Source organism: Erpetoichthys calabaricus, chromosome 1 (assembly GCF_900747795.2).
Source record: "Erpetoichthys calabaricus chromosome 1, fErpCal1.3, whole genome shotgun sequence".
In the NCBI taxonomy this organism is placed as follows: Eukaryota; Metazoa; Chordata; class Cladistia; order Polypteriformes; family Polypteridae; genus Erpetoichthys; species Erpetoichthys calabaricus.
Genome location: NC_041394.2, coordinates 106,821,198 through 106,893,286, shown reverse-complemented (window position 1 = coordinate 106,893,286; position 72,089 = coordinate 106,821,198). Strand labels below are relative to the sequence as shown.

The 72,089-nt window shown below is 37.4% G+C and overlaps 2 protein-coding genes across 2 annotated transcripts in view; both read right to left on the bottom strand.

The window, feature by feature from the left end:
* Nucleotides 1-13,517: 13,517 nt before the first annotated feature.
* On the bottom strand, nucleotides 13,518-57,437 carry dera (deoxyribose-phosphate aldolase (putative)). The gene is made up of 9 exons (XM_028804875.2): nucleotides 57,168-57,437; nucleotides 56,169-56,266; nucleotides 43,580-43,727; nucleotides 41,770-41,865; nucleotides 39,627-39,761; nucleotides 29,975-30,103; nucleotides 20,441-20,553; nucleotides 17,173-17,322; nucleotides 13,518-14,063 (listed from the first exon to the last, which is right to left on the bottom strand). The coding sequence occupies exons 1-9, from the start codon at nucleotides 57,196-57,198 to the stop codon at nucleotides 14,007-14,009; spliced, it is 957 nt and encodes a 318-aa protein (XP_028660708.1). The 5' UTR covers nucleotides 57,199-57,437; the 3' UTR covers nucleotides 13,518-14,006.
* An 11,547-nt stretch (nucleotides 57,438-68,984) lies between these two features.
* Nucleotides 68,985-72,089, bottom strand: part of strap (serine/threonine kinase receptor associated protein) — a 24,141-nt gene continuing 21,036 nt past the window's right edge. The window contains exons 8-9 of the mRNA XM_028804863.2: nucleotides 70,549-70,698; nucleotides 68,985-69,529 (exon numbers count right to left, since the gene is read on the bottom strand). Of these exons, the coding sequence (XP_028660696.1) occupies nucleotides 69,468-69,529; nucleotides 70,549-70,698 (212 nt within the window). The 3' untranslated portion in view covers nucleotides 68,985-69,467. The remainder of the gene's footprint in view (nucleotides 69,530-70,548; nucleotides 70,699-72,089) is intronic.

The window sequence follows — 72,089 nt, the reverse complement described above, 5'->3', positions numbered from 1 at the left end:
TCAAGAGCTTCTGGGTTCGATGCTAGCAGCTTCTCGAGTTTACCGCTTTGAGTAGAGAGCTGCTGTTATTGTTAATATTATACAATAAAAACATACATTTGATTTACGTCTGTAACAACCGCTGTAAATTTATAGTGCTTGTCAAAGTTAGCGTTCACACTCGCCCCGATATGACACTGCTCTTTTCAAATAAAGACGCGCTATAACAGAGGTGAACTCAGATCAGAGAAAACAGAAGCCCTCCCCGCGAGAAATGGCGTATGGAAGAAGAAGTGTGTTAAGCGTTATGTAAATACTTTTGCTGGATTTAACAGTGAACAAGAACTTGATGAGATTCGTGAAGAAATAGTGAAACTGTCAAAAGACCTTTCATTGGAATGTGAAATGGAAGATGTCGAGGAGTTGCTAGACCGGGAATCAGGTGAACTTATGAATGAAGAGCTGATAGAATTGGAAGAAGAAAAGTGGCGGAAGAAGAAACAAGAGAATTGGAGTAAGACGAAGAGGAGGAGGTGCCACAAACAATGTTCACCACAAAGGGATTGTCAGAAGATTTATCTCTACTGAATAAACTCCTCGCTCATTTTGAAAAAATGGACCCAAATATTGAACGATTTGCGAGGATTGAACGGATGGCACGCAACACATTTCGTCCTTATTGCGAAATTTATGAAGAGAAAAAAAAACAAACAATTCAGACGAAGCTCACTATGTTTATGAAAAGAGCAACTCCTCCCATCACCCCGTCCGCAGCCTCGCCTGATCTGATGAAGGCGATATCGACAACCCGCAGCCAAGCACCAGTGGTGCCAGGAATTAAATGTACAGTATTTCTTGTTTTGTACGTTTTCCACATATTAAACAAATTGTACTGTAGTATGCTGTGTTTGTCTTAGAAAGTAAGAAAATGTTGATAAAATATTACTTTAAGATGATTACAATATTATTACCCAGTCTAATATTCTTACCTTAAATTAACATAGGCCGACTTACGTCCAGATCAACTTACAACCAGTCAGTCGGAACCAATCGCGGTTGTAAGTCGACAAGTACCTGTATATATATATATATATATATATATATATATATATATATATATATATATATATATATATATATATATATAAATATATATATATATATATATATATATATACACACAGTGCATCGAGAAAGTATTCACAGCGCATCACTTTTTCCACATTTTGTTATGTTACAGCCTTATTCCAAAATGGATTAAATTCATTTTTTTCCTCAGAATTCTACACACAACACACCATAATGACAACGTGAAAAAAGTTTACTTGAGGTTTTTGCAAATTTATTAAAAATAAAAAAACTGAGAAATCACAATTACATAAGTATTCACAGCCTTTGCTCAACACTTTGTCGATGCACCTTTGGCAGCAATTACAGCCTCAAGTCTTTTTGAATATGATGCCACAAGCTTGGCACACCTATCCTTGGCCAGTTTCACCCATTCCTCTTTGCAGCACCTCTCAAGCTCTATCAGGTTGGATGGGAAGCGTCGATGCACAGCCATTTTAAGATCTCTCCAGAGATGTTCAGTCGGATTCAAGTCTGGCCTCTGGCTGGGCCACTCAAGGACATTCACAGAGTTGTCCTGAAGCCACTCCTTTGATATCTTGGCTGTGTGCTTAGGGTCGTTGTCCTGCTGAAAGATGAACCGTCGCCCCAGTCTGAGGTCAAGAGTGCTCTGGAGCAGGTTTTCATCCAGGATGTCTCTGCACATTGCTGCAGTCATCTTTCCCTTTATCCTGACCAGCCTCCCAGTCCCTGCCGCTGAAAAACATCCCCACAGCATGATGCTGCCACCACCATGCTTCACTGTAGGGATGGTATTGGCCTGGTGATGAGGGTGCTTGGTTTCCTCCAAACGTGACGCCTGGCATTCACACCAAAGAGTTCAATCTTTGTCTCATCAGACCAGAGAATTTTCTTTCTCATGGTCTGAGAGTCCTTCAGGTGCCTTTTGGCAAACACCAGGTGGGCTGCCAAGTGCCTTTTGCTAAGGAGTGGCTTCCGTCTGGCCACTCTACCATAGAGGCCTGATTGGTGGATTGCTGCAGAGATGGTTGTCCTTCTGGAAGGTTCTCCTGTCTCCACAGAGGACCTCTGGAGCTCTGACAGAATGACCATCGGGTTCTTGGTCACCTCCCTGACTAAGGCCCTTCTCCCCCGATCGCTCAGTTTAGATGGCCGGCCAGCTCTAGGAAGAGTCCTGGTGGTTTTGAACTTCTTCCACTTATGGATGATGGAGGCCACTGTGCTCATTGGGACCTTCAAAGCAGCAGAAATTTTTCTGTAACCTTCCCCAGATTTGTGCCTCAAGACAATCCTGTCTCGGAGGTCTACAGACAATTCCTTTGACTTCATGCTTGGTTTGTGCTCTGACATGAACTGTCAACTGTGGGACCTTATATAGACAGGTGTGTGCCTTTCCAAATCATGTCCAACCAACTGAATTTACCACAGGTGGACTCCAATTAAGCTGCACAACATCTCAAGGATGATCAGGGGAAACAGGATGCACCTGAGCTCAATTTTGAACTTCATGGCAAAGGCTGTGAATACTTATGTACATGTGCTTTCTCAATTTTTTTATTTTTAATAAATTTGCAAAAACCTCAAGTAAACTTTTTTCACGTTGTCATTATGGGGTGTTGTGTGTAGAATTCTGTGGAAAAAAATGAATTTAATCCATTTTGGAATAAGGCTGTAACATAACAAAATGTGGAAAAAGTGATGCGCTGTGAATACTTTCCGGATGCACAGTATATGAAGCACCAATTTAATGATATGATGTTTGGGAATGATTGCTGCTTATCAGTAACTTGATTGGTGCAAACTGCTGTATTTCTTAAATTAGTTATGTAAAGTATCCTGATTTTAAAAATGGAAAGCTCTCCCAACCTTACTTAATCTGGCAAAGAGAACTGACCTATTCTTACGTGGAACTTCCGCAGTCTTGTAGTAATAAAAGACGTCCATGTTGGAAAAATTAGAATGGTGATGTCAGCTATTATTTAAAAGAGAATTTACATGACAGCCTGCTTTATTAGCTGTACCTTCATCTGTGAGCTTTTTCCTTTTTAAGAAACATTATTATTATGTGTGTTGCTTTTATGTTTGGATCCCTTTAACCCTGAGACTAGTTTTATAAAACAGAAAACACAAATCAATGATGTTCAATCATGCTTCCAGTTCATAAAACCTTATGGGAAAAATCCCAGAGAAAACCATCAGATGTACTATAATTGAGAGATAATAATAGAAAATAGGTGTATTAGCATAATTCTGACATTTTAAGACATACTCATTACAGAGCACTTCAGGCTCAGGGCCAGATTAAAGGCTAAAGTGGCACTGGTCCACCCAAACAGACAGTCAAGGACTGTGAAAAATTTATGCTTGGGACTTAAGAGGAGTTTAGATTCATGCAAATGAAATAAAAATCATATATAAGTGATACACCTTTCAGAAATGTGTTTTCACTCTCTCTTCACGGCTCCAACATGATAAAAAATCAAGGAGCAACAATTAAAGTCTCCAAGAGATCTTGCCTCAGAACTCCTCTCTCCTTTTAGTGGAAAAAAAGTGCGAGCCCACTTTCTGACTTACTGATGCTGAATGAGCCACTTAAGGCCATGTAACATTACGTGACTTTTCCAGGGATTTTCAGTTGTGGAATTCAGTTACATACGGTAATCTGCGACTCATTCTGACAAAATCAAACCTATTTAATTTTGCCTTTAAATCATAGTGGTAAGAACTGACAATTAATGAGCGCTCACTTGAAGTACAATGCATATAATGCAGTAATGGGAAATAAGAAATGCAGATATTTTGGACCTCACAAGCAGAAGAGAGTCTCGTTTCTCTGATGTCTCATGTTTTGTGTGCCATGATAGAGTAAAAAAAAAAATAAGGATGACCTAGATTGCAGCAGAACTTGCCACAACATGGAAAAACTACTATACTTGGCATAACATTTGATATCATCTGGAGATGAGGTCAGCAATACCTGACATCCTCTTCTACAAGAAATCATGTAATATGACCATCAGCTGTACACAATCCCCATTGAGCAGGTTTCCTTACTGGAAAGTCCAACGTTTTTCACCAAAGTGGTATAATTAGTTTATTTTTGAAGGATGTTGTGTACTGCATAATGTATAGTCAATTTAACGGCATAGTTTCTGAGGCAGTAAGAAACACTTGTTTGCTTTTGATTAATAAGAGTGCTATTCAATCCGTTAAAACAATGACTGTGGCACAGATCTAAAGCAGAGAAGTAGCAATCCCATACTGGACTTACAGTATCATTTATTATGAGAATTCAGGAACATCTATGAGTAGATTTTTTTGGGGTAAACGGGATATACTTGTTTATATACTGGCTATACTGGAGCCCTGTGTTGGCTGGGATTAGCTCCAGTGGACTCCCATGGCCCTGTACGGGATAGTTGGGATATAGCGGGTTGGATAATGGATGGATATACTTGTTTGTGGTGAAAGGCAAGGTATTGATGACTTTTTTTAGAAGTGATTTTAGAACCGATCTGGGTAATTCTCAAGTATGATCTCCAAAAAAACGATCATAGCTTACAGAAGTTACATTTTACTAATCAAATCATTCACATTTACTTATTTGGCTGAAACCTTTATCCAAAGCAACTTACAACATTAACGATACAATTAGATACATTTCTTTTTTTGGTTTTCCAATTGCAGCACAGGCAGGTCAAGTGACTTGCTCATGGTTACACATTATTTGTGGATTATTGTGGATTTGAACCCACAATGTCAGGGTTTGAAGTCCAAAGCCTTAACCACTACACCACACTGCCTATATGTAAATGCAAATATGAATCATTCAAATATGCAGAATAATTTGCTGGAGTCCAGCTGCCACATTATGGAAAATAAAGGCAGAGTATAAGTAAGAGTCTAAACAGGAATTACTATAAAGGCAGTGTGTATCAAGTCTGTTCACCAGGGTACAAAAAAGAAGGGGTTGCTGGGTTTTTGCCCACTGATGACATGAATGCATGTGGTATATTAAAGACGATACTTGAAGAGATTGAGCCACAGCAACTCCTATCTGTGTGTCTGCCACACTTTTACACAAATCATTCATGCCAAAATATGACAACAGGTCCAGAATAGTTGTCTGTTTTATTATGTAAAGTCCATGCACTTTTAGATTTCTGGCACATTATTGGAGGACATCATATCATATCATATCATATCATATCACACCCAGTTCTCTTCTCCCATATTGATTTCAATTTATTTCTTATTGACTTTGCTGATATGCACTTAGCATGAATTCAGTGTACGCACTTACACAGCAACATATACCAGCATATAGTGGAATTCTAAATTACCTGTAGCCATCAATATGACACATTCAACTTGGGAAGGAAGTTGAAGGGGCATCCTGAATTACCCAAATGGTGTATGATGTCCTCTTGATGATCGAAATGAAACAGAACCTGAATGAATTTAAAAGGTCCCGCTCAATTTCAAGGGTAATTTTCCATGTGTAGGTTTATGTTCTTATTATATGTGTTCTACAAGTAACAACTGAAATAATTAACTTAACTTAAATAATACTGGAACTATCCAACCTGAAGACCCTAACTTTAAGTCAGTCCCGACTCAGGCAGTGTGTAGAATTCACATTATAACATGGCATACGGACAAAAGTGGAAATTTTCGTACGTGCAAAAAACTCCAGATGCATACATCTGTGCATGCGCTAACTTCCACGTTCTTCTGCTACATAAATCTAGGACAGCATGAAAAGTAACGCACGTGCACGCGTCTTCTGTCCCGCCCCAACTCCTCCCAGAATTACGCCTCTTTGAATATGCAGATCAATATAAACATCCCTTAAGCTCAGCCTTCTGTGAAAAGACAATGGCAAAAGCACAGAGGAAAATAGAAGAATTTCAGCAAATACCAAGTGGAGGCAAGGGAAACCATACTATTTGTTGGTTTAAACAGTGGTATAATCAACAAAAGGAAGTTGATCGGGTGACATAGAGTGTTGGAGAAACTCAAAAGTGCAAGTTCACAAAGTCGCACAGTGCCCAAAATAAAAAAGAAGCGGTCAGATATCAAAGTCACCATGAAAAGCCGAGTTGTAGCCCACCGTCTGAGTGTCATATGAAAGCTTATTAGGGTACAGAGAAAAAAAATAGGCACACAGTGGGAAAAAAGCACAAAATGTTAACTTTAATCTCGAAATTTCCACTTTAATCATGTAGTTTATTTTGTCATTAAAGTAGAACATCATAAACTTCATCTTAAAATCGTTTAATTTACTAGTTTTTCAAATCCCATCGTAACTAAAGTAGCACATTAAATGCTTTGTTTTGTATTTGATCTTCTATGCGCTGTATGTGCACTACCTGCTTCTTAAACGGGCCTTCTCTTCCTCTGACAGGACACAGAATCCATTACATTCGTAATATTACAGCTCTCTGAATAATTAAAATACTGAGATGTATACGTGATATCAATTTCATGATGATAGGAGTTAAAGCATGTTATTAAGCATGGGAACATGGTGGCACAGTGATAGTGACGAGCAGGCGCCTCGTCCACAGATTGCAAGATCGCAAGATGCTTGCTGCGCCATGCACGAGTTTCGATGAAATAATTTATTGCAGCAGTACTGTCTCTTTCAAATGTACTAACCCCCAATTCCTGTCCTTCCTTTTCTTTTTCCAAGTAACCAATCGCCACACAACCATCTCTGTAATAGATGTTAAGCCATCTGTAAGCTTAGAACGCCGATTCTTCAAAACTTTTAAGGAACATTGAAATATCTTCGTAGTACATGTTTAATTATTCTATCTGTCTTTCCGTAGTGTCGCGCCAGCCCCAGCAAGAATACAGCGCGAGGCAGGAATAATCGGGATGCCAGCTCCTTGCTAGCGCTGCAACACCGTGTCCTCACATGTTTAATTATTAACAGTATAGATTATTTAAATGACGTTAACATTTTATCTGTATAATGTAATAAACATATTTTGCTGCATTTCATCTTAAAAATGATATCGTCAACATATGTAAATACTCACTTTATAAAGTGACACAGGTTGTGCAATATTATAACTGTATCGCAGGTTTACAGTCAGGTAATTGTACTTGTAAATACAAACAGTTCTATAAGGAGCACTTGATGGACTGATTGAGTGTGTTTATAGTTCTTGGGATGAAACTGTTTCTGAACCACGACGTCAGTACAGAAAAGACTCTGAAGCGTTTGTCGGATGAGAAGCAGTTCAAATAGCGAATGGCTGTGGCAGCATGTGCTTGATTCTGTATACCAGTAATTCTTTTTCCGATCAGCTGGTCCGAGTGGTGCAGTGAGAGTAATATGGAAAAAGATGATCCGCTGTGGTAACCCCTAACGGGAGCAGCTGAAAGAAGAAGAAGAGGGTGCAGTGAGAGAACAACGCTAAAGCAGCTATGGTATTTGGAATAGTTTGGCCATTCCGTGGACCATTATATTCTTACAGGTTAATTACAATCAGATGCCTTAAGCTAATGAACAATATGCAGTTAATTTCAGTGTATATGATAAAGCCGTGTCAGGGATGTGGATCTAAAAAGAAAGGGAAACCACACTGGAGCAAAAGCACTACTTTGACGCTGGGTGCCGCCAGTTTGCAAAACTGAGCGGAGAACTTGTGTATGCCAGGGTTGGAGCTACTGTGAAAATGTGCACGGCTTTACACTAAGTTTAGGTTTTATACATCGCAATTTGAGCGTGGAAACGGGCTTACGCAACATTTTTGTGCGTACGCACCGTTTATACATGAGGCTCCTGGACTTAAACCCTCTAACATAAAAGACTATTTCTGGTTCCTCAGTGTTTCTTGGGAGTTAAATTGGACTTCATAATTTTTCAGATTATTAATCTGCTGCTAGTTTTTTTTGTTTATAACTTATTTTAGGTTTAACATTTTTACCATTATCTACACTATCTTGTAAGGTTGGCACTATTTTGTGTCTTACTTGCTAGGGATGCTCTTGCATCTCTATGTGTGTATCTTCTAATGTCATGACCGCTAACCAGTTACTCATTGGGGTTAAAAGTCACTCGGAAAGATCACTTCTTTACCTGAGCTGGCAGATTCCTAAACAAACTTTCTTGTTTTGTGCTTCTGCCACTCATTCTATGAATCTCTATTTTTTTTGTCTGTATTTTTCAACATTGCTTTTTGTCTTATGTTCTTCCTTTGGTATTGTCATCCATAACACTCCATAGGGTCATCTTCTAAGCTCATCCAAGGTATGCTGTACCTCCCCAAAATGAGAGGGGGCGCAATCACCAATGGTCTTGTCACTTTTTTGCCTCACAGCACCAAGAAGCCACCCATTGATGGCAAAGGAACCGAAAGAAGCCCCGCCCATTCCAGTCCAGACACTATAAAATTGGACATCCCCAGGAGGAGGCGTGACATTTTGAACCTGAGTTTGTGACAGACTGGAGCTCCTCTAAAGCTTGACAAGACTTTTCTTTGAATGCTACTAGTGGCCAATCATGAAACGATTGCCTAATATATTTAAGTGCCACTGAGCACCTACAATTAGGTCCATAAATATTTGGACAGAGACAACATTTTTCTAATTTTGGTTCTGTACATTACTACGATGAATTTTAAATGAAACAACTCAGATGCAGTTGAAGTGCAGACTTTCAGCTTTAATTCAGTGGGGTGAACAAAACGATTGCATAAAAATGTGAGGCAACTGAAGCATTTTTTTAACACAATCCCTTCATTTCAGGGGCTCAAAAGTAATTGGACAAATTAAATAACTGGAAATAAAATGTTCATTTCTAATACTTGGCTGAAAACCCTTTGCTGGCAATGACAGCCTGAAGTCTTGAACTCATGGACATCACCAGATGCTGGGTTTCCTCCTTTTTAATGCTCTGCCAGGCCTTTACTGCAGTGGCTTTCAGTTGCTGTTTGTTTGTGGGCCTTTCTGTCTGAAGTTTAGTCTTCAACAAGTGAAATGCATGCTCAATTGGGTTAAGATCAGGTGACTGACTTGGCCATTCAAGAATTTTCCACTTCTTTGCTTTAATAAACTCCTGGGTTGCTTTGGCTGTATGTTTTGGGTCATTGTCCATCTGTATCATGAAACGCCACCCAATCAATTTGACTGCATTTAGCTGGATTTGAGCAGACAGGATGTCTATGAACACCTCAGAATTAATTCGGCTGCTTCTGTCCTGTGTCACATCATCAATAAACACTAGTGTCCCAATGCCACTGGCAGCCATGCACACCCAAGCCATCACACTGCCTCCACCGTGTTTTACAGATGATGTGGTATGCTTTGGATAATGAGCTGTTCCACGCCTTCTCCATACTTTTTTCTTGTCATCATTCTAGTAGAGGTTGATCTTGGGTTTCATCTGTCCAAAGAATGTTTTTCCAGAACTGTGCTGACTTTTTTAGATGTTCTTTAGCAAAGTCCAATCTAGCCTTTCTATTCTTGAGGCTTATGAGTTGCTTGCACCTTGCAGTGCACCCTCTGTATTTACTTTCATGCAGTCTTCTCGTTATGGTAGACTTGGATATCGATACGCCTACCCCCTGGAGAGTGTTGTTCACTTGGTAGGCTGTTGTGAAGGGGTTTCTCTTCACCATGGAAATGATTCTGCGATCATCCACCACTGTTGTCTTCCGTGGATGTCCAGGTCTTTTTGCATTGCTGAGTTCACCAGTGCTTGCTTTCTTTCTCAGGATGTACCAAACTGTAGATTTTGCCACTCGTAATATTGTAGCAATTTCTCAGATGGGTTTTTTCTGTTTTCGCAGCTTAAGGATGGCTTCTTTCACCTGCATGGAGAGCTCCTTTGTCCCTATGTTGTCTGTTAACAGCAAAATCTTCCACATGCAAGCACCACACCTCAAATCAACTCCAGGCCTTTTATCTGCTTAATTGATAATGACATAACGACGGACTTGCCCACACCTGCCCATGAAATAGCCTTTGAGTCAATTGTCCAATTACTTTTGAGCCCCTGAAATGAAGGGATTGTGTTAAAAAAATGCTTTAGTTGCCTCACATTTTTATGCAATCGTTTTGTTCACCACACTGAATTAAAGCTGAAAGTCTGCACTTCAACTGCATCGGAGTTGTTTCATTTAAAATTCATTGTGGTAATGTACAGAACCAAAATTAGAAAAAAGTTGTCTCTGTCCAAATATTTATGGACCTAACTGTATTTCTTTATTTTTGTTAGGATTAAATGGGGCTGGCATAGTTAGCAAACCAAGTTTTTTTGGAACTAGTTCTGCCATTTCCACTCACCTCCCACAGTATCTACATGTTTAGACTTCCCAGTTTTTACTCCTTTTCTGCCTTTGGACTATTGTGTGTCTCTTTTGCTAATAAATTAAACCTTTTACTTAATTCTTGCATAACACTGAGAACAGGAAACTCAGTCATTGGCATTGTTCCTTGCCTTTGAACCTGATATAAAAAAGATCAAAGCAGTAAAGCATAAACCATATATATCTAAAGACCTTTGGGTTATGTTTTAAAAACAAATGATGCAACCAAAATATTCAGCCAAAGGGAATCTCCATGGCCAATTTAGATGGGTCCCGTTCCCACCCTGGTCCTCAGCTACTCTCTGCCAGATTGTGTTATTAGTCACTTTTAATCATTTTACTCAAGACTAGGATCAAATGAAAGATATTCATTAAGACGGCTTGCTAAATTAAGGAAACAGTTCATTAAAGGGCTCATTTTGCAGATTACAGTTTTATCAAAACTTGAACTAATTTAAAAAATACTTTCACTCAGCAGCCTTTGATGAATAGCACCCCCTTAATGGAGTGTGTTACTTAATTAAGTTCCCAATGTCTTGAAGCTATTTAGTAAGACCTACCTGTTTGAAAAACCTCAGGGACCAAAACTGGAGATGTTGGCCTCATGATTTTACACCACTAATCTGTGCAGCCTCGGGGAGCCATTGAAAACACAGGAATAAATGTAACCCGAAAGCCCAGTTAAAGCTCTTTTTATTAAATAAAAAAGTGTTAATTGACTTATTAGCATAAAATGAATAATTTAACACTGTCTGCCCTGTGTTTTTGTAGTACCTTTGAGTCTAATAGGATTGCACAGTCAGTAGCAGTGAGCTTCTCAGTGCTTGAACCTTTGTTAAATTTGAATTTGATCCTTGTGTTTTTGTGCTCCTGTTTGTCAGGTAAGAACATTCAAAGGAATGCTGCTAGGGTAGTGGTTCTGTGAGGAAGTGTGCCACATGATATCCTTCAATAATGCTTGTTCTTGTTTTCTGCCCATAGCTGCTAGGACAGGCTTCACCTCTCTGCAGCCTCTTAGTCTGGGGATTCCCAATATCAGTCTTTGTATCTTGCAGTGCCTGCTGGTTTTCACACCAGTTTCTCCCAACAATCTAAGAACAGTTTGGTGATGAACAATGCCTTTTCCAGCTTGATGAACCAGCATGCCATAAGGCAAAAATGATAACTAAGTGGCTCGGGGAACAAAACATCAAAATTTCGGGTCCATGGCCAGGAAACTCCCCAGACCTTAATCCCATTGAGAACTTGTGGTCAACCCTCAAGAGGTGGGTGGACAAACAAAAACCCACAAATTCTGACAAACTCCAAGCATTGATTATGCAAGAATGCGCTGCCATCAGTCAGGATTTGGCCCAGAAGTTGATTGACAGCATGGCAGGGTGAATTGCAGAGGTCTTGAAAAAGAAGGGCCAACACTGAAAATATTGACTCTTTGCATAAACTTAATGTAATTGTCAATAAAAGAACACCAGTCGAGTAGCTGCATTCTGGGGGAGCTGGAGGAACAGCTGATAGCAGCAGAAGGAAGTCCTGCCAGAACAGGGTTGCAATAGTACGGCCGAGAGAGAACATTTTAACTGTTCTGCATTTACTAGTGTGTAGAATGCTGTGGTCATAGATGAAAGCACACTTTATAAAAATACATTTTTACATTAAATTGAATATACAGAGTAAATTAGTTACATTATATTGAACCTTGAAAAATTAAAAGGTAATACAGCTTTCCATAAATTGATTTTAATTTTATTTTCAAGTCTTTCATATTTTATTATAACTTCACTTGCTTGTTTCACTTTTCTTGTGCTGTACACTCTTGTTCCAAGTTAAATTTTTCTTAAGGATATGTTGTACTGTCAGTCTATAGAATACATGTACATTTTAAAAATCATTTGATTTTTAATCTTCACCATAGTTGCTGGACATTTCTTACTTTTTTCTTATTACTTTAGACTTTGCACCCTTTAAGCACTCTGCTATTAGTATATCCTTAAGTATTAGTATATCAGTAATACATGCTCATCTAATCTGAGATCTATAGCTACACTATGTATCTCCATGTTTTTACACTCTGCCAAAACAAATGGTAGCCAACTTGGTAATCCTTTCCTTGCCCACAAGCGCTTTCTTTAGAAATCTATAAGTTGATAGGACTGGCAAGCTTTGTTAGGCTGAATGGGCAGTTCTTGTTTTAATGTTCGTCACATGGGAAAATAATGCCCTCAAATGTAGTTTCTTGTCAAACGTAGCTGATCTTTATTGTATTGGTCATTATATCATAACCACCAAATTTTTAAACATTTCCTTTTTTGTCAAGTGCTGTATTTCACTCTCTCTTTCACACACATCTAATTCATTTGTTTTGCCTGACTGAGATGATTAAAATTTTCTTACAGTCAATGCCCAATACTTCATTATTTCCTTATGCTGATAATGGATTATATGTTTGGCCTATTACTAGATTTTCTGGCTCTGCTTCTGTCTTCCTTTTCAGGATTTATTAATATTTTGACTATGTACATAATTCTCTTTGATAATCAATATCAAAGATAGCTTTTACTTAGAAACTTGTCTCTTCCATGGTAATAGTCTTCAATTTTCTATTGAAAGACTAAACCTTCCATTTTCATTTCTGCTTCAAAAAAGAAGTTTTTTTTCCCCTCTCTTCAGACTCTTATTTTTTCCAATATATTCTCATAATCTAAAGAGTAGTTTTCATGTGCTTACACGAAGGATTATGTTGGATAACAGAAACGGAGGCCTCACTGTTCTCACATTCCAAACCTCAAAATACACATCCTGTCACATATCCTGCTTATAGTTTGCAATACTTCATTAATCTTTACATATACAGTAATGTACTTATGTTTTGAGAAATAAGACCAATATTTTTTGCTTACATATACCCAAAGAACCAAACATACATAAATTGAAATGCAGCACTTGATTTCATTATCTGAAGACGACAGGTGACAAGCTACATCTTTGACCAGTTGGCTAGACTGTAACATTAATTCAGATCAATTCAACATAACATGGAAATGTCCAAAGCTAATAATCTAATAGGATGGGATGTCTGAAAATACTGGAAGTCAAAAATATTTTATTGCAAAGTTACAAGAATGACATGAAAATTCTGCATTATTCAGAGAGTCATACAGAACAAAAATAATGGTAATATTAAGCTTTAATAGTTATCTGAACATTATAACTACTAAATCATTTTAATTCAGCTTAATTCAACAAACCAAAAAAAAAAAAAGATTAAGTTTTTAAAAAGTTTTGGTGTAACAAGTATCTAAATCACCTAAAATATTTTGTTTGCCTTAAATTGCAATAGAAAATTATGTAATAATAATTATAATTAGCATTAATTCATATTGAAGCAAACTTCAATTTCAGAAAAGTCATGTCTCTTTTATAATTTAGAAAGCAGATTAAACATGTTCTTCAAATTCTCAGATTGGTTCTCTTTGTATCTAAAGTAACTATTGCCTACAAACACTTAGCTATCTTTTCAGAAAGCAAAACATGCTTTTAGAAATTATTTATCTTTCTTCTTTATACAGTAAATAATGACTATATTTTTGCACTTGAAGCTCATACTTTCATGTTCATTTAAGACATAGGTAGCTCATGGTAAGCAGCATATCTTCCAGTCACATAATGAAATATCTGTGAAAGAAAAAAAAAAAATTGTTATAGTAATACTGCATGCATTAATTACATTACTCACATATTAAGTGTTGAATTTATATTTTTGTCTAACAATGGCAAAATAGGATATGATTTAAAAGAAGAGTTCAAAACATTTATCAAGATCATCCAAAAACTGACTAATGTAGCATTTTTAAAACAACAATCACTTGTTCATAAATTAAGTATTTCTTCATCATAGTAGCTTATATGTTCTTCTGAAAAGATTTTCCAAACTATCTTTATACTTTGCATGATGCTCTTTAAGTTTCAACAGTCCTGGAATCCACAATTATCTCACCTTATTGGCTCAAGGGATGGCATGGTGGCAGAGTGATTGTTTGTTCAATGGGCAAAGTGCTTATTATACATAATTAATTTACACAATTCATATTATTATTATTATTATTAATAATAATAAGAATAATCTACTCCAAAATAGCAAGGTATGAATGGGTTGCTTAAAAGGGCTCTGTGGAAGTGAAAACTTCAGGCAGCACATGTGAACACATGAGCAAATCTATGCTAATAACACTGCAAAAAATATCACCTACTCCAAAAATAAACATTTTTCCAGATAATAAACTGCATCGAGCATATCATAGAAAATCAGAATAAACCGATTATTATGACTAAGTTGAATTTGCTATAAATATTTTAATAATGTGTTAAATGACTGCAGCGAGTTTACTACTCAATTTCTGCACAACGTCGTCATCTGTTGGAGAATAAGGGACTGTGCCTCACCTGCCCTTAAAGCCACTGGTACATTTTTTTCTACTCCATACTCTTTGTTAGTTAAGATTTGCCTATATAGCTGTATTCTGTATGGATATGGTTGACTTAAAAAAAATTACATAATATAGTTAGATCTTGACAGTATCACAACTAATCCTATATCATATGTTCAGTAAGCAAAACAGAAAGGCATTTTACAGTCATAATGACAAGGAAACTTTCAAACTGAATTCTAAGGCAACACATTTTTAAATGTGGAATCATTTAATCACCTTAAGTGGCTGTGTGAATGTATGTTTCTCCATCCAGTTGCTAAGTCTCTTATATTCCAAAAGATGGCACATCACAAACATTAACACTGACTTTACGAATCGCAGATTAAATCGCATATAACAGACATTTGTGCACTGCAGACATTAACACTGAGTCTACATTGAGGTCTTTACTCATCTAATTACTTAGATTTTAACCTAACTCAGATGGATAGTACAGGTAGTTCCAACATATTTTCTTTTTAATAATTTCACACAACTTATCCTTAAGCAGGGGTGGGCAAAGTTGTTCCTAGAGGGCTGCAGTGGCTGCAGGTTTTTGTTCCAACCCAATGGCCTAATAAAAAATGCACTTATAGCTCAAGTCACACTTCTACTTCATTTTAGTTGTCTCGCTCGTCAAGATTTTGAACCCTTATTGCTTATTTTAGTCTTAAACAGCTGTATTCTTGGTTTTTAATTGCACCTTATTAGCAGTAAGATGCAAATGACAAAGGAAAGCAGCAGTTCCCCATTTAGCTTGTTATAATTTACACCTATGTGTATTTACCGTGCACTATTTGGTTTAATTAAATACTTGGAAGAAAAGTGAAGAGAAAAAAGTGAAGGACTGAGAATTACTCCTTCATTTTAGACTTCTAATTATTTGGATGATATCCTTAGAAAGGAAAAAAAACTAGGATATGAGAATGACCTGACATGGCAGAGTTAAAGCACTAACAAGCCATGAAATATGATTATTGGCAAGGATTGTTTTCTAATTAAGCAACTGGGTTGGATCAAAAACTTGCAGCCACTGTGGCCCTCTAGGACTGACTTTGTTCACCCCTGTCTAAAGCATTGTATTGTGAGTTAAGAGAATTTTGCAAGTTATTCAGTGAATGAATTATTAATTGACATCTTTTTAATCCTTAGCAAAATCTCTCAGAAAGTTTTGTCTTAGGACAAAGCACATAACTTTTATAAACATATAATCACAGCCCAAATTCTGTCTCTATATTGGCACATTATTACTATAGACTATTTGTGTTTATAACAACTCCACAAAATGCATATACACATGGTAGAATACCAAAAAAAAAAACCAAATTGTGGTTAAAACATGCATATGGTATATATTTTCCCCCCATGGAGAAGAGTAACTTTACACTAATGTGAAGAACTGCATACCTTGCAAAATAATTGCAACAGGCAGAATACAATTATATTATGAGCAGTAACAAACCTATACATAAATGAAAAATTTTAGGGTGACTAATTAAACTTAAAATTTCACACCTAAAGCATTTTAGTTCTAAGCTAAAAGGTTATGTGAATCACCAATGCCAAAAAGACATTCCAACATGCTGGGTAAATATTTTGAATTTGAACATCAAGTATTTATAGATTTTGTGTAATTGTAATAGTGCGCATGATTGTGTTATTTATAATATTGCACATATGAATGTTAGATGCATCTTTAGTAAATGAAAATCAAAATAAAAAGTTATGGAAGAACTCCTGCTTTATACTGTAATCTTTTGCCTGATACCTACTTTGAAATGTTGCCAAAGATAACTCTTTAGGCCAAATAACACATAGAAAAAAATAGGTGCCCTTTATCTAATAACAGATTACAGTTGAACATCTGAAAGCATTCAATGTCAAAAATCTTCAATAATAGAAAAAATAAGAAAAAAGGCAAATACTCTTCAATGGCACTGCATAGTACATAAAAAGTACTGTACTGCAATACAGAATGAAAGTCTTGACACAATCAACCAAAAGTATGCATTCAACCATTTGGATTGAGAAGATATAGTTTTGGTCTTTTTGTAAGCATAAGTCTTTGGAAACATTTAACCCAGGTTCTTTTTTATTTTTCTTAAAGCTTTTTTCTGTTTTGCTAACATTACTTTTAAATGAATGTTGGCAGATTTATTTTAATGAAAAAATTTAAAGAGTACTTAAATTTCTTCTGAGCAACATTGAAAATACATAATAACATATTGACATTTCATGTTTAAAGAAACAAAAATGAACATTTAAAAGCTGCTAAAACATATTTTAGAACGGTCCATTTTTTGTGTAAGGTATACCTGTCTTTCAATATCAGCTAGAAGTGTACTTGCTCCCAAGCGAAACAACTGTGGTTTCACCCAATCGTCTCCTAGTTCTTCCTTCATCAGAGATAACCAAGAAATTGACTCCTTAGCACTACGAATTCCTCCAGCAGGTTTAAACCCCACCTAGAAACAAACATATTGCCTAAATGAGAAGAAATTGTTAAATGGACATTAGTATGTACAAGGTGCATGAGCACTAACCACCATTAAAACTAGAGGGCCACAACATCGGTGTATCTATATTTAAATCTTGATCACACTTACACTGACCACCTTAAATTACTGTAGTACTGTATGTGTCTTTTGTTGTTTAGTGCAATCACACACTTTAGAAGGAATGTATAAGGAATAGATGAAACAGTCAGTCAGTCATTTTCCAACCCGCTGTATCCTAACACAGGGTCATGGGGGTCTGCTGGAGCCAATCCCAGCCAACACAGGGCGCAAGGCAGGAACAAATCCCAGGCAGGGCGCCAGCCCACCACAGTAGATGAAACATACATTATAAAACAAAACTAAAATACAAAATGTAAAATCAAACCGAGCAATTGTAGTCAAATAACCTGACTTGTTAAACTACACAACAAATACAATATGTAAAGATGTATAATGAAAACAATACATTTTTAAAAGACATTTTGATATTTTATGCATTATACAAAGACACCGTCTTAACTAGTGAGTACACATACACCATCAGGATAGGTTAAATTCACCATAACAAAACTTTAACAAGGTATCATTTGTGTGGCACAGGGACAGTGACCCCTGTCTACCTCAATGTTTACCACAGTTATTTCAAATTAATTAAAAATTTTGTTAATTCAAATTTTTTCAATTTCAATCAACCGATGCTCAAATGGTTCAAAATACAGAGTTTGTGAGGCCACAACATTAAGCTTAATTTGCTGTCATGGAAATTTGCTTTGTGGCTAAATAAGCACTGTGGGTATTATTCTGCTAAACAAATCTACCTGCAGATGACTACACTGCTGCAATCAAGATACACAACTGATCTGTAAGATGCTCAGGCCATATGTGAAATTCAGATAATATTGATCACATAAAGGGACTCAAATTGTTGGAAAAAACACACACACACACACACACACACACACACACACACACACACACACACACACACACACACACACTCCATAACATTAAAGCAAATTCAATTGCTAATATTGTAAACACAAGACATGCTAGATCTATGCATTCATTGCGTTTTTACTATACATTGATTTTTTCACCATTATGAACTTGCAAGAATGGAATGTATCAAATAAAGCAGTAATTTCTCTATCCTCTGATGAAGGTGTTCATTAGCCTCCTGTACAAGTACCTTGTTTTTGTGTTCTGTCAGCACTTTGATATTGCCCTGTAAAGCTTGAAAAGAAAAAACAAAAAAAAAAATCCCACAATCTGTAGAATCACACTAAAATGAATAAGTCTAACTCTATGATAAAATTATACATGTATCAGATTACCAAGCTAACCTCAACAGTATTTCCTAAGAGTTACTTAGTAAAAACAAGAGCATTATAAAGTAAATGAATGATAGCACAAACAAATACAAATCAAGCATACCACACAAAAAAACATAAGCTTATCTTTTTTTCACTGCCTACGGACTCAGATACCACAGATCTGCTGCAGATGTTCTATCAGACGGTTGTGGCGAGCGCCCTCTTCTACGCGGTGGTGTGCTGGGGAGGCAGCATTAAGAAGAAGGATGCCTCACGCCTGGACAAAGTGGTGAGGAAAGCAGGCTCTATTGTAGGCATGGAGCTGGACAGTTTGACATCCGTGGCAGAGCGATGGGCGCTCAGCAGGCTCCTATCAGTTATGGAGAATCCACTGCATCCACTAAGCAATGTCATCTCCAGACAGAGGAGCAGCTTCAGCAACAGACTGCTGTCACTGTCCTGCTCCACTGACAGACTGAGGAGATCATTCCTCCCCCAAACTATGCGACTCTTCAATTCCACCCGGGGGAGTAAACGTTAACATTATTCAAAGTTATTGTCTATTTTTACCTGCATTTTTATTACTCTTTAATTTAATATTGTTTTTTGTATCACTATGCTGCTGCTGGAGTATGTGAATTTCCCCTTGGGATTGATAAAGTATCTATCTATCTATCTCAAACTGAAAAGGACATTAACACTAGAATTACCAGAGCCTACGAAAAAACTCATAGATCTGTCCCACCTTAAATTGCTTCGCACCTCTCCATCAGTGTCTTTTGTCCTGTAAATGTGTCGATAAGCAGCAAGCAGCCTACTATCACATCCCCCCACCACCACACAGTTTTCTCAGCTCAAGTCTGTTTATCTGCGTGTTAGTTGCTTAGAGTTGTATAGAGTGAGAAGTCAAGCAAAATGACACCTTTTATAAATATTATATCGTTATTTGGAATCTATGTAAACACATCGTTAAAACAGAAACTTTTTTCATGTTTTAGTAATAATTGACAAAATGTAGACATGAAGTGTATAATGTGTGAAGCTTGAATTCCAAATATCAAATAAACACTTTCACAAAATGTACAAATATAACAGAACAAGTGCGCTTCTATTCAAGAATATAACTGCAGAAAAAGAAACCGCGTTAGGGTGCGACATCCACACGCATTTGCTACGACCGCTTCGGTGGCGCAACGTTATCAGCTGTTGACTGGTAATCAAAACTTCACGAGTTCGACCCCGGACGAGTCCGTTTTGAGAAGTGAGCTGCTCTTATTCTTACTATCTTAGAATAAAAACATACATTTGATTTCAGTCTGTAACAGCCGGTGTAAATTCATGATACTTGTAAAGGTTAGCTTTGTTTTTTATTTTTTTATTTTTTTTAATTTAGTTTTATTCTATCAGTCACGTTCACGATGCCACCCCCCCATCCCCCCATCTGACACTGCTGTTTTCACATAAAGATGCGCTATAGAGGTGAACTCAGATGATGACGATGGTTCTACATCGGAGCAAGAATCAACGTCGCACTTTTGCCATTGCTGTACTTTGTATATGTACACGGGAAGCTCTGCAGTCTACTTGTGACTTTACGCTGTAGGAAGTAAGTAAATAAATAAAGGTAAATAACATTCGATCTGGCTCTTATATACAAAGTACAGCGATGGCAGCTTCCACCTGCAGGTCGATATTATAAAAGTATAAACAGGATTAAGCATGTTTGAGAATGTCTCTTTTTTGTAACAATTTATAAGTTTGTACATAAATACCTTATAGCCAGTCCTCCAGAAATAGTCCCGTATTGCTCTCACCATCACTAAAGCAACAGGGAATGTTGCATTAACCGATTCTTTTCCGGTTGATGTCTTTATAAAGTCTGATCCTGAAAAAGACAAGAAGCACATTACTCTGAACACCTATATGGACTACTCATGGTTGTAAACCATGGCAAGCATATAAACAATATGTGAATTCACTGTATCACTTTAGACCTGGTGCCTGTTTTTGGTACTTCTGGCACCTCTTACAAGTTACTTAACAGATATGAGAAATTAAAAAAAAAAAAAACATTAATTAAAGTGTTCTGGTGATTCAGCAGAACTGAATACAGTATGTGCTAAAAAGTTGAAAGTTTAAGAAATAAAAGGTTTGGTCAGACTGTAAAATCCATTAAAAAATAATTAAAAAGTTGGTTATATGAAGGGCACAATATTCCAACACACTTAGGGATGTGTATTAAAGTGGTTTGATGGGCACAATTAATACTCCAACACACTCAAGAATATGTATAAAAGTGGTGACTAGAATTTGCTGCTTTTAAGTATAATATTCTAATGATTTTAAAAAAGTACTCATTGTCACTTAATGTTTGTTGTGCAGGAGCATCAAAGATAGAAGACCTTTAAGGAAAAAGAATAACTATATGCAGCCTTTACCACAGAAGTGGCATGTAGCAGTACTAGGTGCTAAAATTATTAGAATACAGCTTCTTGAAACTTATAAAGAACTGAGCAATCAATGCTGTAGCTTTAAATTCAGGTTTCACTTTAATACATACAGTATGAGACCTGGGTTCGCTTCCCGGGTCCTCCCTGTGTGGAGTTTGCATGTTCTCACCGTGTCTGCGTGGGTTTCCTCCGGGCGCTCCGGTTTCCTCCCACAGTCCAAAGACATGCAGGTTAGGTAGACTGGCGATTCTAAATTGGCCCTAGTGTGTGCTTGGTGTGAGGGTGTGTTTGTGTGTGTCCTGCGGTGGATTGGCACCCTGCCCGGGATTTGTTCCTGCCTTGTGCCCTGTGTTGGCTGGGATTGGCTCCAGCAGACCCCCGTGACCCTGTGTTCGGATTCAGTGGGTTGGAAAATGGATGGATGGACATACAGTTTGCCTTTGCACAAATATGTCCACCCAGGAGATCACCATCAACCAGTAAATAAGTTTAAAAAACTAAATAATAACACTTCAAGCTGATACTCCATTTTCTCAGCAGCACTCCTGATTATCAACATTCCTGTATTAAAAACAATAAAATCCTAAACTACTTAAAAAATAAGCCAAAGTCTTGCTATGGTGCTTTTACATCATGATGCTAGGTATTAATCTGCTTTAAACATGCATTGTTGCATTAGAGAACAGGCAGATAATAATGTAGTTCATATGGAAAAATAGAGTTGGAGTCAGTAGTTTCAAAATGAAAAATGTTTTTATTGGTTGATTCTATTGGCACTTCTTTAAAAAAGTTCACCATTTAAACAACCAAAAAAAATTGTGAGTGAAACCACAAAATTATTTCATAAAAAATAAAAGCACTCACTCAGTCCAATTTACTATTCTACAGTGATTAATGATGGCTAAAAAACAATATGAATTTTAGATATATTATAGCACAGTGAATCTTGTCCTGATGAAGAAGCATTAAAATATATTTTAAAACTTGTAGACCGTATAATGTTTTGTTCTCAGTGAAAATGTTAAATGAGATAGGAAAATATTAATTAATACAGTACCTTGTTTAAACATAAAAAATATATACAGAACAGTTCAAGATGTACTACACCAAGTCAGATAAACAGATGATGCAAGAAAAAAAAAAAAAAAACACTGATTAAAAAACATTTTATATAATGTCACGTTTAATCTGTTTCGATGAGAATTTTATTAACATAGAGTATAATGCATACCACAGAATGATTCTAACAAAAGGAAAAAGAACATGACAAAACTGTATTTTGAAATTATTAATTGTTAGACTGTAAACCAATTTAAATGGAAAAAGCTAAAAAAAAAAAATTTATTTGGTGCTTCAGGAGATGTGTCCTTTGGTACACCAGCCAATAACTGTGTACAATGATTACTGGAAAACAGGAAGCACTGAAAACAAGATTCAATTATATAACAAGCTAAAGTACTGGCAAAAATATCTTAAAATTCATCTTTGACAGGCTGACTTGTAGAAGAAAAAAGATTTCAGGAAAAGAAAACAGCAAGAGCATGGGGGTTGGGTACTGCCATATGTCATTCTCCCAGACATCTCACTTAAGTTCAATAAAGATTTAGTTTGAATGGCTATTCAAATCCTGAACACACTTGTGGAGAAAGGGGATTAGAGTATTATTAGCAGCTATGGCTCTCATTGCAATGTTGAACTGCAATAAAAAAAAAAAAAATACCAAAACATTTTTGGATCTGGCTGATGTAAATAATTGGAATGTTATTGGACCAAATAAATTAATGCATATGCAGGTCACAAATGTTTGCATGTCTTTACTCATTTCAATTTATGAAAACTACAGTATTTACCTCAACATGACCTTTTTAACATTGATACATCTGATGAAAATATCCATATAATTATGTCAAAACTAGTAAATTCTAATTTTATTACCTCTAAATATACTTTATTTGAGACCACATTAGAACTACAGATTCAAATTTATTAATTTTCAGACAAACCTGTTTGATTACTAATGTGTCACATACATATATGCATACCTAAATCTCCACAAAAAGAAATGACACAGTGTTCCTCTTTGAATACTATTTCATGTGCAACACTATCTACAAACAATTATAGTTACAAGAAAAAATGTACTAGATCAAAGCTCACCACAAATCTGGCAAATTGATTCAGTTTTATCCCTGTCAAATGCACAGTATTAAAAGCAAACCATGTGTTTCCCCCATTATTGAAATATACAGATTTTAATTCAGGCACCAAATGAGACTTTTGGGAGTCTTACATATTAAAAATAACTCACAGCAACACCCTTTTTTCACTAAATGGAATCAGAACAGGATTAACTGTAATATGTATCAGGTTCCAAATCAAACGCTTCATCCACTATAGAGACAACTGCAGAGAAAGGAACTTCAGATTCATTCCAATATCTATAGGGCAACTCACCTTAAACGTGTATAAATCAACTCTGGAACAACGTCTTATACTCCAAATCACAGACACTAATTAATATGTGCTATGCAAAGATTAAAATAATTTTTAATCCAAAATGTATCACATGAATGGACTGAAATTTTACTCTATTTTACTTTGTGAGAAGAAGCTATAGGAATATCAATTAGCCATCATCCACACTGGAGTCATCAGAGACGGGACTGTTTCACTCAATAGCTTGTCTAACATAGCTGTACTTGTTACATTGTTAACTTGCCTTCTAATTGTACTTAGATGGAAGAGTCGTATGCCAGTCTCCAATTCACAGTGGCTAAGAAATGACCTAAACTATCTAAAATTATAAAAAAAAGAAAAATCATAATTTCAGATAATGAATGAAACCAACTTCTGATAAAATATACACCTCATAAATTGGGTGTAATGCATAGCCTAGTTCATTTTACTGACACCGGACTCATTTGGTCACATGTGTTTGGAATGTTTCAGGCTCAGATCCTACTAAAGTAAAATGTATGCTAACTCAGCAGATTTTGATTCATAATAACTCCTAACCATTTAACATCACTCTTTGGGTTATGTCTACTGTGACACTTCTTAATGAACAATTTATGGTAGTATCTTTCACTACTTTGCTACCACGTCACCCTATTTTACACAGATGGAAGAATTCTATTATCCATCTATTGTCATATTCTTTCTAAGTTATAATTAGGAAGAAAGTCAAATGCATTTTACAAGGAACTGTCCAAATCTTATTTACTCAAATAATTTGTTAGATATTTATTAATGCTCTGTTTAATTAATAAAGCATTCCAAACTCCTGTTCATCTATAGGATGCCTCAGTTTCTTCCAGGGATTACTCTTGTGTTAAATCTTTTGGTTTCATAATCTTTAGATGATTAAGGTAGGAGATGATGTATTGGATTTGAATAACATATAAACATTGTAGGTCTGACTGACATCTAGTTTATTTACTCTAAATTACAAATACAATAAAGTTAATAAAACATAATTAACATCAGGCGGCACAGTGGTAGTGCTGCTGCCTCGCAGTAAGGAGACCTAGGTTCACTTTCCAGGACCTCCCTAAATGGATTTTGCATGTTCTCCCCGTGTCTGCGTGGGTGTCATCCGGGTGCTCTGGATTCCTCCCACAGTCCAAAGACATGCAGGTTAGGTGCATTGGCGATCCTAAAATTGTCCCTAGTGTGTGCTTGGTGTGTGTGTGTGCCCTGCGGTGGGCTGGCACCCTGGCCAGGGATTTGTTCCTGCCTTGTGCCCTGTGTTGGCTGGGATTGGCTCCAGCAGACCCCTGTGACCCTGTGTTAGGATATAGCGGTTTGGAAGATGACTGACTAATTAACATCAAGCCAGATACTGCAGAAAATATTATAGCCATTCTTGGATGTAGAAATTTAATTAGAGTAGTTTTATATCTTAATCTTTTTAATGATCTTTTCTTTTTAAATTAGTGAAATATAGACAAAATAACAGAAAATAAATTTTACACAAGTGATATAACATGAATGTATTATCTATTGTTGTGGCCAGATCAGTGGTTCAGCAGGTAGCACTACTGGATCACTAATCCAACATCCTGGGTCAGTGATTCCTTGGGTTTTGCTCACTCACTCTGTGTCAGTATGGGGTTATTCTCTAAGTACTCCGAATTTTCTTCCATACCCCTGAAACAAGTGTTTTGATTTACTGGTGACTAAATTGGTCTCATGCGAGTGTGGACATTGAGATGATCTAGTACTTTGTCTAAGGCTGTTTTCTGCCTTGTGCTGAAAGCAGTACAATATGCTTTGGCTCCTCAAGTTGGATTAAGTATATTTGAGACTGTTATTTTGTTTTAACAAGCCAATGATATATATAAAACACACAAGATTATAACAAAAACGCAACTGCTCAAAAATAAGCAAGAATAAACAAGAACAAAATGTTCATGAAGCACGATTTTTACAAATACGCATTTTTTCAAAATTCACATATTATAGTTTATTTTAGTATCTGTCATCACAATTGCAAAATTTCAAATTTGTACTGTTTGGTGTACTGTTATTTGCCTAGTGCTTCTGATTGAACATTTTTGTGTTTTCTAAACAACCATTTATCCATGTAGGCAACTTACTAATGCAGTTCAGGACTATCAGAAGCCTATCCTGGCAGTTTTTGGCACAAGGTCACAAATAGGCCTGGACAAAAAGCCAGCCCTCTGCAAGGTATTCTCTTCTTGGAAAGTAACCAGTTAACACAAATTGCAAACTTCTGACTTGGTTATTTCTTTCCCTTACAAATAAATCCTTTAGTCAAATAAAATGAAGGTTAATCAGCTTTTTGATAAAAATAGAAAATGAAATTGCAACTTTAATAGATTTACTAGAAACTGAAGACATAAAAATCATTCCCCTTCTGTTCTGCATCAAGTTTAATGGCTCCTCGGCAACCTCATTACTGAGCAGAACAAGATGAACATTTTCCAGTTCATTAAAGAAATGTTCTATGTATTTTTTTAACTTGCTTTGTCCTTCTTATACATTATGGGGAGTCTTAATTACATGATAATGGATAATGGTTATTAAACATAGGCTGTGGTAATGAAGCTCTATTCATTCGTAGACCAGGGAGACTGCTGGAAGGGTGAAATAAAATTGCAGACTTCTGAGATTAATGGATCAAATTATTATTCAATTTCAGGAGTCTCATCTTGAATTCATAGAAACAAGAGGAGATTAAGAAACGACCATGGTGACAAAAGCAATGCATTTTAATAATGATCTTAATCAGACCCGCGGACAATTTGGTACAGTAATCGGCTTAAGACATGATTATTAGTTAAGCATACAGTCATATTTTGGTTTAGCATCTTAGTGGTATTTTAAAACAGTGATGGCTGAAGAACAAGGTTTTGGCGCCATGCTGTGGCTACGATGATTATGTTTTTAAAGCTAAAGACTAATTCATTATAACAGCTACATTATAAAAATAGGGCTGTTTTCAAAGCATAATATCTGAATTATTGACAACAGTTTATTATAGCAGAATTTAGAGAATAATATTTATGCTTAGCATACTTGATTTGTAAATTCTCAGATAAAAAATTTCAAGGTATTAAGGAATTTGTTGCTCTTAGCTAAATTTTACTTTTTGGTATCTTTACATTTCTTTCAGATACTCTAAAATATACACACACACACACACACTGGATAGGTACATTTCATATGACAGACAAACAGCTAAATCAACATGATTTATGTACAACATTTACTGGTGTAAACCCAGTCACAGTTTCTCTTCAGTATAATAAAGTTCATCCGATAATGTTAAAAATATGTCTAGAGAAGGCAACTCAAAATGCAGCAAAGGAAAGTAATTCAATAGAGGGAGTAAAAGTACACGTGAACATGCAACAAATTTAGAAATGGTAAATAAAAAACAAAAACTATTTTATTTGATGAAGACCATTTCATGCTAATCATTTCCTTATATAAGTATTTAAGTCTTCAATTGAATATGTACAGACTATAACCGTAGATTCACTTATCTTCGAAATTCCATAATCAAACACAACATTAAGAATTCAGATTGCATTTTTCCACATAATATATCAAATGCATAATAATTGTTACTACTAGGAGTGTAGGTCCTCTAAAACCTTTTGCTTTTTGAAAAGTATTTCATTTCAGTACACAGATTTTTGAGTTATTTTGCTTCTTTTACTATTGCCAAATACATAGTTATTAAAAAAAACAGTGGAAATATAACAAGTATTAGTGTTGGTGACTCCATCTTTCTCATACTATACTCAAAACTTGACTTACAATATGTTAGTGTTCTGTTTTTCAACCACAAACTCATTAGAACATAGTGGGAGATCACTTGCTGTTTTTTGAGCTTTATACTTCTAGACCATTTTCAACAGATAAATATTAAGATCATATTAAACAATTTGAACACTACATAGAGTAATAAGCTGCAGAGATTAAAGAAGCTAGTAAAACAAAAAGATAAATATTGTCTATTACTGGTAAAGACTAAATAAAGGTTGGTGATTACGTATATCACTTTGTCACTGTAGACAAGGCACGTAAACCCTGGAAATCACTGGTCAGTTACAGCAGATAAGCGTGTACTACATGAAAACAATGAAGGCTATATACAGTTGCAAAAACATATCTGAGAACTCTTTGGAATTACATGGAATTTGTGCATTAATTAATAATAACAATGTTGTCTAATCACTTTCCATTGCATTTTCATGACCACCACTGTTAATTCAATGGTTCTCTTATAATATACACATGGACAGAAATTTTGGCACATTCAAAAATGTCTGCAGGTCACCTGTTATTACAAAAGGCTTTCTTTTTCACCTCTTTCGGGATTCCGCACTGAGTTGTTACTATTGTTTTGCAGGATAGCAGCTACTCCTAAGGAGAGCAGCAACAGTACCAGATTTTCTCCATTTGTACAGTAGACACTTTGTCTTACTGCAGTTTGATGACTCCCCAGGTTTTTAGAAATACCTTTGTAGACTTTTCAAGCTTTACGCTGTAGATGCCACATGGGCTGGACGGGCATTGCAGCTAGGAGAGGGGATGGTTCCTTGCCCGAACAGGAGACTCCTAACGGACAGATAAGCATCCCGGCCGGGGGGAAGAAATGGAGCAAACCCGGAAGGAAGAGCCGGAAGAGATGGACAGACACCCTTTGAAAGGAAAAAATATTGCTGGGGGCTTTTTACTCCCTCAGCACGCTAGATGGCAGCAGCCCTGGATATCGGCGCCCGGTGGAAAGCCAGCAGAGCATGCAGGGAGATGTAGTCTGGCAGAGCGGCCCTATTGGGGTCACTGGGTGCCACAAGAGGGCGCTGCAGGGATACAATGTGAATTTCCCTTGAAGTATCTATCTATCTATCTATCTACAAGCTCCCTGCTGTGATGAACTTCCAAATGACCTGGAAGTGCATCCATCGGGAAATGGCCCTGGAACTGGAAGTACTCCTGGGTCCTTAATAAAAGGGACTGCACTCCCTTGGCCAGGCGAGTCCGAGACCTGTATTTCGGTGAATAAACCAACCTTTATTTGAACCCGGGACTGTGTTTGTGTGTTCGTGTCAGGGTTTGGGCTCGCTGATGCCCTGGTTTCCATCACAATACATTTTTACATTTCTTCTTCTAGGGTACTCTTATGTATATTTTTGAGCAGGGCATAGTTCACATGAACAAATCTTTCTTTAGAATAGACTGTCAGTAACTACTGCATATCCAGCCCTAACGTAAAGTCACATTTCACTGACTGGAACACCAGACTCCATTTAGCTTCTGAAAAAATCAGAGTAATTCTTCACACACATTTTCCTAACCTAGGTTATGAATTTTTAAATGATGTGTTCAATATTGACAAGAAGTAGTGCCATTGCTTGTGTGTTATTAGTTTAAGCAGATTTTTGTAACTTTGCTGAAGATCAGACATTTCCATTATTAGTGAAGAAATCCTAGTAATTCCTAATTGTTCACAAGCTTTTTTATTGCAAGTGTGTAAAGCACAAAGCTGAAAAGTAGGAAAATAACATAAATAAACAAAAAACATAACACTTTATTTTCAACCTTTTCTTTCAAAGAGCTTATGATTTGTAAACTATTAAATAACCAGCAGTAGAGTTAAGGGCAAGGTGTAATAGCAGTTTTCAAGAAAATCTGGAACTGATTAATTTATGATCTGGTGAAGTTTGCAATACATAAAGGCAAATATGTGAGCACTTTAAACCATAAATATAAAAGACATTTTGGAAAATGATGCTACACATGCAGGTAATGTTGGAAAAAATGATTTAGAAAGACAAATCAAATAAATATACCATCTGCAACTTACTGAACTATGTAAAGTTAAATATTAGGTCTACATCATATTTATTTTTCATGTATTACTCTTCCTTTTCCAAGCAACAAATTGGAAGCTGAGCTGCTGCTAGAAGTATGTCACTGCAACAAACCCATTTCCATAGAATATCCAGGTGGTCTTGTGAGGCAGTGTTTCTATTGGACAGCAGTTGTTTCTTCCGTAATGCAGAAGTGAGCTTACTTTATATATACAAACACCAACATTAGGAAATATATACTTTTATTGTTCTTTAACAGACTAATATGCCGTTTATTTTTAAGTGTCTCCTTTTTAAAAAAAATGGTTTTATTGTGTTTTATACTTGACACAGATAATTATCTTTAAATTTAATAAACAGAGGAGAATGACAAAGTTTTTTATTTACATTACTACCTAGTGCTATTCTTTACGGATTTCTACTACAACACTTTTTTTGAAAAGGACAATAAATTGTGGCTTTTGATGACATTTTTGACAACATTCCCACAAAATAATAAACATATTACCTGCCATCATGGAAACAAGGCTAGCTTTGTAGATGTTGGTAAAGGAGCCCAGTTCACCCACAGCTAGGATTGTCTTCAAGTGAGCTTCTCCACATGCTTCTCTGAACTGACTGATTTCTTTGTATAATTCTGAAAATAGGGGAAAATTATCTTTTAGATAACTGTGGGTTTGAATGAGTTTTTTTCCACAAAATTATGATAATCTTGAAAAAGGCACAATACCCATATTTAAAAATTTGTAATATGTAAAAAATGTACAAAAAACAAGAGCTATATGTAAGTTCTAGTTCTCAGGTAACTACATATACTCATTTCTTATTTATAAGTACTTATATAATATTTCTGAAAATATTTTAAAAATGTTAACTCATTCTTACATGATTACAGATATACAATTTTGTAACTAGTTTCCACCAACTATTTTTTTAAAAGCCAGTGGAACAGCCAGTGGAGCAGATAACAGCATACCACTTGCACTTTAATGATATAGAACAAAAACTGAGTACATTACCACAAATTAGCCTACTATTAAGAATAAGTTTTTGGTCTTGTTCAGGTGGAAGTTTTCACAATAATTGTATATATTAATTTGGCATGAGAAATTGTGTTGCTAAGTCAAGTAAATTTTATATAAATGTTTAAAAAAATACTGTGCCTGTTCTTGAAATATAAAATGGAGTCCACTAGGCACCTGTAAAAACGTTAAAAGCCTTAAATCTTACCTAATAAGTCCACTTTTAAGTGACAAAGACTCTGATTTAAAAAAAATACACATTTTTGAGGTATGTTTATGACAAGTAAAAATTCAAAGTAATGAATTTTATCACAGTTTCTTGGATCGATTTCTTCTCAGATTAGGGTAGGTTTGGGTAAGTTTCACTTCACAGCAACTGTTATGGGTACAGTTTTCATGCATAAAAGGAAGTAAAACAGAATGAAATCACTCATATGTCTGAAGCCATTTATGATAACTTTGCATTTTTTTTTTAGAATATATCAAAAATATGTATATCCAGGATGTGAAAATAAAAACAAATTAAGTGTTTATGGTTTCCCTTTACCCCTTCCTAGTAACAACAATATCTTGAACTACCTCTGCAGTTGTCCAGAGCCTTACCATAGCTCCAGTCTGCATATTTTCATTCTTTAGTCTTTGCAATTCTCTCTCTTTACTATATTCTCTCATCTGGTGGTGCCCCTTTTATTGGTGTATTCTGGCCTGTACAGATATATGCTATGATATCAGGAAGAGGTGTGGCCAATGTTACAAAGGCAGACACGATTTTTACACTGGAAGACAAGCAGACTATCCAGAAACACATTCCAAAGAGGCAGTGAATTGAATATGTAAGGGTTCTAGAACTAAACTCTAGAATTATCTTTTCACTTCCTCTAATGCTAAGTAAGTGACGAAAGGCACAACAAATCAAATCAAAACAGATCAATTTGCCCCTCGAACCCCATTTTAGACCAAAAGACCAGGAACAGTATTTTTTTAAAACTTATTAAACAATGCTTCATTTATTAACAACGTTTCCTGTGAAGAATTAAAGTATACCATAATTGGAAAAAGTAACTTCAACTTGAAAAATACCAAATTTACTTTTCTCATAAATAAATTCAGAAACACAACTGAAATTGTGTAATTCTACTTAGTAATTCTACTAAGAAAACACATTTTACATGAATCTATTATATTGAGCATATTCCCAGGATCTGTTCACCAATACTGATATTGAAAACATTTTAGAATTTTAAATATAGTGTTTACAGGAAAATTCCTATAAAAATTGTTGCTAGTACTCAGAACACCTTTAAAGATACAGTATATGCTTCCTTAATGATTTTTCCTAAAAAAACACCCCATGGTTCATTGTTACTACTATGTAAAACACAGGATACAGTGGGGCAAAAAAGTATTTAGTCAGCCACCAATTGTGCAAGTTCTCCCACTTAAAAAGATGAGAGTGGCCTGTAATTTTCATCATAGGCATACCTCAACTATCCATCCATCCATTTTCCAACCCGCTGAATCCGAACACAGGGTCACGGGGGTCTGCCGGAGCCAATCCCAGCCAACACAGGGCACAAGGCAGGGAACCAATCCTGGGCAGGGTGCCAACCCACCGCAGGACACACACAAACACACCCACACACCAAGGCCAATTTAGAATCGCCAATCCACCTAATCTGCATGTCTTTGGACTGTGGGAGGAAACCGGAGCGCCCGGAGGAAACCCACGCAGACACGGGGAGAACATGCAAACTCCACGCAGGGAGGACCCGGGAAGCGAACCCAGGTCCCCAGGTCTCCCAACTGCGAGGCAGCAGCGCTACCCACTGCGCCACCGTGCCGCCCATACCTCAACTATGCGAGACAAAATGAGAAAAAAAAATCCAGAAAATCACATTGTCTGATTTTTAAAGAATTTATTTGCAAATTATGGTGGAAAATAAGTATTTGGTCACCTACAAACAAGCAAGATTTCTGGGTCTCACAGACCTGTAACTTCTTCTGTAAGAGGCTCCTCTGTCCTCCACTCATTAGCTTGGTGTGAAGAAATCAACTGTGGGAGCAATTATTAGAAAATGGAAGACATACAAGACCACTGCTAATCTCCCTCGATCTGGGGCAAACGCAAGATCTCACCCCGTGGGGTCAAAATTATCACAAGAACAGTGAGCAAAAAATCCCAGAACCACACAGGGGGGACCTAGTGAATGACCTGCAGAGAGCTGGGACCAAAGTAACAAAGGCTACCATCAGTAACACACTACGCCGCCAGGGACTGAAATCCTGCAGTGCCAGACATGTCCCCCTGCTTAAGCCAGTACATGTGCAGGTCAGTCTGAAGTTTGCTAGAGAGCATCTGGATGATCCAGAAGAGGATTGGGAGAATGTCATATGGTCAGATGAAACCAAAATAGAACTTTTTGGTAAAAACTCTACTCGTCGTGTTTGGAGGAGAAAGAATGCTGAGTTGCATCCAAAGAACACCATACCTACTGTAAAGCATTGGGGTGGAAACATCATGCTTTGGGGCTGTTTTTCTGCAAAGGGACCAGGACGACTGATCCGTGTAAAGGAAAGAATGAATGGGACCATGTATCGTCAGATTTTGAGTGAAAACCTCCTTCCATCAGCAAGGGCATTGAAGATGAAACATGGCTGGGTTTTTCAGCATGACAATGTTCCCAAACACACCGCCCGGGTAACAAAGGAGTGGCTTTGTAAGAAGCATTTCAAGGTCCTGGAGTGGCCTAGCCAGTCTCCAGATCTTAACCCCATAGAAAATCTTTGGAGGGAGTTGAAAGTCCGTGATGCCCAGCGACAGCCCCAAAACATCACTGCTCTAGAGGAGATCTGCATGGAGGAATGGGCCAAAATACCAGCAACAGTGTGTGAAAACCTTGTGAAGACTTACAGAAGAACGTTTGACCTCTGTCATTGCCAACAAAGGGTATATAACAAAGTATTGAGATGAACTTTTGTTATTGACCAAATACTTTTTTTCCACCATACTTTGCAAACAAATTCTTCAAAAATCAGACAATGTGATTTTCTGGATTTTTTTTTTCTCATTTTGTCTCTCATAGTTGAGGTATACCTATGATGAAAATTACAGGCCTCTCTCATCTTTTTAAGTGGGAGAACTTGCACAATTGGTGGCTGACTAAATACTTTTTTGCCCCACTGTATAACACCACTCTATAGCAACACCTTCCCAAACAAACCATTAATTAATTTTCAAACACCCCTATTTTCAGCTTAAAGTTATGGGAGATGATGTGCATGTTGATAAGTGTTAGCATGGTCAAATTTCATAACATTAAATCACTTAATGACATTATGATATGAATCCTCAAATAAATATTATTAGCCTATTAGTAGTTTTAAAGTACAATACAGATGGTTAAGAGCTCGAAATATTATTTGGCCAAACATTTAAATTGACAAGGCACATAACATAAGCTACTCTAACCATGGTCTGACTGCTGATGCAAGACAGACTAGTTGCCCACTTGGGATTTTCTCTCTAGAAATTACAGACAATGGTGAGATATACATAAATCATCTATTGTGTGACAATTCATTTACTAAGAACTACCTTGTAAATGAGGAAAGTAGAGGAAAATGGCCAAACAGGTTGAAGCTAACAGAAAGGGCACAAATGCTAAATTAACAGTTCTTTACAATAGCGATGATTGCAACAGCAATGTTAAGGTCATGCCAAGTTCAAAACAAGATGAGGCTGCAGTCAGCATATGGTCAACTAGAAGACAATAGTTTGAAAAATTTTGCCTCTTCTGACTAATCTTAATTTCTGCTATTACATTCAGATGACATGTTCAGAGTTCAGTGTAAATGATATGAATCCATGGATCTATCCTGCATTGTGTCAGGGAAAGTTGTGGGGAAAGTTTTCTTGGCATGAACTAGTCCTCTGTGTACCAAATGAGCATCATTTGAAATTCATAGTGTACCATAACATTGGTACTGACCATATGGATTGCTTTAGAGCAGGGGTGGGCAAATTCATTCCTGGAGGGCCACAGTGGCTGCAGGTTTTTGTTCCAACCCAGTTGCTTAATTAGAAAACAATCCTTGCCAATAATTTCATTTCATGGCTTGTTAGTGCTTTAACTCTGCTAAGTCAAGTCATTCTCATATCCTAAAATTTTTTTTACCATTCTAAGGCTATCATTCAAATACTTTGAAGTGTAAAACGGATGGGTAATTTTCAATCCTTCACTTTTTTCTCTTCTCTTTCCTTCCAAGTATTTAATTAAACCAAATAGTGCATGATGAACACACACAGGTGTAAAGGGTAACAAGCAAAATGGATAACTGCTGGTTTCTTTTGTCATTTGTATCTTATTGCTAATAAGGAGCAATTAAAAAACAAGAATGCAGCTGTTTAAGACTTAAATAAGCAATAAGGGTTCATAATCTTAACAAGGGAGATAACTAAAATGAAGCAGAAGTGTTTCTAGAGCAATAAGTGCTTCTTATTAAGCAATTGGATTAGAACAAAAACCTGTAGCCACTGCGGCCCTCCAGGAATGAATTTGCCCACCCTTGCTTTAGAGTAATAGTCTACCCTTTTCCAAATGGATTACTTCTAGAAGGAAAATGTGCTATGTAACAATACCCACTCTGCTTCAAGGTAGGCTCACAAGCAAATCAACTTTTATTCAATCCAGTCCTAAAGAACTTTGATCTAAATCCAGTAGGTTACCACTAGAATGAAGCTTGCACCATGACATGTGGCTGAAAACTCAGGTTAGTACAAACTAAAACCTGTAACTAATTTTTCAACACTTTATTGACTCCATAACTTCAAGATTTCAGGCTGTTCTATAGACAAAGGCCGATTCTACACAGTGTTGGATAAATGTACCTTATAAGATGGGAACAGAGTATATACAGGGCACGTAGTATTTAAATCACACGAGTGTCTATGTATCTTGATATCTACAGTACTTGGAATGTTTTCATTGTCTTACTATTATGTATTTAGATTGAGTGAATAATAGACTTAAAAAACAGTTACCAATGGCAGATGTCTGATGTATTTGTTTTGTTTATGATTGACGCACAAAATACTTTCCCCCATCAAATTGCTGTTTCATGATTTATCCTGTACATTTTGATACTAGAAAATTTATTTTTTTAAGGCTGAGATTATAAAAGTGAAATTTCAGCATCCAAAATTAACATTATCTCCAACAAAGCAGTAATAAATTTTACAATCAAAAAGTTTTAAGACTTTTATTTTCAGGGTAGAGTTAGCATTCACCTTTTTATCTTAATGTTATGAAGGGTGGTGAAACTAATACAAAATACGTCAGAAACTGAAGAAACCGTGGAGTGAATTCACAATGTTTAGGGTCATGTTTCAACTAGAGTTCTGGCGTTTACAGTGCTGCAAACTAATGATACCAGGCATATGTCTGGAAACTTATCCACCATATTCATGTGTGTCATTTTGAATATAATTAGGTACTGTAGATTCTTTCACATGAGTAATTAAATACATTTCCCTTTAATGGCCAGCAGATGGTTATATTTTGTTTTGAGCAGTAGACGTTAACTGCCAATAAATACAGGCTCAAATGATCTGTTCTCAACAAAACCTTTTTGGATGTTATGAATGTAGCCTAGGGGCGGCACGGTGGCGCAGTGGGTAGCGCTGCTGCCTCGCAGTTGGGAGATCTGGGGACCTGGGTTCGATTCCCGGGTCCTCCCTGCGTGGAGTTTGCATGTTCTCCCCGTGTCTGCGTGGGTTTCCTCCGGGCACTCCGGTTTCCTCCCACAGTCCAAAGACATGCAGGTTAGGTGGATTGGCGATTCTAAATTGGCCCTAGTGTGTGCTTGGTGTGTGGGTGTGTTTGTGTGTGTCCTGCGGTGGGTTGGCACCCTGCCCAGGATTGTTTCCTGCCTTGTGCCCTGTGTTGGCTGGGATTGGCTCCCGTGACCCTGTGTTCGGATTCAGCAGGTTGGAAAATGGATGGATGGATGGATGGATGAATGTAGCCTAGACAGGAATCAAAATCATAAATGTATTTTTATTTTTACAGATGACTTGATCATGACAAAACCCACATTGACATTTTGATTTATTAACTAAAGCAATGCTGTCTTTGATGTCTGAATATAAAATACAAAGCCTTGTGTATTTTGAATCCACACAAAGTAAAAGCAAATACATACTTTTCTTCATACAAATACTCTATTTTTGGTTTGTGTTCCTGTTTTCTAATTTAATGTCAAAAACATTGCATTCAAAATTAATGAAAGAGTAGAAATGATACAATGGTAGCTTTTTGACCGAGTATTTTGTCTATTTTTTTGTAAAAGGAGAAATAACTCACCTTTTCTTCTTCTTATGAAATGTGATGGCTTTGATATTCAATGTAGACTGCCATTTTGTTAATTTATGTAACACTAGCTTTCTAAACCAGGTTTAAAAAAAAACAAAGCTTTTTTTTTTTTTTTTTTTTTTTTAAAAGTTTGGGGTTTGCTTTAAATTACTTTGATGTCTCTTCATATTCAATATTCTTCTATTTAACAGTGTATCCTAATTTCAGTAAGGCATGTAGAAATGAAAAAAACATCACATGAAAAAGTTGGTAATCCCTAATTAATCTCAATATTGATAAATATTGTTACTTCTTTTAACGATTTTCTCTAGAGACCTTAAAAGTAATAAAAACAATATTTTTCCATTTTATTTCAGAGTACCGTTACAACAAGGATCTTATTAATAATGCAAAGTTTTTCACAATTTTTATTAGCATACATGCACCATCCACGAATACTTTCTTGAAGAAAATGTTGTGCATTGTGATGGGCGGCCATTTCCATTACCTGGCAGGAATGCCAGCAGAGTGGAAGGACCAAGGGAAAGGGCATTGATGAGGCAATTCCTCCACTGGGACACTAGAAGGCAGCCCTCCTGGGAGGCTGTGGCACCACGGATTCCCGCAGGGCATGTCGGGAACTGGAGTTTGGTGAAGCCCTGTTGGGTTCCGTGGAGGCCACCAGGTGGAGCTGCAGAGCCCTGTAGAGGACCTCCAGCACACCTGGGAGTGATTCTAGGTAATAGTGATGAGCCACCTGGAACACTCCTGGGACCTGAATAACAGGAACCACCTCACTTCATTGAGGGGCCAGAGACGGGAGGAAGGAGTGGAGAAGGATGGACTGGCGGTAAGGAAGGGAATGGACTGTATATCGCGGTTTTGGTAATGTGTGCACAAACTGTAAATAAACATGGTTGTTGAGTGAACCTGTGTCCAGCCTGTCTGTGTCTGTGTGTCCGGGGGTTAGGGTGTCAGTACGCCCCCTAGTGGTTTACAGCATATAATACCGATTTCAGCTTTAATTAACTTGCCTCTTTCTTATTTTTAGGTCATTTTACTGCTTTGAAAATACGAGTTTTCCTTTCTTCAATATTAGAAATAGAAATCATTTTAAAGTAAATTGTTATTTTTTAAACATAAGGCTAATAATATTTTCATCTAGGGGCAGGTCAAATATTCCCAATACAAAATTCTCCAAAATCTACAGCATCAATTTATGTTAAAAGTCCACAGATGATGAGACAATACTCAAAGACAAGCAGTAGATCTTTGATTGTTGGACAGAGCACTTTTGAGAACTCCTGAATTGAATGAACCGAGTAGATCTTTTGTTCCTTGAAGAGATCAGCACGCTCCCCCAGACCCCTGAACTAGATAAGTGACCCAGCTCTCTAGGATGTACAAACTGCCATCCAAGCCCTGAAGAACAGGATGAAAGCTTCTAATGAAGACACCGTACCTGCCGAAATATAAAAATATGGGGAGGCTTAATCTTCTTGTCAAGTTGACCGACTTCTTCACTCTTTTTTGGAAGCTTGGCAAGATTCCCAACTCATGGAAACAGGCTACCATCGTCAACATCTACAAGAAGAGAGGAGACTAACTGGAGTGTTGCAACAGTCGTGGTATTCATGCTTCTCCGGCTACTCTGTCACAGTGCAGACAGAGTACTTTCATAGTCGCAAGCTGGCTTTCATCCCGAACATAGCACAATCGATACAATGTTCGTTGCCCACCAACTCCTGTAAAACGCTTGGAAACAGCTGTGAAGCATCAGCTTCGCCTTCATCGACCTGCAGAAAGCATTTGACACTGTCAACCAAGTGATATTTTGGGAAGTGTTCTCTAAGTCTGGATGCCCCTCAGAATTATTTACCATGCTCCATCTCTTTCATGCCTAAATGAGGGTGAAGGTCCTTGTTGGCAGGGAAACATCTGGCCCATTCAAAATCACTGTTGGTGTTGAACAAGGCTGTATCCTGGCGGCTATGGTGCTCTTTGACATTTACCCTGTCAAGGTCACTCTTCTCTTCAGAATTAAGCTGGGCACCACTGATGGAATATGCATTTGGTACCAACTGGATGGCAATATTTTCAACCTCCAAAGATTGTCAGCTCACTCAAAAACCTCGAAAATCATCTATGAGCTCCAGGAAGGAGTCTGTCACTTTGAGCAACAATGGACCATCAACAAAAGTAGAACAGAGCAGCAAGACATCTCTATTGACACCAACCTACTGTGCCTAGGCAGGCAATTCCTCTACTCATTGTGCCCTTGAGTCTGCCTTTTCCAAACTGGACTGCTATCCCACCAGTGTACACATGGGAGTGAGAGTGTCAGAGATGGACAGTGGATGGACAGTGTCATCATTGAATCAGTGGACTTGTTGGCGCACATTATAATAACGGCTCAGTGATACAAATTATTATGTGTGTATCATTTAACTGGTTTGAGTGTCCCCAAAATATCTGAGTATGTAAATCTGAAAATATTCTAAATCCAAAAAACTTCTGGTCCCAGATACTCAATATCTTTTAACTGAAGTACAGTGTTAACAAAAATTTAATAAATTGTTTTAAAACCTACAATTTATAAATTGCTATACAGATTTGCTATTAACATAAGATTTTTGACTTTCTACAAACATTTTTATAGTCTAACTGCCTTGTTGTTAATACTAATTCATACAAGTATTAACAATGTTAATTTGAATTTATCTACAAAATAATACAACTTGTAAAATGAAAAGATATTTCAGCATATTTTGTTGAATATGTACAGTACCTTCCCACTGTCCAGTTAGTGCAAGAGTCCGGTTGATAACAACATCAATTTCTCGAGCTCCATTTTCAACAGCTACACGTATTTCTTCCAGGCGAGCTTTTAATGGTGTTTGTCCAGCAGGAAACCCAGTAGCAACTAAAACAATATTTTATAAGGATTAATTTAAGAAAAACTATTTAAAATAATAAAATTTTCCTAGAAAAATATCAATGATATAAAATATTATAACAATAAGACTGAAACAATGAAAAAAATAATGTAACAAAATATTCAAAAATGCAGTTGTAAACAGAAATGCCTCTACAGATAAACAAAGCACTTGTCCTTGAAGGTTCTGTGCAACTTCTCCCAAAAATGTATTTTTTTAAAAATTTCAATTAAACTGTACTGTGCAAATTTCATTTAGACACGGTGTTAAATTAAAAAAAAAAAAAAGTAAAATGGCTAAAATTATGTCTCACATTACTGTAATTTTACAGTGTAAAATTTTAAAATAAAACTTTTTACTGAAGTATATCATATTTGAAAATGTTATCTTTGTTAATTAAATTTCAAACATCCATCCATCCATTTTCCAACCCGCTGAATCCGAACACAGAGTCACGGGGTTCTGCTGGAGACAATCCCAGCCAACACAGGGCACAAGGCAGGAACTAATCCCGGGCAGGGTGCCAACCCACCGCAGTAAATTTCAAACATTAGGACATTTCTCATTTAAAGGTTTACCAATGTTGTTTCTTGTCCTACAGTGTGTATATAAACACAGGGAACTCCAGTTTCTGTATTACCCTAAGTTCTTGTCAATAAGCCGCGGCTTATCTAAGGAAAAAAGTTGTGAAAATGAAAAAATAGAATATCGGCTTATACATAAGTCCGGCTTATACATCCATCGCGGGGGTTGCGTTCCAGAGCCACCCGCGAAATAAGAATATCCGCGAAGTAGAAACCATGTGTTTATATGGTTATTTTTATATTGTCATGCTTGGGTCACAGATTTGCGCAGAAACACAGGAGGTTGTAGAGAGACAGGAACATTATTCAAACACTGCAAACAAACATTTGTCTCTTTTTCAAAAGTTTAAACTGTGCTCCATGACAAGACAGAGATGACAGTTCCGTCTCACAATTAAAAGAATGCAAACATATCTTCCTCTTCAAAGCAGTGAAGCAAACAAATCAATATGTCTGTTTGGCTTTTAAGTATGCGAAGCACCGCGGCACAAAGCTGTTGAAGGCGGCAGCTCACACCCCCTCCGTCAGGAGCAGACAAAGATAGAGAGAGACAGAGTTTGTTTTTCAGTCAAAAATCAATACGTGCCCTTCGAGCTTTTAAGTATGCGAAGCACTGTGCAGCATGTCTTTTCAGGAATCAGCTTTACAAAAGATAGCAACGTGAAGATAATCTTTCAGCATTTTTAGACGAGCGTCCGTATCGTCTAGGTGTGCAAACAGCCCCCCTGCTCAATCCCCATACGTCAGGATCACAGATAGTCAGCGCAAGAGAGAGAGAACAGTAAGCCGGGTAGCTTCTCAGCCATCTGCCAATAGCGTCCCTTGTATGAAATCAACTGGGCAAACCAACTGAGGAAGCATGTACCAGAAATTAAAAGACCCATTGTCCGCAGAAATCCGCGATATATATTTAAATATGCTTACATATAAAATCACAATTTAAATGACCGCTACGCGCTCGTGTTGACTCGGCGACGCCCAGAGCAGAAAGAACGCGCTCCGGCCGCTCCAACCGCGCCATGCGGGGAGTGAGAGAGACGCCAATATCTCACACTCTCTCCCCCCTTAAAGAAATTAAATGGGCGCGAGTGAGACCACTGACCTCCCTCCCTTCTATTAGTTATAGGTTATAGTACGTTCGGCTTATCCATGAGTCCGGCTTATCTATGATACGATTTTATTTTAAAAATTCGTATGATTTTTGGTCTCCGGCTAATACATGAGTCCGGCTTATAGACAAGAACTTAGGGTACATCTTGCCTGAAGAAGGGGCCCGAGTTGCCTCGAAAGCTTGCATATTGTAATCTTTTTAGTTAGCCAATAAAAGGTGTTATTTTGCTTGGCTGTTCTCTACAAACATTAGGACATAAATATCACAAGCTTATGAAAACTATTAACAAGTATGTATTACCTGAAGCAACAGGAATACAACATTTGGCAGCCTCCAAAGCATTTACAGCATCAGACACTCGGGATGGGTAGACACAAACTGCAGCTGTGGTTATACCTGGAGTAAAAAGAAAATACTTATTTGCAAAGATACACAGAATATATTCTCTTGCACAATTATTAAAAACTCTGAGTCTGCATAATAAACACAAAACTATGTCTGTTCCAAAAATGTAAAATAAAAAAATACCACATACATTGCATAATGTGCATTACTACTAAAGGGTATGTAACTATTAGTCTTTGCAGGAAATGTGGAAGAGGTGGGTAGATGACATGTGCAGTGGAGAAGGTGGGACAAACTCAGTCCAAAGCATAGGTTGTCAGAAGTTGGTGTATAAATGATGTTCAAGTGTGAAAAGTAGTTTATAGGTGGTGAGTGAGGGGGGCAGGATGCTGATGTAGTAATAATAAATTTCAATATCGGCAATGGAGTTCAAGAAAATAGGGAGGTTCAACAACTTAGGTGACATGTTGAGTGCAGACAGTGGTGCAGGCATAGCAACACTGACAAGTCTGAGTGGCACCTGGAAGAAATTCCTGGAGCTGTATCTCATTCTAACTTCTAAGAGACTCTGTCTGGCATTAAAGGAACAAAAATATTAAAGTTTCAGGAAGAACGGCATACTATGTAGAAATGATGCGTTACCAGTGAAGGTGGCACATGAAACAAACTTGAAACAGAAATAAGAATTATCAGATGGGTGTGTGCAGGGTCACAGAGGAAGGTAACCCTGTATTGGAAGAGGCAATTGGTGTTGTGCAAAGGAGAAACAGACTAAAGTGGTTTGGACATATAGAGTGAAAGGCAGTGGATGATCAGATGAAGAGGTACACCAAGACTGAGAGGAATAAGGCCCAGAGTGAGAGAGTAGGAAATGTTTGGAATTTGGTGTTACGATTATATGAAAAGAATGCATTTTACTCCACAGGATGCCCAGTGCTGTAAACCTGTGATAATAACGAGTTCAAAACACAAATTTAATAGATTACAAACAGTGCACATTAAATTTACATTTTCTGTATGTGTGTTTTCTTTTTAACGCACAGTATATTCTCTCATTTTTTTCAGATGAATTATTTAACAGATGTTTAATCTTAATTATTATTTTAAATTATTTAATATTACATGAAAAGTGAAAGCAAACAATAGGTTGCAACCTGTAAATATCTGATTTTTGTTGTAAAACTAAAGCTTTACCTGAGGATCATTTAAACCTTTAAAGACTGGTATTTAGTGGACTATCTAAACATACTACACAAAAGTCATAATTAGTGGTATGCATATTATGCATTTATACATACTAATTTACTATATACATTATAAATACATACTTTCATTTTATAGTGTTTGTGAAAAATATTTTTAACAAATATAAAATACAAGTGTGCAGTGAATAAAATGCACATACTGTATGTAATTTTTATCTAAAACATTACACAATTCTCCATCAGATTTAGCAGTCAAACATTTTACTAAAGACATCCATGTTTCGTTGCACCCTTAATTAGGGAACTAAAGCTAATTTTACGCAAGAATGTTTGTCATTATAAGTTTATTGGCATCACCTATTTTTAACTGTTACGTTAATTTTGTATACAAAGATACTAAAAGCATTTAATGATATTCCTTTGGAAATCAATACTTGGTTTAACCAATTAATTACAATATATGAACTAAATGAATCTGAAGAATTGTTAATTACTTTTGCTTGGGAAGTAAAAGAGGTGAAATCTCTTTCTACAGATTTAATTAATTTAAATGCACTTACCTTTATTGTGCATATTCATGCTCTTCAGCAGGTCTTCTCGGATGGGATGTTTTGCTTTAAAGCAGAGTCTGTACACATTGGATGGAGAGTCATCTCCAGACAGGGTGGTCAAATCAATACAAGTAACTGCCCTCAACAGCCAAGCAGCCTATAAGAATGTAATAGATCTGTGTTAAAAGAACACTCTGCCCATAAAACAGTGTTTTGTTTAGATGTTGCTTAGCTCTTGTGCTTTAAAGTGATGAATGAGAAAAATAAATAAATTTCCTGGTTCATGCAGAACAAAAAAAGACTATCATGTAATGGAACCTAATGGTCATCAATGCTGGACAACACCAAATGTCTTGAAAAAGTCTATGGAAAAACCAAAATCAATCCCCACTTTATTCATGTCACATAATCAATATGTCCGTTATACACCCAAATGTTCAAAATGTGCAAAAAAAGTATGCATTTTTTGCTAATATATTAACATGTATTTCAATAATAAACCGCATGCTCTGTAAACAGTAGAACACATTCCCACAATTCATTCACATCTGCTTTCCTTTGTCATTCATGAGGGCGTTTCCTAGAAGTGGTTTATTTAAAAATATTTTAGTAAAAGTACATGTTTAGGATGTTATGAGAAAATAAATGGGTGAATTTACATGTGGGTTATGTGACATGAGTAATGTGAGATTTGTTTCATGAATGTTAAAATTGTTGTCCTGCGTTGGTAACCTACTGTAGCTGTTGAAGTGAAACGTTTGTTACTTCTTTTCTGAATTAAAGCATAACATTATATTTCTATTTGGCTGTCACTATAGAGCACATGGGGCAAATAAATTTAAATATAAGTATCAGTTTTGGGTGGGGTATTCCTTTAAAGAAGGAGTAGTGCAGTTTTACATTCTCCTAACTAAAAGACATACAGTACATTAACAAATGTATACAATGCTTCTGTATGCAACATTCTCTATTTCTACAAGACTTCAGCCACAACTAAATATTTATCATCAATCTACATTAACTTGTTTACATGGATTTAGCTTTCAGTAGGTAAAACGAAATGTTATGCAATAAATTATCCCTGCGCAATTGACTGAAAAGTTGATTGTTACTGTTAATCTATTACAAGTACATATATATTAAAATATAAACAAACCCTGTAAAAACATTTGCCATCTCCCTTTACAGTAAACAAACTATATTCCATATACATTTTGAATGTTCCTTTATTGTCTACAGTGTAATATTTTGGCAACTGAAAAATGAATTTTATCATACTTAACTCTTTGTTTCAGATCTAGCTTAACCTACTAACAGTTATCTTTGCCTAGGTTTATGTTTGAGTAGTTTAGTGGACATGTTTATTACCATTTGTTCAAATTTTAGCACAAACACCATTTATCACGATCATGCTAAATGATCAACTGTTAGGGTTAGTGCTTTATCATGTAGATATGGAAGGAGTACATCTGTAGGCTTTAACGTCATTTGCATTAACTTATTAATGTAATAGTATTAATATTATGTAATACAATTTTATATGTCAGTTTAGTGCCTGTAAAAATATCTCTAAAAACAGCTGAAAGAAGTAAGGTTGCTCTGATTACTTTACAGAGCATCAAAAACATTAACTCTGGCAAAGTTTTACCACAAACAATATAGCAAGTCTACATTTCAAGGATGGCTAAAGGATGCTGATAAATCACAAAAAGACCATTAAAATGTTGAAGATGGAAAGTGGCTGCCAAAGAAAGTGTTACTTGTCAGTTATATAAATTCAGTGGTTAATACGTGGTTTGCTAAAGAGAAAATAAGGGTTGGGTTCATTCTCTTTCAGGTCAAGTTATAGGTGTGCAAGTAGAAAAGCTAATAAAATGTAAACGAATCAAGAAAGGCTTCTCTAGTATTATGGAAATCCTGTCATCACCTTCTATAGCACAAAAAAAAAATACTGTTGGGCATGCAATGTTTGAGATATTTATATACTGCTATGTTTCGGTCAGGGTTCCCCTCCTGGTTAAGATTCAAATGCTGTTTTCATGTCTGTTTTGTTAATTTTTGATTTGTTTATCTTACATTTGTCGGTTATTTAGTTTCTATGTATCTTGTCCAATTTACCATGTGTTTTGTGGGTAATTCCCAATGAGGCGGGGCCACTTGCCCATTACTGTCAAGGATTGCCCTAGGCCCTATAAAGGCTCAGCAGAACCCACAGTCCTTTGCAATTCATTGAATGCACTCATGGTGTGGCAAGTTTCTACTGTGAATTTTCTGTGCTCTTTGATAATGTTACAGTTTTTTGAGTTTTTAACCGTATGCTCTGTTGGATTTGTGTTTGGGACTTGTTTGCCTTGGACTACCTTTGTCTTTTCAGGAACTTCTTGCTGTGCCTTTTGTGCTCACTGAAGCTTAACTGTTTAAACAGAGCTTTTCTGAAACTGAATCTTTTCTTTATAAAAAGATTCCACAATGCTATTTGTGTGACTAGATGGGTTTTTGACAGTATTTCCCCCTCTAGTGAGCATTTTGAGTATTTTCATGACTTTATGCTTTGGGTCTTTTAAGTTCACAACACATACAGGCCATGCAACACTTATAAAAGAACTGTGCTTCAAGCGCACAGCTGAACCCAGGCAGCATGACAGATAAATTAAATACAGCCCCATGGTAAATTACAAAAAGCCACATACTATACACATACTGTTCCTAACTGCAGCCTAAAATATATCACGGAGCACTTAATCATTTCAGTCTAACACCAAGAAAATTAAGCTTCAGGGATATCACTCTATCCAGTTAGGAAGCATAAGCAATTGTGAATCAGCTTCACCTGCTTTGGTGCAAATGAAAGTGACAACAGGTTCAGAGGAGAGACAACAGCAAGACAACACCAAAAAAAAGGAATGGTTTTGTAGGTGGAGGCTGCCCTTGTCACTACTGGTAGCATTGGGCGGTACCTGCAACTGATTCAGGTTGCAGAGGTAGTCCAGCTCCTCCCACATGACACATCCATACATGCCGTTGCCAAGCAGGTTATCTGCATCTCCCTGCACAGTCTCAAGATCATGGAGGAGATACCAGGAGATGGACCATTACACAAGAAGAGATGGACAGGGCTGTAGAAGGGTATCAACCCAGCAGCAGGAACGCCATCTGCTCCTTTGGAAGGTGGAATAGGAGCACAGCCATAGCCCTACAAATGACCTCCAACTGATTTACGTGCTTCTGACCAAACTGTCAGAAACAGACTCCATGAGGGCCCGGCTTCCTTTAGTGGGCCCCGTGCTCACGGCCCATCACTTTGCAGCCCGATTGGCATTCAACAGAGAATACAACAATTGGCAGCTCTACCATTGGTGTGTCATTCTCTTCTAAAGATCACAGCAGGTTAACAGTGAGCACATAATATTAAAGATATTAAAGAATCTGGAGATGCCGTGGTGAATGTTATGCAGCATGCAACATAATCCAGCATAACCGGTTTGTTGGTGTGTCAGGGATGGTCTGGGGAGACATATCCTTGGAGGGTCGCACCGACCTCAGCGTGCTAGGCAACAGAACCCTGACTGCTGTTGGGTACTGGGAAGAAATCCTCCGAGCCATTGTCAGACGTTACGTTGGTGCAGTGGGCCCTGGGTTCCTCCTGGTGCAGGACAATGTCCTGCCTTATGTGGCCAGAGTGTGAAGGTAGTTCCTGAATGACGATGGCATTGATGCCACTGACTGCCTCGTACATTCACAGACCTGAATCCAACTGAGAACCTCTGGGACATTACGTACTGGTGCATTTGACACTCCCAAGTAGTGCCACAGACTGCCCAGGAGCTCACTGATGCCCTAATCTAGGCCCGAGATCCCCCAGGACACCATCTGCTGTATCTTCTGGAGCATGCCCAGACGTTATCTGGAATGTATACAGGCACATGTGTGCCATACACACTACTGAGTCACTTTATGCATTTCCATTATGAAATTCACACAAGATGGATCAGCATGTGATTTCAGTTTTTGACTTTGATTTTTGGTGTGATGTTGAATCTAGTCTGCAGTGGGTTAGTGATTTTGGTGTCCACTGACCGTTTTTACATCCTTTTGTTCTGAACAAATTACACAGTATTACTCAGTAAAAATTTTCCAGTTGAATATTAAATTCATTGAGATCCAATGTGTGATTTATATGTTCTTTTATTTTTTTTTGAGGAGTGTATTAAGGGTGAACACCACACGTGCATAAAAATTATGACAAATTTTTGTGTCATCTTGCCAATCTTTATCCTATAGGAAAATATGCAGAAGAGGTTTCTAAAATATATAAAAAAATAGAAATGACAGTTTCCAAAACTGACACAGAGCTCAAACAGGCTCAATGCTATGCAACATGGAGAGGATACTACAGAAAAAAAAGACTGCTTTACTGTTTCTCATTTATTTAATTTCAGGGTAATTACTTGGGAAAATAACTGTTTTATTTAAAATCTTACTTTTTTAATATATTTATAAAAAGCCCCAACTTTGGTAAAGTTGGTATGTCAACTTTATCGTAGAAACAGTGACTCTATAGTTAAAATAAGTAAGTCAACAGTTTATTAAAAGTAAATTTGCAAATTACTTGAACTGTAGTTTAACATGCCCTTGTTCTTTAAATGCAGTTTTTGGCTTAGCCTGTTTGGCAATTACATGTGCCACAAAGGACATATCAAGTGACCACCACTCTAAAGATTTTAATATTTTAAAGCATATCACAATTGACTTGTGGGATTAATTATGAAATAAAATTATAGCTTTCATTTGTTATTTATGCATTACCTTTCTTAATAAGCTCCACTACAGGGTATTCCATATGAACCTCAATCTAGTTCTACTAATTTTGGTTGCCCACAAATATAGCATTATTTAATAAAAAATAGAAATTGCTGAGTTGTTGTGAAAAGTGGAAGGACCTATGTAAATGAATCTTTAAAATATGCTTCAAAATTTTATGTAAAATGCCCCTTTCAAAGAATAAATATTTGACCAGTTATTACTGTGGTTTTGTTTATCATTCATCAACAAAAAATAGACTTAATCTGGTTGCTGTTTTTTTCCCCCAACCTTTTCTTCTTAGGCTTCATGGAAATGCCCATAAACCTCCACAGTTCTCATGGCTCCTGCATCATATACAGTGGTGTGAAAAACTATTTGCCCCCTTCCTGATTTCTTATTCTTTTGCATGTTTGTCACACAAAATGTTTCTGATCATCAAACACATTTAACCATTAGTCAAATATAACACAAGTAAACACAAAATGCAGTTTGTAAATGGTGGTTTTTATTATTTAGGGAGAAAAAAAAATCCAAACCTACATGGCCCTGTGTGAAAAAGTAATTGCCCCCTGAACCTAATAACTGGTTGGGCCACCCTTAGCAGCAATAACTGCAATCAAGCGTTTGCGATAACTTGCAATGAGTCTTTTACAGCGCTCTGGAGGAATTTTGGTCCACTCATCTTTGCAAAATTGTTGTAATTCAGCTTTATTTGAGGGTTTTCTAGCATGAACCGCCTTTTTAAGGTCATGCCATAGCATCTCAATTGGATTCAGGTCAGGACTTTGACTAGGCCACTCCAAAGTCTTCATTTTATTTTTCTTCAGCCATTCAGAGGTGGATTTGCTTGTGTGTTTTGGGTCATTGTCCTGTTGCAGCACCCAAGATCGCTTCAGCTTGAGTTGACCAACAGATGGCCGGACATTCTCCTTCAGGATTTTTTGGTAGACAGTAGAATTCATGGTTCCATCTATCACAGCAAGCCTTCCAGGTCCTGAAGCAGCAAAACAACCCCAGACCATCACACTACCACCACCATATTTTACTGTTGGTATGATGTTCTTTTTCTGAAATGCTGTGTTCCTTTTATGCCAGATGTAACGGGACATTTGCCTTCCAAAAAGTTCAACTTTTGACTCATCAGTCCACAAGGTATTTTCCCAAAAGTCTTGGCAATCATTGAGATGTTTCTTAGCAAAATTGAGACGAGCCCTAATGTTCTTTTTGCTTAACAGTGGTTTGCGTCTTGGAAATCTGCCATGCAGGCCGTTTTTGCCCAGTCTCTTTCTTATGGTGGAGTCGTGAACACTGACCTTAATTGAGGCAAGTGAGGCCTGCAGTTCTTTAGACGTTGTCCTGGGGTCTTTTGTGACCTCTCGGATGAGTCGTCTCTGCGCTCTTGGGGTAATTTTGGTCGGCCGGCCACTCCTGGGAAGGTTCACCACTGTTCCATGTTTTTGCCATTTGTGGATAATGGCTCTCACTGTGGTTCGCTGGAGTCCCAAAGCTTTAGAAATGGCTTTATAACCTTTACCAGACTGATAGATCTCAATTACTTCTGTTCTCATTTGTTCCTGAATTTCTTTGGATCTTGGCATGATGTCTAGCTTTTGAGGTGCTTTTGGTCTACTTCTCTGTGTCATGCAGCTCCTATTTAAGTGATTTCTTGATTGAAACAGGTGTGGCAGTAATCAGGCCTGGGGGTGGCTACGGAAATTGAACTCAGGTGTGATACACCACAGTTAGGTTATTTTTTAACAAGGAGGCAATTACTTTTTCACACAGGGCCATGTAGGTTTGGATTTTTTTTCTCCCTAAATAATAAAAACCATCATTTAAAAACTGCATTTTGTGTTTACTTGTGTTATATTTGACTAATGGTTAAATGTGTTTGATGATCAGAAACATTTTGTGTGACAAACATGCAAAAGAATAAGAAATCAGGAAGGGGGCAAATAGTTTTTCACACCACTGTATGCAGCCCATGCCAACCGAAGAAAACATTTATCAAATATATGGTGACATCACAATCATCAAGCTGATAACAAGGATACAGCTGAAGCACTGTTGATCCTGCGTGTCACATTTAACATTCACTTTAGCTGTTTGGATTGGCTTTGTGTTGTGCGAAATGGTGTTGCAGGTAAGCTAGACAGCAAACAAAATGCTACATTTTTGTTACACCTCTGGATGGGGACAGTATTCTAAGCAACTTATAAACTTAAATCGATAAAGAGAAAGTATATACAGTAATCCCTCCTCCATCGTGGGGGTTGCGTTCCAGAGCCACCCGCGAAATAAGAAAATCCGCGAAGTAGAAACCATATGTTTATATGGTTATTTTTATATTGTCATGCTTGGGTCACAGATTTGCGCAGAAACACAGGAGGTTGTAGAGAGACAGGAACGTTATTCAAACACTGCAAACAAACGTTTGTCTCTTTTTCAAAAGTTTAAACTGTGCTCCATGACGAGACAGAGATGACAGTTCCGTCTCACAATTAAAAGAATGCAAACATATCTTCCTCTTCAAAGGAGTGTGCGTCAGGAGCAGATAATGTCAGAGAGATAGAGAAAAGCAAACAAATCAATAGGGCTGTTTGGCTTTTAAGTATGCGAAGCACCGCGGCACAAAGCTGTTGAAGGCGGCAGCTCACACCCCCTCCGTCAGGAGCAGAAAAAGAGAGAGAGAGAGAGAAAAACAAACAATCGAAAATCAATACGTGCCCTTCGTGCTTTTAAGTATGCGAAGCACCGTGCAGCATGTCACTTCACGAAGCAGCTGCACAGAAGGTAGCAACGTGAAGATAATCTTTCAGTATTTTTAGACGAGCGTCCGTATCGTCTAGGTGTGCGAACAGCCCCCCTGCTCAATCCCCCTACGTCAGGATCAGAGAAAGTCAGCGCAAGAGATAGAGAGAGAAAAGTAAGTTGGGTAGCTTCTCAGCCATCTGCCAATAGCGTCCCTTGTATGAAATCAACTTGGCAAACCAACTGAGGAAGCATGTACAAGAAATTAAAAGACCCATTGTCCGCAGAAATCCGTGAACCAGCAAAAAATCTGCGATATATATTTAAATATGCTTACATATAAAATCCGCGATAGAGTGAAGCCGCGAAAGGTGAAGCGTGATACAGCGAGGGATTACTGTAATAAGCAAATGTCTAGGAATCAAGAAAAAGAAACTGTTGTACATAACATTAAACAGGGCAGCACGGTGGTGCAGCTGCCTCACAGTAAGGAGACCGGCACACACCTCTTGCAGATTAGATGAATATCCATTGCTTAATTAGCCCTAGTGTGAGAGTGTGTGGGTGTGGAGGAGTTTGTCCTGTGATGGGCTGGCATCCTGTTCAGATGTTGTCCCTGTCTTGTACCTGATGAAAACTGGGATAGGAAAATGGATGAATGGATAAAACAGTACCCATGAAAAACAGAAGACAAAACAAACATTAAGAGAAGCAGCAAAAAGAGCAATTAGGACTGTTGAACATTATTGCACATATTTTATATGGTTAAATAAGCAAGAATCCACTATTTAAATTTGATGCAATCAATGTATAAGCCAAGCTTGTAATGGGCCCTCAGCCTGATTTAGTATCCTGATATTTGTGAAAGAACAGCAGGTGTCCCATAAACCAGACAACTATAGTATAACATCACCACACTCTTAGGACCAAGCATTGGAGATTACCTACTATTTCTTTTGGAGTCTTCACCTTGCATAGTGCAAGAATGGTGTGATTCTATTTTCTTTTCCCCTTGTGTCAAGCCATATATACACTACAAATTTGTTTTCTTTTTATATCTTTTGATAACTGTACAGTTTTTATCTTGCTTCAATATGAAAGATAAATGGTTCAAATCACGATGTATAAAACCTACACTTGGCGTAAAGCCACGCACTTTTCCACGGTACCTCATACCCTGTCGTACGCAAGTTCTCCGCTCGGTTTTGCAGACTGGTGGCACCCAGCGTCAAAGCAGTGCTACTGTTCCTGTGTAGTTACCCTTTCTTAGATCCACACTGAAATACACTGAAATTAACCGCATATTGTTCATAAATTTAATGCATCCGATTGTAATTAACCTGTAAGAATATAATGGTCCACAGAATGGTCAAAATATTCTAAATACCATAACTGCTTTAGCGGTTACTCTCACTGCACCTTCTTCTTCTTCTTTCAGCTGCTCCCGTTAGGGGTTGCCACAGCGGATCATCTTTTTCCATATTACTCACACTGCACCACTTGGAGTACTTATATCACTGTATCTGAGTGTGAAAGAATTATTGGTATACAGTGATCCCTCGCTATATCGCGCTTCGTCTTTCGCGGCTTCACTCCATCACGGATTTTAAATGTAAGCATATGTGAATATATATCGCGGATTTTTCACTGCTTCGCGGATGTCTGCGGTCTACAGTACGTGTGCTTCCTCAGTTGATTTGCCCATTTGAATTCAAACAACGGACGTATTTGAATTCAAACAAGGGACGCTATTGGCGGATGGTTGAGAAGCTACCCAATCAGAGCACGTGGTTAAGCTCCTGGGTGCTGTGCTAACTCTCGAGCATCTCGCGACCATTCTACAAATGGCAAAAGATCTCCAGACATCCGTTGAAGAATGGGACCTGCAAATGATTCGTTCTTTGCAATTTAAAAATGCTCTTGACGGCGCCACGGAAGTGTATAGGAACCTCTTTACACAAATGAAAAAGCAGCGCCAGCAACTGCCCATCACGATGTTCCTTACACGCAAAACACTGCCTAGTACGCCTTCAGTGGAAGAAGACGACGGCGGTGCTACACAGTCGCCTGAAGAGGCTCCTTTAGAACAGCTGTGACAGTGCAGTAAATGTCATCGTTATCTGACAAGTTGGTGAGTACCCAAAACTATTTTTCTACGTACTTAGTACATGTATGTACGTTTATTGTAACTGTGCACACATTTTATACAATTTTTTCCTTGCATTGTTGGTATTTATTGCCGGTGACCTGTCTATCGTAATGGCTGTAACAAATGTGATATTGGAGACGCTCTACAGTATCTTTAAAATAACATTTTGGTTTTATGTACAGCATTTACATGTCATAGATTTTTCACGTATTTTTATATTACCTACTCAATTACAAAATGTTTAAAACTGTATTACGTATTACATAAAACTCCTCAATGATATACGATACGTATGTTTGTGAGTAGTATATAAACTGTGTTTACATACATAATTTCAACGAATCTTACCTAATAACTAAGAGAATATAAAGGGTTTATGCTGTATAACTGTACGGGGGATATTTACAAACCATGTGGGAGAGTTTATAAGGACTTAAAATATATAAAAATAACCATATAAACATATGGTTTCTACTTCGCGGATTTTCTTATTTCGCGGGTGGCTCTGGAACGCAACCCCCGTGATCGAGGAGGGATTACTGTACTGCATCAAGCACTAGCTGCCTCAGCCATTCGCTATTAGAACTGCTCTCATCCAACCAATGCTTCAGAGCCTTTCCTGTCCGAACCTCGCAGTTCACAAACAGTTTCATCCCAAGAACTATACACGCACTCGATCAGTCCATCAACTGCTCCTTGTAGAACTGTTTGTACTTGCAAGTTTCCGTGAGGTAATTGTACTTATGATACAGCTATAATATTGCACAACCTGAGCCACTTTATAAAGCGCGTATTTACATATGAGGACGATATCATTTTTAAGATGAAATGCAGCAAAATATGTTGATTATATTATACAGATAAAACTTCAACTACACAGTGCCGCAGCGCTAGCGAGCTTGAGCTTCGTTCACTGTTTGGTCCTGCCTCGGAGCTGTTTTCATGCTGTGGCTGGCGCGACACTGGAAGGATAGATGGATAGAATAATTAAACATTACGAAAATATTTCGATGTTCCTTAAAAGTTTTGAAGAATCAGCGTTCTAAGCTTACAGATGGCTTAACGTTAATTACAGCAATAGGGTATTTGGAGAAAGAAAAGTAAGGACAGGAATTGGAGGTCAGTACGTTTGAAAAATACAGTACTTCTGTAATAAAGCATTTCACTGAAGGTCGTGCATGGCGTAGCAAGCATCTTGCTGTAAGACATGAACAATCACTGCGCCACCGTGTTCCCATGTTTAATAACATGCTTTAACTCCTATCATTATGAAAATGATATCACGTATACTTCTCAGTATTTTAATTATTCAGAGAGCTGTAATATTACAAACGTAATGGATTCTGTGTACTGTCAGAGGAAGAGCACATATAAGATCAAATACAAAACAAAGCATTTAACGTGCTACTTTAGTTACAATGGGATTTGAGAAACTAGTAAATTAAACGATTTTAAGATGAAGTTTATGATGTTCTACTTTAATGACAAAATAAACTACGTGATTAAAGTGGAAATTTCGAGATTAAAGTTGACATTTCGTGCTTTTTTCATACTGTGTGCCTTTTTTTCTCTGTACCCTAATAAGCTTTCATATGACACTCAGACGGTGGGCTACGAGTCGCCTTTTCACGCTGACTCTGATATGTGACAACTTTTTTATTTCAGGCACTGTGTGACTTTGTGAACTTGAGCCTTCGAGTTTCTCCGACATGCTATTTAACTCTCAGGGCTGATGTCGACTCTTGTCAAAAGGAGGATTTGTTGATGCTAATCGACTGTAAACTGTGACAAAACCAACCATTATTTTTTAGTTGGACTCTTGTTGCTAGAAGGAAAGTTAGATTCATTGGTTTGACCGAGATCTCCTGTGTTCGCGTGAGTAGCAAGGCGCAAACAACGGCAAAAATGGCACTGACATTTGGTGAGAGATCAAAGTGAATGCGTAAAGCAAAATACTCCGTGGACAATGTTTTGCATATCATCTCTGAACTGGACTATGACTTGTCAGACTCAGATTTTGATATAAGTGATTGAAAATGAGTGTGAGGTTCCAGCTTCAGCTGATTGGTCCCCAGCTAGTCGTTGTAGTGACAATGTTTGCCAGGGAGGACACTGCCACTTAACAATGATAAGAGGTAGAAAGCAGATTGCAAGCCTGCCACACACTCTTGGCAAGATGGCAGCCACAGCATGCAGCAACAGACGTTTTATGTTGATTTCTATGTGAAACCATTGCTTTTCAGAAACTATGTTTTTTGAAATAAATATTCAGCCCTCAAAGAGTTAACTCGATCAACTTCCTTTTGTTGCTTATATAACTGTTTAAACCAACAAATGGTACGTTTTTCTTTGCCTCCATTTGGTATTCGCTGAAATTCTTCTATTTTTCCTTGTACTTTTGCCATTGCCTTTTCACAGAACGCTGGGCTTAAGGGCTATTTATATTGATTTGCATATTCAAAGAGGCGTAATTCTGGGAGGAGTTGGGGCGGGACAGCAAGCACGTGCACGTGCGTTTATTTCCAAGCTGAGCGGGATTTATGTAGCGGAAGAACGCGGAAGTTGGCAAACGCACAGATTCCTGCATCTGGATTTTTCTGTGCGTAAGCACATTTCGGCTTTTGTGCTTATGTCATGTTATAGTGCGAATTCTACACACAGCATTATGCATGAGGACCCATATGTTGTTTACCTTACAAAACAAAGCAAAACAAAAAATGAATAGTACTTTGGTTATCTATAGTGAAGGGAACTACATTTAAAGTACAATATTGAGGAAAATAATTTTACACACAACATGGTGGCCACAAAGCATCCAAGAACTTCTGATGATTTACACATTACACTTTTATGCTATTTCTTTCATACATTTTATACTGAGTCTGCTGAACTCACTTGCCACTCTTTCTTCACTGCTCTTCTACTTTGTATTTGCTGTGCCCGTCTTAGGACAGCTGGATGATTAACTTTTACTTTAGCGATCCATTCTAAATCTGAAATATAAAAAAAATAGCCATCAATAAACTTGTAATATGATCCCACGCAAACTTTTTTTATTGAAAAAACAGCTATTGCTGAACAGTTTACTGTGCTCTTGATGTAACAATTTTAGAGCACATTACAGGAGACTTTGAACCAATCTCAGTAATAACACACTGCAGTACCTTTTACACAAAGGGTATTATAAGGTTCTTTACAATGCAATTTAGGTTTTAAGACTAGAAGCGATATAAACTATATATACTGTATACTGTACAAGTATATAAAAGAAGAAAAACACATTACTGACATGAGTGACCACAAGGATTATAATTCAAATTACTCCACAAATTACTAGTACAATTATGACTCGGACGATTTTTAAATTTACAATCCAATACGTTGCTGTGAAATGTATATGTGTGTGTTATATGCGGGACATATATATTATAAAAGCATAATAATCATTTTACTTAAAACGATTTCGTCGTTGCAGACATTTACCAAATATCAAATTTTCCAAGCTTGTTTATAAAGTTCCACGTTTTGACGTTAAACTCATTCTATGTAAATATATATTACAAGAGGTTACTTTGTTTTTCTATAAATCGTATAGATACTAATAGCACCTCCGGGCTCATTTTAAGTTATCATCTGACATAAACAGACAGTAATCATGCCATCGTACGAATGCGAATCATGCATCAACCATGTGATGAGCACCTTTGCAAAAATACAGGCTAACGAAACCGTTGTCATTTAACACAGAAACATCCCTTCTTTTCAAAGTTATTCGAAGCCATTAAAAGTCCGTTTAATTTTCTCAGTAATGTTCATAGCTCAGCACATTGCCGCAAATTTATTTTTGTTCAATAATCATATATACAAACAACAGTGCTTGATTCTGTGCCTTACCAAGCTCTATTCCCGGATTTCTGGAACTCATATTCACAATTTACTGAGGAAGAAAACGTGTAAAAGGGCAACAGCACACCGTACATAAGCAGCGCAGGCAAAAAGAACACCTCTGCCACACGTCACATCCACACTTGCGCAGCTGCGTCAGATACAGTTACTTCAAAGGACGAAGCTCAGTGGCAGCGTTCTTGCTCGAGCAGCTTCGTGCAGCTCCGAGCAGCATTACAGTCACAGGGCCGCAATACACGAATTTCAACGAGTTTGTAGAAACTGACTTCCTGATTTTGACGTCACATCCGCAGTGAGTGCCCCCTCCGCCCACGTGCTCGCTTATGCCTCCTATTAGCAAATTATTAACCTCTGATTTGGTGTAACAGGCAGTGGTTACAGTTCTAAAAATAAAACACTGTTTTCCAACGTAATGCTTGTTTAAGTTAATCAGTTGTTTTGCTAAACTTAATAAGTTCTGGACACATGCATTTTATTTTTTTAGAATGAATAAATTAACCTTAAATTAAACGTATAATTGTCCATCCATTTTAGTACTAGGGTGTTGTATCGTGTTAGCCATTATGAATGTAGTGAGATGTCAAGCAAAATGACTAACTAAAAAGATTACAATATGCAAGCTTTGAGGCAACTTAGGCCCCCTCTTCGCTTGCATATTGCAATCTTTTTAGTTAGCCAATTAAAGTTGTCATTTTGCTTGACTTCTCACACCATCCATTTTGTAACGCAAAAAAGTTAGGTCATGGCGATGTTGCATGTGGGTCAAGGCAGTATCAAGCTCTGTACATTACCAGAGCTTTATTATGAAGCTTAATTTAAAGGGAAGTGGGCATGGAGGACAAGGAAAAGAAGCCTGTTCTGTCAGGCTTGCAGTTGTTCTCAATTCACCTGACCATACAGGAATCTGCTTGATTTATCACACTTGCCAGTTCCATCTTCCACTGATGATTAAAGCATAATTGTTTTCTTTGGCTCAGTTTGGCAATGACTTGCTTTGAGTAGCATACTTTCTTCTTACCATATTAAAACTCTTCGTTGTCTACTCGTTAAAGTCCATACATGTGAATTCACAGTATGATCGTGCCCACCTGCCTGTCACCCATAATGTCATGTAATGTGAAACACCAGACTCTCATGGTTTTATTTAGCTTAAGAATGCAAAAAATATGCTATTTTCAAAAACTACATATATATTTTTGTGGCTGGCTTTGTGATGGTCTGATGAGGTAGCCCTTTGGGTATGTAGAAGCCTCATGGAGGCTGTGGTGGTGTCCACTGTGCCAGTGCCTACAGATGCCAATTTGGAATTACTACAGTGCATCCGGAAAGTATTCACAGCACATCACTTTTTCCACATCTTGTTATGTTACAGCCTTATTCCAAAATGGATTAAATTCATTTTTTTCCTCAGAATTCTACACACAACACCCCATAATGACAACGTGAAAAAAGTTTACTTGAGGTTTTTGAAAAGCCAAGCAAAATGACACCTTTTATTGGCTAACTAAAAAGATTACAATATGCAAGCTTTTGAGGCAACTCAGGCCCCTTCTTCAGGCAAGATGTAATACAGAGACTGGAGTTCCCTATGTTTATATACACACTCTAGGACAAGAAACAACATTGGTAAATCTTTAAATGAGAAATTTTAAATGTAAAAAATTAATAGAGTCATTCAGGCTAGGGTTAATTTAACAAGAGAGAAAAGAACAATGTATTGTCAAGATCTCTGGATAAGATAACTGTCCAACAAAGTCTTTTGAAGTTTGTAATGAGTTTTTTCAAAACAATGTGGATCTGTAGACAGGTTGTCTGTCATTCAGAGAGATGTAAACAATCCTCATATCTGGCTATAAAACTCTTGTCTCTATTCAATCCATGTTGTAATATATTAAATTTTAGCATGAGTTTAACTTCCCATTCTTTTCTCTCTTGCTGTGTTTTGAAGTTGCCCATAAGCACTGTGACTTTAAAGTCCCTCTCACAGTGTCCATGGCTGTTGAAGTGGGCCGCTACAGGAACATCTGTGTTGCCATGTTTAATCTGGAACCTGTGTAAATTCATTCTTTGGCGGAGTGTTTGTCCAGTTTCTCCCACATAGAGTGTAGTGTCAGGACATTTCATGCAGAAAATTAGGTAGACTACATTAGATGATCTGCAGGAAAATGATCCCTTTATGTGATGTTCAAGTCGGCAGTGTGGTATAACTATACGGTCTGTATCATAGATGTGGACACATGTTTTGCATCTTTTCTGTAGGCATGGAGATGTGCCATTTTCTGTTGGTTCACTTAGGGAGCTTCAGACAATTAGTTGTTGAAGGTTTGGTGGTTGTCTGTATGCCAGGAGGGGAGGTTCAGGAAATACATTTTTCAGTGTTTGGTCATTGTTTAGTATTGGCTGAAGTTCTTTTATAATTTTTCGAAGTGTTTCAAGATGTGGGTTGTAGGTGACAACAAGGGGGATGCGGTTCTTGTTGTCTTTGTTTTTATATTCCAGAAGGTTGTCTCTGGGTATGGCAGTAGCTCTTCTTATTTGAGTGTCTGTTGTTTTGGGGGTGTAACCTTGTCTGATGAAATCTTGTCTGAGCTCCTGCAGTTGTTGATCCCGGTCTGTCGGGTCTGAGCAAATACAGATATACAAGACACCGAAATGTACCGCTACTACATGGAACTGAAGACCCGGTGGAAGAAACTGGCACACATGGACAGCGACATCTTCTTCTTAATGAAATGCAAAAAGGAAAATCTTATCCCGAAAGGCATCATGATAAGGAATCCAACCATTCACACTTATAATACTCGGTTTGCAGAGCAACTTTGTTTTAGGACATCTGCAAGGATAAGAAACCACTTAATCCAAATTTTCTACAACATCAAGAAGAACACGCAAAGAGAGATCCAAGACCTCATCCTGCTCCTTGGAAATGACAGGCAGGAGATGGTAAAGGAGTTCCATCGCTTTTACAAAAGACTCCAGAAACTCCTTATTGTCAACAAAAAGAAAAAGCTGCATAGACTACGAGAGAAAGCTGAACACTTAATAGCAAAAAACAAAGAGCAACAGACCTGCATTGTTAATCTCTCCTCATACACACCAAATGAAGCAGAGATTTCAGTACTTACAAAGGGACTCTCATATTGTCCTGTAAAGCCCATTGACAACATCAGACTCTGCAGTGATATGGAAGAATTCTTCAGAAAACTCAGACTAAAAGAATTTTTCCACAAGAAAGAAATCAGTAACACACAGGAACCAACAACAAGCAGTTACAACAACCCCACCAATAAATCCACATGGACACCAGAAGCTGGCAGAAACTCTACCCTGGATAATTATATAGACTGCTTCCGACAGAGAGTGAAAACAGGAATTTTAAACAGGCAACAAAATCGGATAGAAAACATTACTGGGGATGAGCGGAGAGCCATACATTCACTAAGGGAAAATACAGAAATCATTATCAAACCAGCAGACAAAGGGGGTGCTTTAGTCATCATGAACACATCAGATTATATACAGGAGACACAAAGACAATTGTCCAATACTATGCATTATTACAAACTGCAAGAAGACCCAACAGATCTCTACAAAAAGGAACTAAAAAAAATAGTAAGTAGCTTTCCTCTTGACATCAGGGATCATGTAAACAGTTTAATTCCTGAGAACCCCAAAATGGGTTACTTCTACATGCTTCCTAAAATCCACAAAGAAGGGAACCCAGGAAGGCCTATAATCTCAGGAATTGGCTCCCTTACAGAAAATATTTCAGGTTGGGTGGAGCACATCCTTAAACCCCTCACCCGTAATACAACCAGCTACATCCAGGACACCACTGACTTCTTAAAAAAACTGTCTGCTTTAGGCCCCTTACCTGAGGGAACCTTACTGGCCACAATAGATGTTGAGGCACTTTACACAAACATCCCCCATGATGATGGCATATTGGCATGTGAAATGTACCTTAAACAACATGATTTACCCACAAAGTCAGTAATAGAAATGATAAAATTCACTCTGACACATAATCTATTCTCTTTTGGACAAGATTGCTACTTGCAACAAATGGGGACTGCAATGGGCTGTCGGTTTGCACCTCACTATGCAAACCTATTTATGGCAAAATTGGAGGAAGATTTCATGTCAATGTGCATCGTAAAACCAATGTTGTATCTCCGTTACATAGATGACATCTTCATAATCTGGACTGCCAGTGAGAAGGACCTCCTCCATTTTCATAATGAATATAATTGTTTTCACCGCAACATAAAGCTGAAGCTGAATTACTCAAAAACAGAAGTCAGCTTCCTTGACACCACCATTCAACTGAAAGACAACACCCTTGTAACTTCTGTTTTTCACAAACCGACAGACAGACGAACCTACCTGAAAAGTGATAGCTTCCACCCCAAGCATATAAGGCGCTCCATTATTTTCAGCCAAGCAATAAGGTACAATCGTATTTGCTCAGACCCGACAGACTGGGATTAACAACTGCAGGAGCTCAGACAAGATTTCATCAGACAAGGTTACAACCCCAAAACAACAGACACTCAAATAAGAAGAGCTACTGCCATACCCAGAGACAACCTTCTGGAATATAAAAACAAAGACAACAAGAACCGCATCCCCCTTGTTGTGTTTCAAGATGTGGGTTGTAGGGGACTTCGAAAAATTATAAAAGAACTTCAGCCAATACTAAACAATGACCAAACACTGAAAAATGTATTTCCTGAACCTCCCCTCTTGGCATACAGACAACCACCAAACCTTCAACAACTAATTGTCTGAAGCTCCCTAAGTGAACCAACAGAAAATGGCACATCTCCATGCCTACAGAAAAGATACAAAACATGTGCCCACATCTATGATACAGACCGTATAGTTATACCACACTGCCGACTTGAACATCATATAAAGGGATCATTTTCCTGCAGATCATCTAATGTAGTCTATCTAATTTTCTGCATGAAATGTACTGACACTACACTCTATGTGGGAGAAACTGGACAAACACTCCGCCAAACAATGAATTTACACAGGTTCCACATTAAACATGGCAACACAGATGTTCCTGTAGCAGCCCACTTCAACAGCCAAGGACACTGTGAGAGGGACTTTAAAGTCACAGTGCTTATGGGCAACTTCAAAACACAGCAAGAGAGAAAAGAATGGGAAGTTAAACTCATGCTAAAATTTAATACATTACAACATGGATTGAATAGAGACAAGAGTTTTATGGCCAGATATGAGGATTGTTTACATCTCTCAGAATGACAGACAACCTGTCTACAGACCAACATTGTTTTGAAAAAAACTCATTACAAACTTCAAAAGACTTTGTTGGACAGTTATCTTATCCAGAGATCTTGACAATACATTGTTCTTTTCTCTCTTGTTAAATTAACCCTAGCCTGAATGAATCTATTAATTTTTTACATTTAAAATTTCTGATTTAAAGATTTACCAATGTTGTTTCTTGTCCTAGAGTATGTATATAAACATAGGGAACTCCAGTCTCTGTATTACATCTTGCCTGAAGAAGGGCCTGAGTTGCCTCGAAAGCTTGCATATTGTAATCTTTTTAGATAGCCAATAAAAGGTGTCCTTTTCCTTGGCTTTTCTCTACATTCATAATGGCTAACACGGTACAACACCCTAGTACTTGAGGTTTTTGCAAATTTATTAAAAATAAAAAAACTGAGAAATCACATGTACATAAGTATTCACAGCCTTTGCTCAACACTTTGTCGATGCACCTTTGGCAGCAATTACAGCCTCAAGTCTTTTGAATATGATGCCACAAGCTTGGCACACCTATCCTTGGTCAGTTTCGCCCATTCCTCTTTGCAGCACCTCTCAAGCTCCATCAGGTTGGATGGGAAGCGTCGGTGCACAGCCATTTTAAGATCTCTCCAGAGATGTTCAATCGGATTCAATTCTGGGCTCTGGCTGGGCCACTCAAGGACATTCACAGAGTTGTCCTGAAGCCACTCCTTTGATATCTTGGCTGTGTGCTTAGGGTCGTTGTCCTGCTGAAAGATGACCCCTTGTCCCAGTCTGAGGTCAAGAGCGCTCTGGAGCAGGTTTTCATCCAGGATGTCTCTGTACATTGCTGCAGTCATCTTTCCCTTTATCTTGTCTAGTCTCCCAGTCCCTGCTGCTGAAAAACATCCCCACAGCATGATGCTGCCACCACCATTCTTCACTGTAGGGATGGTATTGGCCTGGTGATGAGCGACGCCTGGCATTCACACCAAAGAGTTCAATCTTTGTCTCATCAGACCAGAGAATTTTCTTTCTCATGGTCTCAGAGTCCTTCAGGTGCCTTTTGGCAAACTCCAGGTGGGCTGACATGTACCTTTTACTAAGGAGCAGCTTCCGTCTGGCCACTCTACCATACAGGCCTGATTGGTGGATTGCTGCAGAGATGGTTGTCCTTCTGGAAGGTTCTCCTCTCTCCACAGATGACCTCTGGAGCTCTAACAGAGTGACCATCGGGTTCTTGGTCACCTCCCTGACTAAGGCCCTTCTTCCCCGATCGCTCAATTTAGATGGCCAGCCAGCTCTAGGAAGAGTCCTGGTGGTTTCGAACTTCTTCCACTTACAGATGATGGAGGCCACTGTGCTCATTGGGACCTTCAAAGCAGCAGAAATTTTTCTGTAACCTTCCCCAGATTTGTGCCTCGAGACAATCCTGTCTCAGAGGTCTACAGACAATTCCTTTGACTTCATGCTTGGTTTGTACTCTGACATGAACTGTCAACTGTGGGACCTTATATAGACAGGTATGTGCCTTTCCAAATCCTGTCCAATCAACTAAATTTACCACAGGTGGACTCCAATTAAGCTGCAGAAACATCTCAAGGATGATCAGGGGAAACAGGATGCACCTGAGCTCAATTTTGAGCTTCACGGCAAAGGCTGTGAATACTTATGTACATGTGCTTTCTCAATTTTTTTTATTTTTAATAAATTTCCAAAAACCTCAAGTAAACTTTTTTCACGTTGTCATTATGAGGTGTTGTGTGTAGAATTCTGAGGAAAAAATGAATGTAATCCATTTTGGAATAAGGCTGTAACATAACAAGATGTGGAAAAAGTGATGCGCTGTGAATACTTTCCGGATGCACTGTATATAATAAAATTTACACACAATACTAGATGATCCATTGCTTCCTCACTTTCCTCCTCTTTCTGGGAGTAAATGCTGTAAAAAAAGACAGGCAAACGGATAAAGAGTTAGGGTCCAGTGAGAATTTGCAGTTTAATCACTGATATTTTTAGTTGAAATAGACATTGATAAAGGGACCATCTAGTCCAATTCGTGGCTGTTCTAGCCCACAAAAGAAGCTCAGAAAGACAAGAAACTGTCTCCTTCAGTTGCTGGTCCATGAATGAAGGCCAATTTCCAGACCAATTACTTCTAAAACAGTGGCCAGGATAGAAAGAGTGGAACTTGTGGAAAATGATGAAATGAGGAGTCAGGATTTATTCCATGAAATCCACAATTCAATCCTTACTGTACCCATGAACCTTTTCTTTATCTTTGAAGTGTCTTTAGGAAGAAAGCTTAGGTAGCATAGTTAAAAACAAGAGCAAATTAACGAAATGTCATAAGGTTTAAATAAGTCAGGTTCTTCTAAGATCCTCTCTAATGATTTTCTAATCAAGTATTTGAGGTAGTGATAAATGCAGGGGTGTTCTTACTTTTACCACATGTGAAATTTGCATTTGTGCATATGCAAATTGTACAATGGACTACAAAATGTAAATGTGGCATGATGTTTGCTATATCACCTTTAACTATAAATGCTGTTTAGATGAAGAAGAAATATTGATATGTTCATATGTTAAAAAAGAAAACTCATTTCATGGCATGTACTTACTTTTTCACTTGACTATACAATACTAGGTGTATTATGAACTATTTAAATACTTTTGAAAAGTCTCATGTTATAGTGTCTCTTGTCTATAAAATAGTGTATTAATATTTTTAATAAAAGGAATTGGAAGGGGTGGCTTTGGTGCATAGTTTTGCTATGTTTACACTTAGGAAAAAAAATGTTCATGTTCTTTACATAACCTCGATACAATACACCAGGGGTGGGCAGATTCAGTCCTGGAGGGCCGCAGTGGCTACAGGTTTTTGCTCCAACCCAGTTGCTTAATAAGAAGCCCTTATTGCTAAAGTAACACTTCAGCTTCATTTTAGTTGTCTCATTCGTAGAGATTTTGATCCCTTATTGCTTATTTTAGTCTTAAACAGCTGTATTCTTGGTTTTTAATTGCTCCCAATTAGCAATACCATGCAAATGACAAAAGAGACCAGCATTTCTCCATTTAGCTTGTTTTCATTTACACCTGTATGTATTTATCACACACTATTTTGTTTAATTAAATACTTGGAAGGAAAGTGAAGAGAAAAAAGTGAAGCACTGAGAATTACTCATCTGTTTTAGACTTCAAATCATTTGGATGATATCCTTAGAAAGGAAAATAAATCTAGGATATGAGAATGACCTGACATGGCAGAGTTAAAGCACTAGCAAGCCATGCAATTAAATAATTGACAAGGATTGGTTTTTAATTAAGCAACTGGGTTGGAACAAAAACCTGCAACCACTGCGGCCCTCCAGGACTGAATCTGCCCACCCCTGCAATACACAGTACCACCGTGTACCTATACTCAACACTTGCATCACCACATTTGACTTTTATATATTCACTTTCAGGCTTTTTTTTTTTCCCATATGACATTTTGACATTTTACTTTTTGATCCCATTTTAATTTTTGTCAATAGTATAAAGTTATTCCCAAAAAATCACTTTTATGACAGTTCCTAAAACTTGTAACACATAAAACCTTGGAATTGTATAGATTTATAGCGTCATTATTGTAATTTGAACAGAGTATACCAGTGTTTTTGGATTGTGAATGAAAAAAAAAGTTAATTCTGGCAATATACACTGCTAAAAAAATTAAGGGAACACTTAACCGTCACAGTCTAACACCAATTCAGTTAAGCCTCAAGGATATCAATCGGTCCAATTAGGAAGCATAAGCAATAGTGAATTAATTTGACCTACTTTAGTGAAAATGAAAGTGACCACAGGTACACTGGAGAGGCAACAGCAAGACAACCCCAAAAAAGGGAATGGTTTTCCAGGTGGTGGCTACAGATAACTGCTCTCTCCTTATCCTGGCTGACCAATCAGGTATTTCTCAGTCATCACTGAGTCACGTCATGTCAGCTGTATGGGATGGTATCATCTGCTTGTCATCCAGACTAAGATTTCCTGACACTGTTGTTGAACGGGAAAACAAAGAGCTGTTTTTAGGAATGTTGTGTTTTCCAAATGTGATCGTGGCAGGTTGACTGCACACACATTGCTATAAAAGTGCTTTCAGCGAATGGTTTTGCTCATGTCAGAGGTGTCAAAATGTTGTCCTGGATGGCCACAGCAGCTGCAGGTTTTCATTCTAACCCTCTTATAAATTGACCAGTTTTTGCTACTATTTACCCTCATTTGCCTTAGTTTTAATTGACTTGACTCGGGCCCCTTAGTTGCTTCTTTTCCCTTAATTAGCAGCCAAATAATAATAAGACATAAAACAAGCCACCACATGACCAGCTCACCCGTCCCCATCACACAATATCTTAAAATAAAGAAAGGCGATGGTCTTAGTAGGGATGATCTGTCAGGTCACAAACATTTTGAATGGTTTTCTTAGAAAAAAAACAGAAAAATCAACAGAAATACCTGCTGTGGCAGAATGAGAGCAGCAACAAGCCATGGAATTAAATAACAAATTTAATTAACAGCAAAAATCAGCCTCTAATTAAGAAACTGGTTGGAATGGAATTGGTTTGAGTTTGAAGCCCCAATTTAACTGGTTATCTGTTGGCTCATTTCTGTTTGGATACCATTTAATGAAGAAAAAAAATCAATTCAGAGGACTGAATCCTTAAAATCAACCACTTTCTTTTTTTGTTTTAAGCACTGTTTAACTTTCTGCCTCCCCATGAATTTCCTTTTATTGCTTCTACCACTGCTTAACCCACCAAATAATACATTGAGAAGGACTTCCATTTCATATTCGCGGAAGTTCTTCTTTTTTACACATGCTTTTGCCATTGTCTTTTAACAAAGCACTGAATGGAAGGGACAATTTATTTTGATTTGCATATTCAAATAGGCAAAATTCCGTGAGGGTTGGGGTGGAGCTGTACGCTCATGCATGTGCATTAAAATTCATATTGATTAGGATTTATATACAGTATGTTATATTTTATATATATATATATATATATATATATATATATATATATATATATATATATATATATATTGCTTACACACAGTTTTATGCATCTTAATTTTTTTGTGCATGTGCACATTTCTAGTTTTGTTCGTACACCATATTTTAGTGCGAATTCTATGCAAGGTGTTATACATGATGTCCCTGGTCTTGATTGTTCACTTTCATTTCATCTGATAAATGACATAGATCAGAGGGTAAAGCAGGCTATGACAGATCAGAAAAGAGCTTAATGGCTTTAGGCCTCTGAGGAGGGGGTAATCGGATTTTAGAATTAACTAACACTAAAGAGATAACCAAACTGATGTGGAAGGTTCAAATAAGTCCTTTAACAGACCTATAGAAAATGGACCTTGGTTACTGTGACATTCTTAACTTTAAGTGTTTCAGAAAGAACAGTCTCTTAGCTTTCTTCACAATAACAGAGGGGCTGACCTCCTATTTGAGATTGCAGGATTTGAAATTCTTCACTCCCACAAATTAACATAGACCATTAATTAAGATCCAATATTATTCTCCAAAAGGCAAATGAGGTGTCCTACAACCATAACCAGTAGATGCAACTCTATGATGACCTACTAATGAGCCCCTTATCACAATGATAACAACTGATGAATATCTCACCAAAACGTTATTAGTGGTTTGTAGTTGACAAAAAAAGTGTCCAGGGTCTCAAAGATCTGAGGTTTTCATTTTAAGATTTTATGACAAATTGTGCAGCACCCTCATTCCAACAGAAAAGTATAATGAGCATGCAAACTTCATCAGTTGTACATTTAGTAATATTGATCATGTCATGGATGCATGTTCTCTTGTGTTTTGTTTTCTTCTCCTACAATGGGTAATTACCTTAGTTTACAGTTTATATTTTCTGGATCCAGTCCTTAAACCCACTTAGTTTTTAGGGCCACACGGGCTATAACCCATCATAACAGCTATGTGCATTCCAGCAAGAAAAAATTGTGAATGTGCACACTGGTGATCGTATATGGTTTTTTATTTCCTACACAAAATGCTTCTAGAATAACATCTGCTTCCCTTGCAGTTTGAAAGCTGAATTAAGTAGGTTCCAGATATGAAGAAATTCATCAACTTTTCATTTTAACTATATTTTCACTATAAATCTGTCAATAGAATCAACTTAAAGATTTTTTTTCTAGCATTTTCTCAATCAGATTTGTAAAGTACTCTATCATGATTTTTGTTAATCTGTAAAATGAAAGCAGTGTTAAAAAAAACAATACACTTCATATTTTAGGCTAATGGTATGACCCGAAGCATTCCATGTTACACAGAAAAGCTACAAATGATTGAATATGTTCTCTCTTTATTTCTAAATTGAGAAATGTTTTTTTTTTTTTACAGTATTTCAAATATATTTGAGAAAACATTTAAACTTGTCTCATTAATTTTGAAAAAGAAATTTCAAACAGGGTGGTATTAAGGATTCATAAAATAAAATCTGAACAAAACCAAATTGCTTCTTTTTTTTTTTTAACCGTTTTTTTTTTTTTTTTTTTTTCTTTTTTTGTGAACAAAATCCTCCTACCAATTCATAATTCTCAAGCATTTCCAAATGGTGTTCACTTTCAGTGTTAAACAAAACAGCATTTATGGTTACAATGCAGAAAATACAGGTAACAAGGTAGGAAATTAAAAAGTCCATTAACCATCTCTGAAAAGGGCAGCAGGCAACTATGTTGCAAAACACAGGTCTACTGCTTGCCCCTTACCCTTTTAAACAGTCTGCCATAGTTTTTACACTTAAGAGATTTACACTTAAGAGATGCAACATACTCTTTCTTAACTTCTCAGGCAGGTGGCCTAATTCCCATAGTTAGCCTTAAAACAAAGGCACAGCAGTCCAGGCGGCTTCCACTTTACAACCTTTGTGTTGGAGTCTCTGAATCAGTAGGAACCAGAGCATATTTTCCCACTTGGCTCCTTGTAGGGAAGGTTAATTTTCATGCTTTAATTTCAGGAGTTGAGCCATACAGTGTATCTGAATTTTCAGAAACCAGTTCCTCTGTAACGATATTAGAAAATATAACCTTGACAAAATATTTTTGTTAATGAAACAGTAAAGTATTTAACACCAATTTATACACACATCTTTAATATAGTACACTACATTAATATTAGCACCCTTCATAAACAAGTAAAATGAACTAAGAAAAATAGTGTTTATCCGTTTGAACTGAAAGGAAAAAAAATGTTTTATGATGAGAAAAATTTTTCTCAAATACCAGCGATATGATTTTTGTAGGGCTGCCACAATATGAGTAAATTTTAATTGAAGTACATTAAGATACCAGCCAAATTCCCTTAATCATCCATCACAATGGAAAAGACCCAAGAACACAATAATGATGTGCAACAAACCATTGTTAAGCTGCACAAATCAGTAAAAGGAAATAAGAAAATTGGTAAACTGCTGAAAACGCCCATTCCCACTATAAGGATAACAACAAGTTTAAACCAAACGGAGATGTTAAGAACTGGCTGGGAAGAGGACTTGTGTCTATATTAATCTTATGTACAGCGAGGAGGACGGTTTAAATGACCAAAGTGTTATTCAGGTGTAAGCTGGTTGCCAGCATCAGAAAGTTTCAACAAACAAAAAAATAAAATAAAAAAAATTATGAGATACCGGCACCCAGCTTCCTGGGCTTCTTCTCCACGACAAGATAATAGGGGACAGGTTTGGAGCCGTATGAGCATTTAGTCAAGATTCCCCTGACTGCCTCCCACGGAATCTGTACAAGGCAAAGACCACTGGAAGAAGACATCTGTCACTCCTAGAACAAGGAGCAGGGATTCTCTCTCTGCTAACCTGGAAGCCAGAAACAACTCTCCAGAGGTGTTGGAAGAAGGCACAGAATATAAGGAGGTCTGGTTTGACCAGCTCAACATAGTGCTGCTGTGATATTTTTCAGAATAAGGGAAATACATTTGTACACCCATTTTGAAAACTTTAGTACTAACAAAAATGGCACAACGTCAATATTATCTTTATTTTTAAGAATAAATGGACTGCCTACTTACCAGGAAGAACACACTTCCATAGCCCGTAAGTTTTACCAACTGCTGTCTGCCAAAGTCTAAGTGTGCCATCTTCAGAGCCACTAGCATACAGCTCTCCATCTGGACTAAAACGAACACAATGCACTGGTCCAAAGTGGCCTTTGTAAGATTCTTTATTAAAAAAAAAAAAAAAATTTGGTTTAAGACTGTGACAGAATATGAAAAGTCAATACAGGAACATAATTATAACTAATATATACAGGGATAAAAATTGCTGTATAACTACTAGCATACCTCAAAGAAAGAGGATTTTGTACATTTTTTGCCAGCTTCTAATCCATAAAGTTGGCTTTCTGCTACTGATAATTTTGCATTTAGGATTAACTATGGATGTGAGAATTGTGTCCCCAGTGTTTTGGTACCAAGTCAATACTTGTATGCCAAAAATGTAACAGTACTAGCTTAACATCTTGAAAAGAGACCATGTCTAGAGATGAATATCATGCAAATTAAAAAAAAAAAAAAAGTTAGCTCAGAAATAAGTTAGAAACAATCAGCACAAAAATTAATGACAACGACTGACTAATTAGCCAAGAAATAGATTTCTGCATGCCTTGAGAGCACCATGATGTGACCAATTCGTTGTGAGTTTCAAATGTTTAACTTGTAGATGGCAAGATTAATAGTTTTTCACATGATATCAACCCAAGTTTTTACCTTACTAAATGTTTATAATGGTAGCGGGTTATCACTATGACGATTGCACTTGATCCACCCCTACCACCTCTCCCAAGCTCCCTCAGATGATCACAGTTGATTCCCTTCCCCACCCCCAATCTCCCCCAAAAGATGATGATTAGGGCTGCACGATTAATCTTTTTTTTCTCATGATAACGATATTTATGACCCACGATCAGTTAATAAATATCGTCGCGATTTTACAGTATAAAGACCAAACTGTTTTTTATGGGCTGAGTTTACGGATTAGACTGCGTCACTATGACGTTACTGCGTCTAGATTGCAAGCGCTTTCTGAAGCAGTAGAAGTCAATAGCAGCAATAACAGTCAGTCAGAATAAACATATGATGGCGGAGCAACGTGAGGAAGGTGCAGAAGTGCGATCGTTAGTTCCTAAAAAGGGGTCATACTCAGTTGTCTGGAACTATTTCGATTTCGAGGAATGTGATGTTGATCAGGTACGAGTCTTGTGCAAACTTTGCTCCTGTTCCGTCCAAACGTCCCAAGGTAACACAACAAACCTCATCAACCACCTTAAAAGCCACCACAAAGTACACTATCAAGAATTTCAACGACTGAAGGCACAAACAGCAACAACAAAAAAATTACCAGCCATCCACAACACAGACAACAATATCAGGGACATTGTTCAACGCAATACCATATCTGCCTAGCTTGCAAAGACACCGGGAAATAACAGAGGCGATCACGTACCATATAGCCAAGGATATGTGTCCAATAACCACCGTGAGCAGTGAGGGGTTTAACAAAATGATCGCAACACTTGATAAAAGATATAGCATTCCCTCACGCAACCATTTTT

Bases quoted from the DNA above. Each gene is read 5' to 3' on its own strand.
- dera (XM_028804875.2), bottom strand. From the start codon at position 57,198: ATGAGTTCCAGAAATCCGGGAATAGAGCTTG. The intron at 30,104-39,626 runs GTACTGTACATA...CCCTATTTTCAG, and splicing joins ACTAACTGGACAGTGGGAAG to AATTATACAAAGAAATCAGT. The intron at 17,323-20,440 runs GTATTTATGTAC...GTTTGTTTCTAG, and splicing joins TCTGGAGGACTGGCTATAAG to GTGGGGTTTAAACCTGCTGG.